Source organism: Coregonus lavaretus, assembly GCF_964263955.1.
Source record: "Coregonus lavaretus genome assembly, chromosome: 29".
Classification (NCBI taxonomy): domain Eukaryota; kingdom Metazoa; phylum Chordata; class Actinopteri; order Salmoniformes; family Salmonidae; genus Coregonus; species Coregonus lavaretus.
In genome coordinates, this window is record NC_140016.1 from 14586068 (window position 1) to 14639174 (window position 53107).

The 53107-nt window shown below is 42.5% G+C and overlaps 1 protein-coding gene across 12 annotated transcripts; it reads right to left on the bottom strand.

Moving 5' to 3' along the window:
* Positions 1-22554: 22554 nt before the first annotated feature.
* csnk1a1 (casein kinase 1, alpha 1) lies at positions 22555-46560 on the bottom strand (the record flags this gene model as incomplete). 12 transcript variants are annotated; one of them, XR_014610217.1, is made up of 12 exons in its annotated part: positions 45826-46542; positions 45314-45420; positions 37632-37758; positions 37293-37391; positions 34926-35009; positions 32157-32296; positions 31159-31237; positions 29971-30045; positions 29330-29436; positions 28832-28944; positions 28116-28193; positions 23582-24389 (listed from the first exon to the last, which is right to left on the bottom strand). XR_014610217.1 is itself a non-coding variant. In XM_084147093.1 (11 exons), the coding sequence occupies exons 1-11, from the start codon at positions 45946-45948 to the stop codon at positions 24382-24384; spliced, it is 1062 nt and encodes a 353-aa protein (XP_084003219.1). In that variant the 5' UTR covers positions 45949-46542. The 12 variants fall into 12 exon arrangements, 5 of the variants coding, with proteins under 5 accessions (XP_084003219.1, XP_084003217.1, XP_084003216.1 ...); XR_014610218.1 differs by having other exon boundaries at positions 28116-28214; XR_014610219.1 differs by having other exon boundaries at positions 28071-28214.
* Positions 46561-53107: the final 6547 nt, after the last annotated feature.

Consider the following 53107-nt stretch of genomic DNA (forward strand, 5'->3'; position numbering starts at 1 on the left):
TAAACAAGTCAGTGCTAGCAGGTGAAATAAGTCAGGTGTTAGTTTAGACAAAAGACAGTGGTAGTAAAGGGGGGTAGAAGGATTACTATTATACTATTCCAGGTATTCCTTAAAGAAGTAGGGTTTCAAGTGTCTCCGGAAGGTGGTCAGTGACTCCGCTGTCCTGGCGTCGTGGGGGAGCTTGTTCCACCATTGGGGTGCCAGAGCAGCGAATAGCTTTGACTGGGCTGAGCGGGAACTGTGCTTCCATAGAGGTAGGGGGGCTAGCAGGCCAGAGGTGGATGAACATAGTGCCCTCGTTTGGGTGTAGGGTCTGATCAGAGCCTGAAGGTAAGGAGGTGCCGTTCCCCTCACAGCTCCGTAGGCAAGCACCATGGTTTTGTAGTAGATGCGAGCTTCAACTGGAAGCCAGTGGAGTGTGCGGAGTGTGCGGAGGAGCGTGACGTGAGAGAACTTAGGAAGGTTGAACACCAGACGGGCTGCAGCATTCTGGATAAGTTGCAGGGGTTTAATGGCACAGGCAGGGGCCCAGCCAACAGCGAGTTGCAGTAATCCAGACGGCTCCAGGTGACAAGTGCCTGGATTAGGACCTGTGCCGCTTTCTGTGTAAGGTTGGGTCGTACTCTGCGAATGTTGTAGAGCATGAGCCTGCAGGATCGGGTCAGCCATCATCCTACATGTGCTACATCAGATTGCCATTATGGCAGCTCAAAAATATTATATTTGAGGGTCTTAACATATTTCAGTTCACATGGAGTAGCATTTACACATAGAGGAAATGTGTATGTTTGTGGGCACTATTCTATAGCCATCTTCAAGATAACAGGGAATGCGTACCCCAAACGTGATGTTCTGTGTCCATTACAAGACTAGTTGAAAGAATGTGTTAGTTTTAGACAAATAGATCTCCTTTGTTAGGAAAACCTAAATCACTTTTGTATGTATTAATTTATTCAAACAGGTAACTTGGACAAAGTTGATATGACTACAGGCAGGGGACTGTACAATGTTAATATACAGTGAAACAATAAAAAGCTTTCTTTGGGCACCGGGAAAAGGGAGAAGAAAGTGCTTTGACATGAAAACACTAATGAAGAGATTTAGCAAATCTCTGGGAATGTAGCGTTCTTTTAGGCTCCAGAAACAGCTGCTATACAACCTTACCCCTTCAGGCATGCTGGAAGCACATGCGCGGTGACTCGTGTCAAAGTAGGTGGGTAGATGGATACTCATATTCATAAGAGCTTCACTACACAATACAATCTGTCCCTCCATTGAGAGTCTACTAGACTTAGAACACTGTGTGGGCTCCATAAATCTGAGCTTTCTCCAGCCTGGTATAAGAAAGACGAGCACCCCCTTGGTCAATGTTCCCTAGCTCTGCTCTCGCCTTCCTGCAGTCACGTGAAGAGGGTCTTCACGGCAGAGAGAGAGGGGGAATGTAACAGGTACAGCGTAGGAGTAGGAAGGCAGGCAAAGACAGACAGGGAGAGGCTGGCCCTTTAAAACTCACTCCCTTCAAGGTTATCTGGAGACTCCTCAGGGACTTCATCCAACCATCTGGAGACTCCTCAGGGACCTCGTCCAACCATCTGGAGACTCGTCAGGGACCTCATCCAACCACCTGGAGACTCCTCGGGGACCTCAACCAATCATCTGGAGACTCCTCAGGGACCTCATCCAACTACCTGGAGACTCCTCGGGGACCTCAACCAATCATCTGGAGACTCGTCAGGGACCTCATCCAACCACCTGGAGACTCCTCGGGGACCTCAACCAATCATCTGGAGACTCCTCAGGGACCTCATCCAACTACCTGGAGACTCCTCGGGGACCTCAACCAATCATCTGGAGACTCCTCAGGGACCTCATCCAACTACCTGGAGACTCCTCGGGGACCTCAACCAATCATCTGGAGACTCCTCAGGGACCTCATCCAACTACCTGGAGACTCCTCGGGGACCTCAACCAATCATCTGGAGACTCCTCAGGGACCTCATCCAACCATCTGGAGACTCCTCAGGGACCTCTTCCAACCAACTGGAGACTCCTCAGGGACCTCATCCAACCATCTGGAGACTCCTCAGGGACCTCTTCCAACCAACTGGAGACTCCTCAGGGACCTCTTCCAACCAACTGGAGACTCCTCAGGGACCTCTTCCAACCAACTGGAGACTCCTCAGGGACCTCATCCAACCAACTGGAGACTCCTCAGGGACCTCTTCCAACCAACTGGAGACTCCTCGGGGACCTCTTCCAACCAACTGGAGACTCCTCGGGGACCTCTTCCAACCAACTGTGGAAGCCCATTCCTCAAAGGAGGGTGGGGGAGGGGAGTGCACACTCACACACACAAGGCACTTCTGGGCTGCATATATGCTGTAAGCTCTTGGTCATGTCTGGCTCTACTTGCCAACTGGAATCCACTACTGTGTTGATTTGAAATGTTAATGTTGAGGCCCCTATTGGCAGAAACAGTGGAGACACAGAGAAGGTTATTTGTTGTGCCTCTGCAATTATTATCAGCATCATATGACATACATTTACATTTACATTTACGTCATTTAGCAGACGCTCTTATCCAGAGCGACTTACAAATAGGTGCATTCACCTTATAGCCAGTGGGATAGAAGGATTAGAAGGATTACTTTATCCTATCCCAGGTATTCCTTAAAGAGGTGGGGTTTCAAATGTCTCCGGAAGGTGGTGAGTGACTCCGCTGTCCTGGCGTCGTGAGGGAGCTTGTTCCACCATTGGGGTGCCAGAGCAGCGAACAGTTTTGACTGGGCTGAGCGGGAACTATGCTTCCGCAGAGGTAGGGGAGCCAGCAGGCCAGAGGTGGATGAACGCAATGCCCTCGTTTGGGTGTAGGGACTGATCAGAGCCTGAAGGTACGGAGGTGCCGTTCCCCTCACAGCTCCGTAGGCAAGCACCATGGTCTTGTAGCAGATGCGAGCTTCAACTGGAAGCCAGTGGAGTGTGCGGAGGAGCGGGGTGACGTGAGAGAACTTGGGAAGGTTGAACACCAGACGGGCTGCGGCATTTTGGATGAGTTGTAGGGGTTTAATGGCACAGGCAGAGAGCCCAGCCAACAGCGAGTTGCAGTAATCCAGACGGGAGATGACAAGTGCCTGGATTAGGACCTGTGCCGCTTCCTGTGTAAGGCAGGGTCGTACTCTGCGAATGTTGTAGAGCATGAACCCACAGGATCGGGTCACCACCTTGATGTTAGCGGAGAACGACAGGGTGTTGTCCAGGGTCACGCCAAGGCTCTTCGCACTCTGGGAGGAGGACACAACGGAGTTGTCAACCGTGATGGCGAGATCATGGAACAGGCAGTCCTTCCCCGGGAGGAAGAGCAGCTCCGTCTTGCCAAGGTTCAGCTTGAGGTGGTGATCCGTCATCCAAACTGATATGTCTGCCAGACATGCAGAGATGCGATTCGCCACCTGGTTATCAGAAGGGGGAATGGAGAAGATTAGTTGTGTGTCGTCAGCGTAGCAATGATAGGAGAGGCCATGTGAGGATATGACAGAGCCAAGTGACTTGGTGTATAGCGAGAATAGGAGAGGGCCTAGAACTGAGCCCTGGGGGACACCAGTGGTGAGAGCACGTGGTGCGGAGACAGCTTCTCGCCACGCCACTTGGTAGGAGCGACCGGTCAGGTAGGACGCAATCCAAGAGTGAGCCGCGCCGAAGATGCCCAGCTCGGAGAGGGTGGAGAGGAGGATCTGATGGTTCACAGTATCAAAGGCAGCAGACAGGTCTAGAAGGACAAGAGCAGAGGAGAGAGAGTTAGCTTTAGCAGTGCGGAGAGCCTCCGTGACACAGAGAAGAGCAGTCTCAGTTGAATGACCAGTCTTGAAACCTGACTGGTTTGGATCAAGAAGGTCATTCTGAGAGAGATAGCAAGAGAGTTGGCTAAAGACGGCATGCTCAATAGTTTTGGAGAGAAAAGAAAGAAGGGATACTGGTCTGTAGTTGACATCAGAGGGATCGAGTGTTGGTTTTTTGAGAAGGGGTGCAACTCTCGCTCTCTTGAAGACGGAAGGGACATAGCCAGCAGTCAAGGATGAGTTGATCATCGAGGTGAGGTAAGGGAGAAGGTCACCGGAGATGGTCTGGAGAAGAGAGGAGGGGATAGGGTCAAGCGGGCAGGTTGTTGGGCGGCCTGCCGTCACAAGTCGCAAGATTTTATCTGGAGAGAGAGGGGAGAAAGAAGTCAAAGCATAGGGTAGGGCAGTGTGAGCAGGACCAGCAGTGTCATTTGACTTAACAAACGAGGATCGGATGTCGTCAACCTTCTTTTCAAAATGGTTGACGAAGTCATCCACAGAGAGGGGGGGGGGGGATTCAGCAGGGAGGAGAATGTGGCAAAGAGCTTCCTGGGGTTAGAGGCAGATGCTTGGAATTTAGAGTGGTAGAAAGTGGCCTTAGCAGCAGAAACAGATGAAGAAAATGTAGAGAGGAGGGAGTGAAAAGATGCCAGGTCCGCAGGGAGTCTTCCATTTCCGCTCAGCTGCCCGGAGCTCTGTTCTGTGAGCTCGCAATGAGTCATCAAGCCACGGAGCTGGAGGGGAGGACCGAGCCGGCCGGGAGGATAGGGGACATAGAGAGTCAAAGGATGCAGAAAGGGAGGAGAGGAGGGTTGAGGAGGCAGAATCAGGAGATTGGATTGAGCAGAGGGAAGAGATGATAGGATGGAAGAGGAGAGAGTAGCGGGAGAGAGAGAGCGAAGGTTGCGACGGCGCATTACCATCTGTGTAGGGGCAGAGTGAGTAGTGTTGGAGGAGAGGGAGAGAGAAAAGGATACAAAGTAGTGGTCGGAGACATGGAGGGGAGTTGCAGTGAGATTAGTAGAAGAACAGCATCTAGTAAAGATGAGGTCAAACGTATTGCCTGCCTTGTGAGTAGGGGGGGACGGTGAGAGGGTGAGGTCAAAAGAGGAGAGGAGTGGAAAGAAGGAGGCAGAGAGAAATGAGTCAAATGTAGACATAGGGAGGTTGAAATCCCCCAGAACTGTGAGGGGTGAGCCATCCTCAGGAAAGGAACTTATCAAGGCGTCAAGCTCATTGATGAACTCTCCAAGGGAACCTGGAGGGCGATAGATGACAAGGATATTAAGCTTAAATAAAGCATGGAATTCAAATGAGGAGATAGGGGGCGCACAAATGTAGACCCATGGGGCGGCGCACAATTGGCCCAGCGTCGTCCAGGGTAGGGGAGGGAATGGCCGGCAGGGATGTAGCTCAGTTGGTAGAGCATGGCGTTTGCAACGCCAGGGTTGTGGGTTCGATTCCCACGGGGGGCCAGTATGAAAAATAAAAAAATAATAATGTATGCACTCACTAACTGTAAGTCGCTCTGGATAAGAGCGTCTGCTAAATGACTAAAAATGTTTTAAAAAATGTAAAAATGAGATAGACAGATGGGTCAGGGAAAAAATGACAATACTTAAACCATTAACAGATACATAAGGAAGTAGTTAACACTTTCCTCTTAGTGGCATTCTTTCTGTCTGAACTTTGCCTCTCTTTGGACTAGGGTATTAGCATTTCCCAGATTCCATGTCAACTATTCTATTTCACAGCTCAGCTAACTCACTAGGCTCCAAAGGTTATCCATGGTACACAAAAGGTTTCTAAAGTAACCTATGAAAGGTAGCATAGCATGTGTCCCACCAATGAATGAGAATTCAAATACAACAAACATATAACCTTGTAGATAAGGCCTAGTACATTTCCAGGGTGATAACTGGAGCTGTTTCTTTATTAAGTTGGTCTGGTTTATCTGGTTCTCCTCCTACCTGCTTGGGGGAGGACATGTTAGATGGAAATCCCATAGGCCTGAAACCATGTGATGATGACTCAATGGGAGGGGCACACTTAGCGCAGAGGCACCTGAATACACACACACACACTCCCTTACCTGCTGATACATACAAACTGGAGCGTGGATAAGGGAAGGGCGACCGACAAGGCTGCGCCAAAGTCAAACCATAGCGTTTGACCAGCACCTTGCCAGGTCGACTGGTCGCTTCACCTCTCTGCTAGTGTGAAAGTGAGAACCCCGGTGCTCCTCATGCAGTCAGACATGTGTTGGGCCAGGTGCAGGATGGGTATCGGTTGTTCCTATAGCGCTAGAGGACTCTAATGCCCAAAAGCCTGTTTTAGCATGGGCAGCGCCATTGAGGACTTTTATTATTTTTAAGTAGTCAACTGGGTGGGACTTCCTATCAGTAGCAGTGTGTGAGTAAAAGCCTCTGTCCAGTGAAGTCCACAAAGCATATTGCATGTACAGTAACAGATAGTTACATGACCTACAGCATGGTCAAGCAAGTTAATGTTTCCGACATTTTTAGACCACTAAACAACTATTGATTTAGAATCACAGAGTTACCGCAAGTTGCAAAGAAAACAGGAGCTGCCTCCACTACTCCAGCAACATTTCAACTTCAACATTTCAACATCATCAAATCACCTCTGCTTAGTCTAATACAGTGACAACTAAAATATACCAAAAACAATTTAGTCCAATCAACGTAAACTAAATATGATGTGGCTCTTCAATGGTTCTGATTTCTGTTTGTATGTGTGTGTGCGCATTCGTGCAAGTAGAAAAACATGTTAACTCAACCTACTTGTAGAGAAACGCCAATGCCATCCTCCTCTCTTCATGTTGCCGAAACGTACCATACAGTACACGCTTTTAGTTTTTGTTGTCCTAGGCTACCTGGCTAAAATGCTTGCTCGCTAGCCTAACTTCCATTCATGGGCAACATTAGCTAGTTAACATTAGCCTTCTACATCTAGCTATATATTGAACTTCCATCCTCTCAGGCCAGGGGCACAACAATGTATGAATGAATGGTTGGATCTGAATCATCGTTATAATCATTGGCCAGCATGGAGAATTAAGTAAAACCACAAGTTAAAATCTCCATCCATGGCTAATTTAGGAAAGGGCCAATTTTAGCTAGCTGGCTAGCTAGCCGCCGGAGGACAACAACACAACGAGATGCAACAATTCAAGTGTTTCTGTCAATGACGTATGCTCTCAATGGGATTTGACAGGAGTGACGCCAAATCCAAGCTGGCTTCCCTTGACACTTTTTTTTGGTGCGCCAGGACCATTCACAGTTGAGCTCGCTCCGTTTAGCTCAACACTGATTGGGAAATGTTTTATACTTTTTTTGTCAAGGGAGGCCAGATGCTCGCTGGCTTCCCTTGCCTTCAATGCTACGGGCGGCAACAATGTCATACTCGTTTGGACCAGACAGCATCAGATAGATGGCCGAAACGTAGAGAAACAGAGGGTCACTGTTTCACTCGCTCGGATGCTTTCTCCTTTGAGATACATTCAGCCTCTTGCGAATTGAAGGGAAATTATGAAACACAGAGAGACGAAAGATAAATAATTGTATGTTTTTGTATTTTTTTCATGGTCCATTTTTTGGGCTTCCCTTGGCTCCATGAATACACGCCACTGCTTCCTTTGGGTTAAGGAAGGATTACCGGATTCCATCCAGGTCATCAGGAGGGATCAGCAAATTAATTATACTTGTGAGCAATCATTCCATAACTGACGGTGGCAGTAAATCGCCAACCTTTTCAAACAACACACTCCAGGAGGCAGTATGCACCCTTTCAGTTTGTTTACCAACTCATAGAAGTAGTAGAAGAAGAAAATTGACTACTTCAAATGGAGATAGCCTCAATGGTGCTACCCATGCTCTCACAGACACCAATAGGAAAGATACAGTGATGCCATGTCTATCTGAGTCTATGGTTGTTCCCCATATTGTGTGACATGCACAGCATTCAAGGCAGGAGAAGAATGGCTTCTTGGGCCGCGGTCTGAGAAGTTAATGATACCTACCGCCCAGCGAGCAGGATCCAACACAGGAAGTGACTCCCCACAGCCACCTGAGAACATGGATGGGACTTTTGTGTCATCCTGGCTAATGTAATAACCCCCTAGCATGTGTAATGAACATTTATGTTTCAGGTCCAACTTGTTCCATGTGAACTTTCAAGCAGGTCCTGTTTACTTATGTACCCCAGGAATCCTGTGCTTTCAGATCACGTTGTCTTGTTGTATGCCCCATTGGGAAGAGGCAGGTAGCTTAGTGGGTAAGAGCGTTCAGCCAGTAACCGAAAGGTTGCTGGTTCTAATCCCCGAGCAGACTAGGTGAAAAATCTGTCGATGTGCCCTTAAGCAAGGCACTTAACCCTAATTGCTCCTGTAAGTCGCTCTGGATAAGAGTGTCTGCTAAATGACTAAAATGTAATAGACAGACCAGTACATATAGACAGTAAAGATAGACAGCACATAGATAGTACAGTACATATAGACAGGACAGTACATATAGACAATACATGTACAGTAGATATAGACAGTACATATAGACAGTACTGTACATTTATACAGTACATATAGACAGTACAGTACATATAGATGGGGCGGTACATATAGACAGCACAGTACATATAGACAGTACAGTGTATATATATATATCAGTACAGTACAAATAGACAGCAGAGTACATATGTACAGTATATATAGTCAGTACAGTACATATGGACAGTACAGTACATATAGACAGCACAGTGCATTTGGAAAGTATTCAGAACCCTTGACTTTTTCCACATTTTGTTACGTTACAAACCTATTCTAAAATTGATTAAATTACTATTTTTTCTCATCAATCTACACACAACACCTCATAATGGCAGAGTGAAAACAGGTTTTTAGAAATCTTTGCAAATGTATTAAAAATAAAAAACAGAAATACTTTCTTTACATAAGTATTGAGACCCTTTGCTATGAGACTCAAAATTGAGCTCAGATGCATCCTGTTTCCATTGATCATGCTTTAGATGTTTCTACAACTTGATTGGAGTCCACCTGTGGTCAATTCAATTGATTGGACATGATTTGGAAAGGCACACACCTGTCTATATAAGGTCCCACAGTTGACAGTGCATGTCAGAGCAAAAACCAAGCCATGAGGTCGAAGGAATTATCCGTAGAGCGCCGAGACAGGATTGTGTCGAGGCACAGATCTGGGGAAGGGTACCAAAACATTTCTGCAGCATTGAAGGTCCCCAAGAACACAGTGGCCTCCATCATTCTTAAATGGAAGAAGTTTGCAACCACCAATAATTCCTAGAGCTGACTGCCCGGCCAAACTAGGCAATCGGGGAGAAGGGCCTTGGTCAGAAAGGTGACCAAGAACCCGATGGTCACTCTGACAGAGCTCCAGAGTTCCTCTGTGGAGATGGGAGAACCTTCCAGAAGGACAACCATCTGTGCAGCACTCCACCAATCAGGCCTTTATGGTAGAGTGGCCAGACGGAAGCCACTCCTCATTAAAAGGCATATGACAGCCCGCTTGGAGTTTGACAAAAGGCACCTAAAGGTCTCTCAGACCATGAGAAACAAGATTCTCTGGTCTGATGAAACCAAGATTGAACTCTTTGGTCTGAATGCCAAGAGTCACGTCTGGAGGAAACCTGGCACCATCCCTACGGTGAAGCATGGTGGTGGCAGCATCATGCTGTGGGGATATTTTTCAGCGGCAGGGACTGGGAGACTAGTCAGGATCGAGGGGAAGATGAACGGAGCAAAGTACAGAGATCCTTGATTAAAACCTGCTCCAGAGCGCTCAGGACCTCAGAGTGTAATTGCTGCCAAAGATGCTTCAACAAAGTACTGAGTAAAGGGTCTGAATACTTATGTAAATGTATGCACTCACTAATTGTACAGTGAGGGAAAAAAGTATTTGATCCCCTGCTGATTTTGTACATTTGCCCACTGACAAAGAAATGATCAGTCTATAATTTTAATGGTAGGTTTATTTGAACAGTGAGAGACAGAATAAGAACAACAAAAATCCAGAAAAACGCATGTCAAAAATGTTATAAATTGATTTGCATTCTAATGAAGGAAATAAGTATTTGACCCCCTCTCAATCAGAAAGATTTCTGGCTCCCAGGTGTCTTTTATACAGGTAACGAGCTGAGATTAGGAGCACACTCTTAAAGGGAGTGCTCCTAATCTCAGCTTGTTACCTGTATAAAAGACACCTGTCCACAGAAGCAATCAATCAATCAGATTCCAAACTCTCCACCATGGCCAAGACCAAAAAGCTCTCCAAGGATGTGAGGGACAAGATTGTAGACATACACAAGGCTGGAATGGGCTACAAGACCATCGCCAAGCAGCTTGGTGAGAAGGTGACAACAGTTGGTGCGATTATTCGCAAATGGAAGAAACACAAAATAACTGTCAATCTCCCTCGGCCTGGGGCTCCATGCAAGATCTCACCTCGTGGAGTTGCAATGAACATGAGAACGGTGAGGAATCAGCCCAGAACTACACGGGAGGATCTTGTAAATGATCTCAAGGCAGCTGGGACCATAGTCACCAAGAAAACAATTGGTAACACACTACGCCGTGAAGGACTGAAATATGGATCCTGCAGCGCCCACAAGGTCCCCCTGCTCAAGAAAGCACATATACAGGGCCGTCTGAAGTTTGCCAATGAACATTGAATGATTCAGAGGAGAACTGGGTGAAAGTGTTGTGGTCAGATGAGACCAAAATGGAGCTCTTTGGCATCAACTCAACGTGTTTGGAGGAGGAGGAATGCTGCCTATGACCTCAAGAACAGCATCCCCACCATCAAACATGGAGGTGGAAACATTATGCTTTGGTGTTGTTTTTCTGCTAAGGGGACAGGACAACTTCACTGCATCAAAGGGACGGTGGACGGGGCCATGTACCGTCAAATCTTGGGTGAGAACCTCCTTCCCTCAGCCACGGCATTGAAATGGGTCGTGGATGGGTATTCCAGCATGACAATGACCCAAAACACATGGCCAAGGCAACAAAGGAGTGGCTCAAGAAGAAGCACATTAAGGTCCTGGAGTGGCCTAGCCAGTCTCCAGGCCTTAATCCTATAGAAAATCTGTGGAGGGAGCTGAAGGTTCGAGTTGCCAAACGTCAGCCTCGAAACCTTAATGACTTGGAGAAGATCTGCAAAGAGGAGTGGGACAAAATCCTGCCTGAGATGTGTGCAAACCTGGTGGCCAACTACAAGAAATGTCTGACCTCTGTGATTGCCAACAAGGGTTTTGCCACCAAGTACTAAGTCATGTTTTGCAGAGGGGTCAAATACTTATTTCCCTCATTAAAATGCAAATCAATTCATAACATTTTTGACATGCGTTTTTCTGGATATTTTTGTTTTTATTCTGTCTCTCACTGTTCAAATAAACCTACCATTAAAATTATAGACTGATCATTTCTTTGTCAGTGGGCAAACATACAAAATCAGCAGGGGATCAAATACTTTTTTCCCTCACTGTAAGTCGCTCTGGATAAGAGCGTCTGCTAAATGACTAAAATGTAAATGTTAATGTAAATGTGATATTTCAGTTTTTTATTTTTTATACATTTGCAAAAATGTCTAAAAACCTGTTTTTGCTTTGTCATTATGAGGTATTGTGTGTAGATTGATGAGGGGAAAAAAACTATTTTATCAATTTTAGAATAAGGCTGTAACGTAATTAAATGTGGAAAAAGTCAAGAGGTTTGAATCCTTTCCGATGCACTGTAAATATACACAAAACAGTACCAGCGAGACTGAGATGGAATCTGTTTGTTTTTAAACCCAGAATGTATGTTCTAAAGAAGCTAGAAAATACATTGATTTAGTGAAACATTATGTTCTCCTCTCTGATGATGTGTTGAATGCTTCAGTCAGGGCTGCATACTGCACATATACCACTGTAGCAGAGAGAGTGGGCTTCCCCTAGGGGCAGCACATCTTTTTATAGCCTCCCTCATTGATAAAAAGCCTTTCCAGCTACTGTGCCAGCTTTCTCCTCCCATCATCCATCTTTACTTTTACTAGGTCTCAGGGGAGATATACAGGAAGTGGGTGGGGTGGGGTCTCTCTACCCGCATGGACGATGTCATATTTTATAATGAAAGTGGTTGCATAGAGTCTATGTATTCCTACATGTATATGACCCACTTTAAGCCACATGTAAGATTATACAGTAACTAGGTCCTACAAGGATTAGAAAGACACCCACACAGGAAACCTACAAAGAAGTGAAAAAGACAATACAGGCCACACAAAGCCATCCTATACTACACAACTTGGTGAAAAACACAATCTGAGGTGATTTGCTGCTTCATACCAGCACACAAAGCTGGTTTGCGATAAAGACAGGATTGGTTATGTAGCAAGAAAGGTTTAGCTAACATATGGGACATAAAGAAAGCAACATTGTTGTGTTACTGTACATGGGGGTATTTCAATGACCCAATCCTTTCACATTACTTTAGGAGGTAAACTTCACAGCCTGAAACAAATAGCTATTGGTAGGCTATACACTGGAACATGAGGTGAGGTAAGGCAAGCATTTCTGAGGTTACTTTATGCATTGGAAACTAACAGTAGCCCACTGTATCATCAACAGTAAACAACATAATTGAGAGACTATAAAAAGGGAACTATTTTTTTTTATATCGATCAGGTTGCCTGACTGACTCAACAAAAACATCTGCATATGGTGGGGTGGGGTTATGGGAGGGGGATATTTATCTGTGTTCACAAATAGACCATTCTGTAGACCTGTGAAATCAAAATGTAACGCAACAAAAAGTACAATGTTCTGCCTACCAGCTGACGAAGCAATACGACAGATAGAAATTTAATAATTGTGTTAATCCACAATGCTGTCGTGCAGTTTCACATGGAGTTTTCACATCTGTCATATTGGGGGGCATAGTACAAGGTTCACAACGCAGATGATAACGTTTATGTTTCATAGGGCACACACGCAGTTCCACAATCGAATCCATAAAAAATACGTTACGACCTGCTGATATAAATGTAGCCGCATTTAGACGTTGTCAAGAACAACACAGTCATTTATGATATATTCATCATTCCGCAAATACATTTTACAACCTGTAAAATCAGTTGAAAATCGAACGTCCAATCAGCAGCTGAGATACAGTGTGGCCTTGTTAAAAGGGGACACACTCTTTTCACGCCACTTCGATACAAAGTGATTTTCGTGGCAGGTTAGGAGACCGTTTTCGCTAACCCTAACTCTTTTCCTAAACATTACCCCAATCTCCTAACCTTCTACGTTAATTATCCTAACCTGTTGTGTATGTTTTCCTAACCTGCTACGAAAAAGTCACTTCGGTATGGAAGTGGCGTGAAAATAGTGGTTGTCTTGTTAAAATGTTTTTGTCCTAAAGACATCCCCCTCCCATTTGGAATGCTGAAATCATGTTCTGAAATATGCACTGCAGACACAAATCCGTGGGGATCTGTTCCATATTATATATTCACTGTTCATGTATTTGCAGAAGCTGATGATGTACAAGATGTGGCTAAACAACATTACAAACAAAATTAAATTACTAGGATTAGGATAAGAACATAGTTCTCTTCAATTAAAATATATGTGAAATGAGATGTGTGGTGGTGCTGCTCCTCAATTCTAAACTGGCACGAGAGAGCTGAGCAGCAGAGCTTTTAACAATCATTCAGCCCTTCCCCCACACCACACAGGCAGCCTAGGCTAAGGCTACTGTACAATGGCAACCAGGTCATGTCGATAGGGGATAAGTTGAGCCAAAGGGATAAGTTGAGCCACCCTTGTTTCTAAGAAACCATACACAAAAATAATCAATTGACCAAGGAAGGCCCTAAAAATTATCAAAGAGTCCACCACCCAAGTCATAGACTGTTCCCTCTGCAACAGCACGCAAGCGGCACCGATGTACCAAGTCTGGAACCAACAGGACCCTGAACAGCTTCTACCCCCAAGCCATAAGCCATATTTATTCCTTGTGTTATTATTTTTCTATTGTTTCTCTCTGCATTGTTGCGAGGGGCCGTAAGTAAGCATAAACACTCAGTGGAGGCTCCTCAGAGGAGGAAGGGGAGGACCATCCTCAGTGAATTTAAAAATAATAATAATAGTGAAACATTACATTTTCTATTATTTTTAGATAAAACTATACTAAATATATTCACGTCACCAAATAATTGATTAAAACACAGTTTTGCAATGAAGGTCTACAGTAGCCTCAACAGCACTCTGTAGGGTAGCACCATGGTGTAGCCGGAAGACAGCTAGTTTCCGTACATTGACTACAAAACCTAGGAGGCTCCTGGTTCTCACCCCCTTCCATAGACTTACACAGCAATTATGACATCTTCCGGAGGACGTCCTCCAACTTATCAGAGCTCTTGCAGCATGAACTGACATGTTGTCCACCTAATCAAAGGATCAGAGAATGAATCTAGTACTGAAAGCATACGCTACAGCTAGCTAGCACTGCAGTGCATAAAATATGGTGAGTAGTTGACTCAAAGAGAGAGAAAGACAACAGTTGAACAGTTCTGAACAAATTAATTTCTTCAAAAATGAAGGAGAAGCAAGAGAGAGAGAGAGAGAGAGAGATAGCTATATTTGTTTTTTTTTCTCACTTTCACTTTCACTTACTTAGCTGGCGAATGCAGCTAGCTAGTTTAGCCTACACAAACACCTGGCTCAAACAGAGGGTGATGCTATGATACCTAGCTGGCTATGGCTATCCAACACTGGAACTCTTCCAAGTCAAGGTAAGCTTTAGGTTTTATTAATTTATTGCCACCGGACCCGCCAGTGTAACTGCTAAACTGCTTGCAAATTGTACTACGCGTTAGTTCTAGTAGATGTTGTTGACTTGACATTAGCTAATATGGTGACAACGACGTAGGCTGTGTGTAGTGGTTATGATATGAAGGTTTGCCTTGGAAAGGTTTTTTCGCCTGGTCACAGACAGACGATTTGTTGTGCACTGAAGTCCCCGTGTAGCTCAGTTGGTAGAGAATGGTGTTTGCAACGCCAGGGTTGTGGGTTCGATTCCCACGGGGGGCCAGTATGAAAATGTATGCACTCACTAACTGTAAGTTGCTCTGGATAAGAGTGTCTGCTAAATGACTAAAATGTAAAAAAGTCCACAAGCGAAAGGAAGAGGTGAGAGGAGAAGGCGTAGATTCGAGAAGGAATTATGCAACGATCTGGTTGCTATGAAAGTGAACTGTGTTTGCGTGTGATCACGGGTTTATTCGTTCCGCCAATTCTGTTGAAAAACGTTTCTTAAAGGGAAACAAGCGGAACGAAACTGGGATAAATATACCTACATTTGTCCAATAGAAACTCTCGTTTGCAACTGTTGGACTAATGATTACACCCTAGATCAGCTAGATGCAGGCAAGATTGTGCAAGGCGGTATTGAATGTGTCAATGTCTGTCACTTTGATTACTCAAATTTCTCTCGACCTGTGCACGTACACTACCAGTCAAAAGTTTGGACACACCTACATATTCAAGGGTTTTTCTTTATCTTTACTATTTTGCAATAGTAGTGAATACATCAAAATTATGAAATAACACATATGGTATCATGTAGTAACCAAAAAAGTGTTAAACAAATCAAAATATATTTTGTATTTGAGATTCTTCAAATAGCCACCCTTTGCTTTGATGACAGCTTTACACGCTCTTGGCATTCTCTCAACCAGCTTCATGAGGTAGTCACCTGGAATGCATTTGAATTAACAGGTGTGCCTTCTTAAAAGTTAATTTGTGGAATTTCTATCCTTCTTAATGCGTTTGAGCCAATCAGTTGTGTTGTGACAAGGTGGGGGGGGGTATACAGAAGATATCCCTATTTGGTAAAAGACCAAGTCCATATTATGGCAAGAACAGCTCAAATAAGCAAAGAGAAACGACAGTCCATCATTACTTTAAGACATGGTCAGTCAATACGGAAAAATCTTCAAGTGCAGTCGCAAAAACCATCAAGCGCTATGATGAAACTGGCTCTCATGAGGACCGCCACAGGAATGGAAGACCCAGAGTTTACTCTTCTGCAGAGGATAAGTTCATTAGAGTTACCAGCCTCAGAAATTCCAGCCCAAATAAATGCTTCACAGAGTTCAAGTAACAGACACATCTCAACATCAACTGTTCAGAGGAGACTGTGTGAATCAGGCCTTCATGGTCGAATTGCTGCAAAGAAACCACTACTAAAGGACACCAATAATAAGAAGAGACTTGCTTGGGCCAAGAAACACGAGCAATGGACATTTGACCGGTGGAAATGTGTCCTTTGGTCTGGAGTCCAAATTGGAGATTTTTGGTTCCAACTACCATGTCTTTGTGAGCATGTGTATTTCCCACCGTAAAGCATGGAGGAGGAGGTGTTATGGTGTGGGGGTGCTTTGCTGGTGACACTGTTTTATTTAGAATTCAAGGCATACTTAACCAGCATGGCTACCACAGCATTCTGCTGCGATACGCCATCCCATCTGGTTTGGGCTTAGTGGGACTATAATTTTTTTTTTCAACAGGACAATGTCCAAACACACCTCCAGGCTGTGTAAGGGCTATTTTACCAAGAAGGAGAGTGATGGAGTGCTGCATCAGATGACCTGGCCTCCAAAATCCCCCGACCTCAACCCAATTGAGATGGTTTGGGATGAGTCAGACCGCAGAGTGAAGGAAAAGCAGCCAACAAGTGCTCAGCATATGTGGGAACTCCTTCAAGACTGTTGGAAAAGCATTCCTGGTGAAGCTGGTTGAGAGAATGCAGAGTGTGCAAACCTGTTATCAAGGCAAACGGTGGCTATTTTAAGAATCTCAAATACACACTGCTCAAAAAAATAAAGGGAACACTTAAACAACACATCCTAGATCTGAATGAATGAAATAATCTTATTAAATACTTTTTTCTTTACATAGTTGAATGTGCTGACAACAAAATCACACAAAAATTATCAATGGAAATCAAATGTATCAACCCATGGAGGTCTGGATTTGGAGTCACCCTCAAAATTAAAGTGGAAAACCACACTACAGGCTGATCCAACTTTGATGTAATGTCCTTAAAACAAGTCAAAATGAGGCTCAGTAGTGTGTATGGCCTCCACGTGCCTGTATGACCTCCCTACAACGCCTGGGCATGCTCCTGATGAGGTGGCGGATGGTCTCCTGAGGGATCTCCTCCCAGACCTGGACTAAAGCATCCGCCAACTCCTGGACAGTCTGTGGTGCAACGTGGCGTTGGTGGATGGAGCGAGACATGATGTCCCAGATTTGCTCAATTGGATTCAGGTCTGGGGAACGGGCGGGCCAGTCCATAGCATCAATGCCTTCCTCTTGCAGGAACTGCTGACACACTCCAGCCACATGAGGTCTAGCATTGTCTTGCATTAGGAGGAACCCAGGGCCAACCGCACCAGCATATGGTCTCACAAGGGGTCTGAGGATCTCATCTCGGTACCTAATGGCAGTCAGGCTACCTCTGGCGAGCACATGGAGGGCTGTGCGGCCCCCCAAAGAAATGCCACCCCACACCATGACTGACCCACCGCCAAACAGGTCATGCTGGAGGATGTTGCAGGCAGCAGAACGTTCTCCACGGCGTCTCCAGACTGTGTCACGTCTGTCACATGTGCTCAGTGTGAACCTGCTTTCATCTGTGAAGAGCACAGGGCGCCAGTGGCGAATTTGCCAATCTTGATGTTCTCTGGCAAATGCCAAACGTCCTGCACGGTGTTGGGCTGTAAGCACAACCCCCACCTGTGGACGTCGGGCCCTCATACCACCCTCATGGAGTCTGTTTCTGACCGTTTGAGCAGACACATGCACATTTGTGGCCTGCTGGAGGTCATTTTGCAGGGCTCTGGCAGTGCTCCTCCTGCTCCTCCTTGCACAAAGGCAGAGGTAGTGGTCCTGCTGCTGGGTTGTTGCCCTCCTACGGCCTCCTCCACGTCTCCTGATGTACTGGCCTGTCTCCTGGTAGCGCCTCCATGCTCTGGACACTACGCTGACAGACACAGCAAACCTTCTTGCTACAGCTCGCATTGATGTGCCATCCTGGATGAGCTGCACTACCTGAGCCACTTGTGTGGGTTGTAGACTCCGTCTCATGCTACCACTAGAGTGAAAGCACCGCCAGCATTCAAAAGTGACCAAAACATCAGCCAGGAAGCATAGGAACTGAGAAGTGGTCTGTGGTCACCACCTGCAGAACCACTTCTTTATTGGGGGTGTCTAGCTAATTGCCTATAATTTCCACCTGTTGTCTATTCCATTTGCACAACAGCATGTGAAATTTATTGTCAATCAGTGTTGCTTCCTAAGTGGACAGTTTGATTTCACAGAAGTGTGATTGACTTGGAGTTACATTGTGTTGTTTAAGTGTTCCCTTTATTTTTTTGAGCAGTGTATTTTGATTTGTTTAACACTTCTGTGGTTATTACATGATTCCATATGTGTTATTTCATAGTTTTGATGTCTTCACTATTATTCTACAATGTAAAAAATAGTAAAAATAAAGAATGAGTAGGTGTGTCCAAACTTTTGACTGGTGCTGTACGTTGTAAACTTTCATTCATAGGCTAGGTTGTAGCAACCTCATGATGGGTATAGGGAAAATTAGAGTATCATGTAGTAACCTAAACCTATCAATGTTACATTGAGCTGGGTGAATGGAATATTGAATGACAGTCATCCAATATGCTGTAATAGAAATAAGGCCATGCTCTTAAAAAAAAATAATGGTCCTCCCTCATCATAAACGGCACTGACCGCCACTGATTTCACTGTTAGTCTACACCTGTTGTTTACCAAGCATGTGACAAATAAAATGTTATTTTAATATTTAGGAAGACGTCATCATTTCATGGAGTCTGTGAAGGAAGAACCCACATGGAAAAAGTGTTAAGCAAGTTAGGTTAAAAAAAAATATTTTCACCAAGTCAAATAAATGTATTGTGTTAGAGGTTTCATAATGCTTGTATCTAAACCAAAGTAGATCATTTTAAGATTGTTCTATAAATCAGTTGGGGTCTTTTTAAGCTTCAATATGAGGTCCTAAAGCATGAAAGTGCATCCTTCTAGCTGTGTGGGCTAATATAGTCAAAATGTTTGCCTGGAGTAAGTTGAGCCAATGGGCATGGGGTAAGCTGAGCCAATGGTTGAGCCAATGGGCATGGGGTAAGCTGAGCCAATGGCAAGTTGAGCAAATTGAAGTGTTTTCTTCCCAGGCCTAATGCGAGGCATTATTGCTGGGATAGAGGTAACAACAGGGTCTATGTTAAAAGTCTTTTAAAAAGTACAAAGTGTTTGTTAGGTGTTAAGCCTGGTTAAAATATGCTTAAACTGATTAAAAGGCAAAAAAAGCAGTTGTGATTGTGTTGAATTGTGTTTGGGAAATAAAGATGGACATGGTTTTAAAAGGTTTGTGGTAATATTTCATTCAGTACAGAAATGTGTAGGTAGCTTAACTTATGCTGTCCCGTGGCTCAATTTACCCCATACCCGGAGTAAGTTTTTTTTGGACAAGCTATGTTTTCAAAGCGGTAATGTTTACGTGAATTTTGATTATTTCCAGGGATACACATCATCCTAAAATATATGTAGATATTTGTTAGAAAAAATATTATATTTCACCTGATGGAGTGATGCTGAATGTAAAAAAGGACTCAATTTACCCCACTCTCCCCTACAGCTTTTGTAAAATTGATGTCAAAAGTAGTTTTTTGCATTTTAGCTAATCCTAACCCTTTTCCTAACCTTAACCTAATTCTCCTAATCTGCTATGTTAATTCTCCTAACCTGCTGCGTAAGTTCTCAAAAGCTGTATCCCTTCTAGACAAAACCCAGCAACCAGGCTTCACCACCTCACACTGTAGTACAATGGACCCTGCCCTCTCTAGCACCTCCCAGCATTATTCAACAGTTCTCTAATTCCACTTTCTAGTGCCCACATGCAGCTGAAATTCTTTGTTTTGTGGGTAGTGCCTGCCTGGTTTGTAGAGGGAGCAAAGGTATAACGGAGGACAAGGCCAGAGAGAGAGAGCTAGGGTTTAGTTAGTATGGCATAGGTATTACATTATGCCGCAGTAGCAACTCTAGCAGGCAGTCATGTCTAGAAGGGATACAGTTTTGACGTCAACAGTAGTTTTTTTGCATTTTAGCTAACCTTAACCTAATTCTCCTAGCCTGCTACGAAAAGACAATTTTGACATAAACTGTATCCCATCTAGACAAAACCCTAGCAGGGAGGAGAGGGAAAGAGGGGAGCCAGATCAGCATGTGATACCACCCCACCACTCGATCTGCCTACATCACGTTGAGGCCACTCCTCTGCTCGGAGCCTTTTATGAAGAGGAGACACTGGGGCAGTTATATAAATTCTCTATTACTGAGATGGATTGGTTAATCAGCTGTTTTCTTTTCTTTCTTATGAATACTCTCCTTTCCAAGACACTGGTGAGTGCTGCCGTGGGTCAATAATGGTTGAATTGAACAGTTTGAAATGGCGGATGATATCTTACCTTTAAAAAGGTCAACAATGACAAATTGTGAGATTCGAGTTTGACCTACTCTTTCTATTTACCTAGCTCACATACTGGCATACATTTTTTAACTCTCTCCAGACAGGGTCATCCCTTTGGCCCGTTTTGTCGGGCCAGAGGGCTGTCTGGGGCCTCTCTTTCTCTGCAAACAGCTGCTTTCCGCATGTGTTGACCTCACAATGGATAAAAGGACAACCAGGCCTAATTCACCCTGCCGCAACCCTTGTGCTGTTGTGTCTTCCAAGCCTGAAGAATGACGTCTCATAGACCTCTTTCTCTCTTGGTCTAAAAACCCTCCCATCCCCCACTCCATCCAGGCCTAGCAGCATTTCTCTAAGCAGTCTGGTGTGGGGGGGGGGGGGGGGGCATACCTTCTGTTGCATTGCACTTTGCCCCTAAACCCATTGTGTAGTTCTCACATTCCTTCTCAGTTGTCCAACTAACCCTTGACACTTACTACCATTGTCCTACAAGTGTACACTGTGTGCACAATTATTAGGCAAATCAGTATTTTGACCATATCATCATTATAATGCATATTTCCCAAATCCAAGCTGTATAAACTGGAACACTTATTGGATTTAAGCATATCAGGTGATGTGTATTTGTGTAATGAGGGAGGGTGTGGCCTAAGGAGATCAACAACCTATATCAAGTAGTGTATAATTATTAGGCAGCTTCTTTTTCTCAGGCAAAATGTGCCAAAAAAGAGATTTAACAGATTCTGAAAAGTCAAATTGTGCAGCACTCTTGAAATTGCTAAGATACTGGGGTGTGATCACAGAACCATCAAACGTTTTGTTGCAAATAGTCAACAGGGTCGCAAGAACCGTGTTGAGAAAAAACCACGCAAATTAACTGCCCAAGATTTGAGAAGAATCAAACGTGAAGCTACCAGGAACCCATTATCCTCCAGTGCTGTCATATTCCAGAACTGCAACCTATCTGGAGTGCTCAGAGACATGGCCAAGGTAAGGAAGGCTGAAACCCGACCGCCACTGAACAAGACATATAAGTTGAAACGTCAAGACTGGGCCAAGAAATATCTGATGACAGATTTTTCAAAGGTTTTATGGAATGATGAGATGAGTGACTCTTGACGGACCAGATGGATGGGCCCGTGGCTGGATCAGTAACGGGCACAGAGCTCCACTTCGACTCAGACGTCAGCAAGGTGGAGGTGCGGTACTGGTATGGGCTGGTAATATTAAAGATGAGCGAGTTGGACCTTTTCGGGTTGAAGATGGACTCAAACTCAACTCCCAACCCTACTGCCAGTTTTTAGAAGACACTTTCTTCAAGCAGTGGTACAGGGAAAAATCTGCATCTTTCAAGCAGACCATGATTTTTATGCAGTACAATGCTCCATCGCATGCATCGAAGTACTTCACTGCGTGGCTAGCCAGTAAAGGCCTTAAAGATGAAAGAATAATGACATGGCCCCCTTCCTCACCTGACCTAAACCCTATTGAGAACTTGTGGTCCCTTCTTAAACGGTGGATTTACGGTGAAGGAAAACAGGACACCTCTCTGACCAGTGTCTAGCAGGCTGTGGTTGCTGCTGCACAAAAAGCTGATCGTCAACAGATCAAGAAACTGACAGACTCCATGGATGGAAGGCTTATGACTGTTATTGAAAAGAAGGGTGGCTATATTGGTCACTGATTTATTTTGTGAAATGTCACAAATGTTTATTTGTAAATTGAGTTGTTTATTATTCTCACGTTTAACAGATGAAAATAAACAAGTGAGATGGGGAATTATTCATTTAGTTGCATAATTGTGCACACTAATAGTTGCCCAATAATTGTGCACACATAGATATTCTCCAAATAAAGCCAAAACCTCACTTTTTCTTTCTTAAATATTCAGGTATTAGGTTTCTTAACATTTTGGATTGACCGAGAACACTGTAGTTGTTCAATAATACAATTAATCCTCAAACATACAACTTGCCTAATAATTGTGCACACAGTGTATATTGAGGCAGAGTGAGTCTCATACGGAAGACTTGCTGCCAGGCCCGATTCTTCTTCGTTTTGGCCAGTTTTATGGCGAGTTGAGTTGATGAGGTGTAGATAATTAAACGATTTTCCACGACAGCCATTTGAAGCCATTTTAATATTTACAGATATAAATCCTGGAAGATTTTTTTTCAAAACACCACCACAAGCACCTACAACTACCCACCACCCCAACAATATAATTTCACAGGAATTGAATTTTCTAGATAGCAATACCTTTTTAGACCATTTCCACAAATGTGTCCCTTTGTCTCAAGCAATCTTTGAGTGTGATATCTTTGAACAAAAGTATTTCCTTATCTATCCCCAATCCTGCCGATGTCTCAAGTTTCCAAATGCTCACAATACTAGGGTTGTGTGGTAGTCAACAGGTAAATGTGTAAAGACAAGCAAATGGAAAGCAAAAAATACTTGTTTTTTCCCCCAACAGCTATCATCATCCAGGCCTAAGGCAGAAGTCTGTGTGTTCTTCAAATTACAGACTGGGACAGTGGTTCTGACAAGTCATTAGAATTTATTCTGACATGCTAAAAGGGAATAAATTACACTTTTATAGAATGTCCAGCTGTAAAATAGCTAATGCTGGGTCAGGGGGAATAATGTGGGGGAGGGGGGGACAAACAGCCCCTGGGGTGCATCTGTTGTGACTAAAGGCTGACAGAAATCCAAATGGTTATTGCCTTACAAGACTCAAAAGTATATAGAAAATAAACCCTCCAACACTTTCTTTGCAATAAAAAAAACGAAAATGAGGAAACGGTTGCTACTCTAAGCAGCAGCAATATGTAGTTGCAGAGAGAAAGTCCCAGAGTATTTTACAACAGGATCTGCTTCCCCGTAGGAAGAAGCAACAAAAACACCCTTTCCCCAAAATGATCAATTCAATAAACGGAAAGACAACTCTATAAAACTGAAAAAAAGTTCTGATTTTTTTTGAAAGTATATATATATAAATATAACTGGAAGGGCGGGTGGAGTGAGCACGTTTGTCGGTCTCAAAAACAGAACATTGAGGCCATTAATTTAATTGATGCATAATTTTTCTAAGCAATTTACAAACAGGTTTAGTCAAGTCGTGCCTAATTTATAATGAATATGCTTTTGTGGAGTTCATCTTTTTTATTCATTGTTCAAGACTTCAGAATACCAAGTACAATATTAATGCAGCGTTCTAAAGAGAAACCTAGTGTTTTCATCTTCACATTAGAAGCTCTTCTAGCACATATCAGCAGGCAGAATCTTAATTACCTTTTTGATGAAAACAAAATAAATCCAATGTTTGCTTTAGTAAATACCCAGGATTCATTCATAAAGGAAACTGTTTCAGTTTACATCTTTCATTTTGCTTGAGAATGAGGGGAAAAAAGTTGAATAAGGAAGAGATAATGGTTGTTTCAAATGTTCAATCTGACTGACTGTCTGGGTCGTCATGCCACGCTCGGTGACAGAGGGAATGGGGGCAAAGCTGCTCTGACAGGCAGCCATGAGGTGAGGGAGGCCCCCAAACAGCAGCTCTCAGAGGGAGAAAGTATCAAGGGAAAAGTATTGGCAGGTGCACAATTACATCCGCAGTGAGCCAACCATTTCTTAGTTTTCCGTTTTGAAGAAACACAAAAAATCTTCAGGGACAGGACAAAGGATACAGCTTCGGAAAATTCCATACCAAGCCTGCTTCCTGTGTGGATATAGTATATACATACCAATATATAGATATATGCAGAGCATGTTATCTATATAGAGCGATTACATATATAGTATATGGAAGGAAAGTTCTTTAACAGGAAAAAAGGGTTGCCCACAATGCCTGGCAGGTTCTGGTGAATTTGATCCTGGATGCCGGGGTGTGATTGGAAGGCAAATCCTGCTACGGCCACTCTGCTCTGCTTCATTTCATTGTCTTACTGCTCAGAAACCTGCAAGAGAAACAAAGAGCCACAAAGAGACAGAGAGAGGCCATAGGTTACACATCAAGTAGAACAGGTTGTCTTTATCAAACAGGGTTGAGCGACTGCTATCAACAAGGCCAAGTAAGTCACTGCAGTTTTCCATCCCTGTAACAAAAAAAGTGCCCAGTCACCAGTCTCGCTCTGCAGCAAAGCTGGGACCCGCTGCTGCAGAGTGCCTGAGAGGGGGGAATCAAACATTTATGGAGCCTTTACTCTGAGCCTCCTGTAATGAAGACATTAACCACTGCTTAAGAGGTTCACAACTAGCACTGGAGACAACAGCAGCTGTGTAGTGTACTGGGGAGTGGGTACAGACAGAAAGACACTAGTGAAACGCTCATGAAGGAAACAATGCGGCTTATCAATAAACCTATTTGAAAGGGCGACGTTCAACCGAGAGATCAAACAAAACACTTTTAAAAGACAAATAGGGATATGGCCTGCTTGTGTGAGCCAAACTTCCTTCATGCTTCTCTGCAGTGGAAGGTAACCTTTACAGACAGCCATTACTCATTGACATGCAATCCCTCCCCATGGCCACACCCATGCAGATCAGTGATGTGGCAGTTGGCCTTTAGAGGTGCCAATCCACAGGAGAGAAACTTGGGCACAACATGATTGGGTAATCCTAAAAGACGTGTGAGGATTCCTCAAGCTTTCTTATGGGCTCCTACAATCTTGTCTTCCTCAAGCAAGCCTTCACCCATTGATGATGCATTCCGAGCCTCATCCAGTGGGTTTAAATGAGCGCAGCTCAAGTCAGGACATGATCTCATCAGATCTGAGTGATATGAGAAGCATTTTTGACAAGCTCTCACAAGTCACCTCCTGCTACAGCGGTACCCTCTGTGGTAATTTTTTCTGCAGGGATGAGTGGAGGGGCCAGCTGATGTAACAGACAAGTCTCACAGGGGTGAAAGGGCAACTCAATTCTCCATATGCAAGCTATTTATAGATCAAGCCTCTTCTAATATAGCAAATATCCTTTAGGAGACCACCCATACGTAAAAATGTATGCATGCATGACTGTAAGTCGCTTTGGATAAAAGCGTCTGCTAAATGGCAAAATATTTATATATTAATATTAGGAGACTTTACAGCAACATGGCGATGACATTTAGGCCTTACAGACACTAAAGACCACGTGATCATCAAAATGTTTTGGAGAATACAGGCAGGGTTAATGGAGTTTGCTTTGAGCGATGGCTACTTGTGTTTGTCTGATTATGTCAACGTGGCTTGCTCTAAACAAATATCATATAATACGAGGCCATTGGGAAAAACAGGAGGGCTGAAACGCAAACTCTCATTAACAATGTTTCCATTGTTACAAGGCTAAGCGTGGCCAAGTCAAACTGGTATCCAAGAAACCAGCAAGTTCTTTCAAGCTTCAATAAGCCAGAGCTTGGCTATTTAAATGATTGGCTGTGGGTACTCAGCACCTTCACTGGCAGTATTATCTTAAATGGACAGCAGAGAACACTAAACACCAGACCTAGAAATAACATGTCCTTTTCTATACATCTTCAAAACTAAAACATGAACGAAAGAGGAAAAAAATTGGGCTTTGCTTGTGAGCAGGGGGTCCATTTACAAAGGTCATTTTTGAATCAGTTCCAGAGAAAAAACTTCCATCTCTCGAAGCTGCAGGGAAGGCACATAAGCAGCGCTCAACTGTGCTGCAGGCTACTGTGTGCATGGAGTCCACATACTAAAACAGAGACCTTGTACACAAAGGATTAGACCAATATCACGTCATCAGCAAATCATATTTATAACTAGCCCCTCTTCACAGCACTTGTTCAGTGCCATCACGTGGGATGTGCCTTGAAAGAGAAGGGGGTAGAGAAGGAGAGAGAGGGGCGGAGAGAGAGTGTCTTCGTGCTTTGATTTCCTATTCATATTTAACGGATTTCAAAGCTCTTCTTCTCGGCAGAGCGGAGACACAGCACTGTGATAAGTCGTGCCGACAGAGGGGCTGAAAATTATTTGCCTGACATCATCGAGAGAAAACATCTCATACAAAAAAATATATATAACCCGCAGCAAACATAAGATACAGGAAGCCCTGTTCGGGGCAGGATTTAACCAACAATATGTCACACAAAATGGTTGAGCAGCAGAATAACCACGCCGCTGTCAGAGGGGCTGGCGTGCTAGGGAAGAGCAGGACTGATACACTCTCAGGGGTACCATCCATGTCACTTCACTTACATGGGCCTTTTTTCTCTTCAATCAACCTGCACTCAAACCCAAAACATTTTGGTCTAATAATAAATACTTAATCCACATAGCTCAGATGATTCCCATTGTGTATTGAGAATTTAATTCAGCCCTGCCTAAGACGTTGGAACCAGGCTGGCACATATGGACTAATACACGCGGGAGGGAGGGCTTCATTTGAGTCCTCCATGCACTGTGTGTATAAACACGTGTGTGGAGCAGTGAGTTCTGGGCCAATGTGACATGGTTTAAAGGGCAACTGCACTTCCTGATTTGGCCTCATTTTAGATTTGGTTCATTAAGAAATGCTGGCAGCCATGAATGAATTCAAACGTGAGTTGGTTTCGGAGTGGGGTTTCATGTGGGTGGTCGCAGGTGGTTAGAGTTAGCCAATTTATTTAGCCAATTAGCTTCAGCCTGCTGGTGTGCCACCATTGCAAAGTTGGTTTAACTTTGGATAGCCCATCTCTGGGGATAGTTACACAATGCAAAATTGAACAATATTTTCATGTTGCACATCTTTTAGTTCTCATTAAATGCTTTCAATATTTGTATATGAATTTCTACAGTTCTTTCTTATAGTTGGTTTGAGGTTTTTAAGTACATTTAATTTACATTTTAGTCATTTAGCAGACGCTCTTATTAAGAGCGACTTACAGTTAGTGAGTGCATACATTTTTTTATTATTTTTTTTCATACTGGCCCCCCGTGGGAATCAAACCCACAACCCTGGCGTTGCAAACGCCATGCTCTACCAACTGAGCTACATCCCTGCCGGCCATTCCCTCCCCTACCCTGGACGACGCTGGGCCAATTGTGCGCCGCCCCATGGGTCTCCCGGTCGCGGCCGGCTACGACAGTCATTGAAATTTGGAGCCATCGACTTTTTAAAATATTGTCCCATGTACATTGTGTAATTTACTGATGGTCCCTAACTAACCCCATCGGGATATCGAATATCAAATCAAAATGACCATTACGATTGGGTCGTGTGCAGCTGCACTCTGAATTGATGATTATTTGGGTGCTGCCAGCTGTGGGCAGGATTAAAATAAATCTAACCCATGGAAAATGTTAAGGTACCCTTCATTCCGTGACATACAATTTTTTCCTATCGTCTCTCAAATCTCAATTTTGGACGTGACTGACTAAGACCAAAATTATCCTATTTACACTTTGTAGTGAATTTTGACACTATAATAAATGTTTGACTCATATCGATGTCACATAGGACATTTTCAAAATGAGAAGTTGCATTTTAGGGGCAGTCGCTCTTTAATTTGGGGTGGGGACAAATAAAATAACACCTCTATGGTGGTTTTAAGTAAAAGGGGGTGGGCATTGACTTGGTGTAAACGTGCCTTTTACTACCAATACAGGTCAAGTGGAAGGCTGCTCTGCAGTTTCATGCCAGAGATTACACACCTAAATGGGCTATTGCCTCATCCCTGTGGAAATCCTAGTCATCACCTGATGAAAACTGCTTCAGGTTTTTTGAAAAATTGGGTTGACTCCTCTGCCATCAACCCTGGGCACCCGGGATACCCTCTACGAGAGGGAGGGGAGAGACTGGAATTAAAAGAGGTCATTCAAGAGTCACATCACATGAGCACTAAAATACACATGAAAACAGGTAGCCATGTATTACCATTGGACCATTGTTAGTCTGTGGTTAGAATCTCAATCCCACTCATCCAAGTACTGTATCTGAGAGCATTACAATAAAGATTAACAAGTGTTAGATCCTTGAACAATGATTGCGAGAAATCAAGAGTCAATCGTACATCCCATTTAGAGAAGAGGTTAATTCAAAAGAGGGAAATCACTATGATTTTAACATCCACAGAAGATTATAAAGCCACAACCCTTTGTCCCAGAGACGAAAATACATTTGGGTACAAAGTTAGTAGTCAAATTTCCCAAGGACGTCTTTGCATCTGCAAGACAGACCAATTGAATTCTCTATCTTTCAGGGGCCTCCTCGAACTAACACTGTTGTGTTGTTTGTGGTCTCATTAACCCGCTGGGAGAGAATGTTCCAAATCCACTTTTTTTTTTTTTTTTTACCACTTTGAAAGGGGAACGAAAATGAAAGCAATTGGCGTCTCCATTTTTGCACTCCAAACGTCGCTTGGCTTTTTGCTACTAACCTTTCATGTTACTCTTGGGTTTGTCAGTTTGCTTGCCTGTGGGGGTTTGTGCCGGTTGCCCCTGTCCCCCTGAGGACGCAGCCTGCTGGGCTGCTTTCTGCTTCAGCATCGTCCAGTCAAATGTGTAGTCGTACTGGTGGTTCAAGGTCCTGGACAAAAACAGACACTTTCAGACATGCAGTCACACTGCGCTCTCCTATATTCAATAACTCTTTATTGCTCCCAAAGGACAACTTGTTTTCAGCCCAAACATACATAAAAGCAGAAAGAGACTACATGAAAAACACAGGCCTATAGCAGTTGCTCCTTTCACTTTGTTTCATAAAGAACACTTAATAACGAAATGTCTAGTACAGTCTGTTCCTCATACACCTTAAAGAACTCCATATGCTTTACATGCAATGCAACCAATTCATGTTTTTCTTCCCCGTGGGTCTGACAGTGAGAAAGAAACGTGATTTGGTGTGTGTGAGCGTTTCAGCTCCCTTGGGGACAGAGAGGTTCATGTTGGAGAGGTTGAGAAATGACGAGCACCTGAAGAGAATGCGGAACAGCTGACGCAGGTACATGTAGTCAGGTGCCTCCTCGAACCGCAGCCCACGGCAGTAGTTCAGGTACATGGCGAACTCTGCTGGGAAACCCTGGAAACAACCGCAGGAGAGTTGGAAGGTTATCTATAGATCCATGCCCAACTGTCTGGCTTACTGTCATGTGTACATTATTTACCATGACAGTCAGTGCCTAATAAACTACTCTGAGATGTGTTCTGGTAAAATAAGGGTAATTACCGAAAGAAAAAAGTCAGTGTGTAACAAGTCACTCCACAGCTTAATGCAAGGCGTTGTCTTTAGCACACTCTCAGCCAGCTACTTAGTCTTATAATAAGCAATGGCCACCATGCTTTCAGGTCCAAGGTGATGGATACATAACAGCCACTATTTAAAGAGTGGATTAGATTAGCGACACCAGCCAACATCTCTACTCTCGTACGCTACGAGACAGCCTTTAGAAGAACTCCTTCAACCAGACTCGTACTTCACTGGCTGATGCGGCTACTCAAGGACTTCCATAGTATGCATCTATCTTTCTGACCCGGTGACCCCAAATAAAAATACGAGTAACTCAGTCCGCGGGGTGGGCGTGCCAGGTTTTGATCCTTCTACGGTTTTACTCACCTTACACAACACCTCGACTGGAGTGGACATCTTCTTCTCGCTAATCTTCTCGTACTTCTGTTTCTTTGTGGCAGCCTGTGGAACATGTGGGCGAGAAATGAAAATGTTGTGCACCACAGTTTAACACTACCCTTTGCAATTTCTCATCACACACAGTTTGTCACCGCCGGTGAGGTCAGTGGTCCATAAACAATGTAACAAAATGTAATGTATTAGTTTGGGACATTTGAGGATGTTTCTTGTTTTTCTCAGTAATACAAATATGTGTACATAAATGTTGTATTTTGTGACCTAGTCTATCTTGCTAGGCTGGGCAACTGGGGCTGTATGTATATGAAGAATGGCTTGGTTCTGTAGGTATGTACCTAACACCTTGTTGAGGACTTGAGTTTCAAGCACTGCAGGCTACTGTTCCATGTAATTACATTAACACACAGCACAGATTTCTCGTGTTCCCTATTTAACCCTCGTAACGTTAGAAAGCGGGAAGGTGCATTATGCTGCAAATGCAAGTCTAGGTGACTTTACAAAAGCATAAAACTGAGTACACTCGAGGCACCCCACATCTCTGCAGGATTAATTAATTTTAAAAAAGGTAGCTAGCTTAACCTTTGGGAAGTAGCTGAACTCAAGTAACACTACAACTTGAATGGAAGGTTAGGGGTTATCTACTACTAAGACTAGCTTACATCCTGCAATGTACGAGGAATATTATGTACTGTTACTAAACAATTTAATTCCAGAAGTTGTCAGAGAATACAACTATAATTAATATATATATATATATATATATATATATATATATATATATATACACACACATACATACATATATTATATATATATAATATATAATATATATATATATATATATATATATATATATATATATATACATACACATATATATACATATATATATACATATATATATATACACATACATACATATATATAATTCAGCTACAGAGTAAATAAAATATGCAAATGTGAATATGTCATGAACATTTTAAATAATCTGAAATCAAGTTGTTATGGAGACAACTGAAAATCAGTTTTATATTTTAATTTTTGGGGGGGGAAAGTCTAGTAGCAGAAGCATGGATGAAAAGCTGTGGCGAGCGAGTTGGTGAAATATGAACCACTTATATAGTGGACTGGGAGCCCTAGAGTACCTGCCTGGCCTACCTTTAGTCCCTGCCAGGGCAGGCTGGTTCTGTTGAAGTACATCAGGACGTAGCCTAGCGACTCCATGTCATCTCGGCGACTGGAAACATACAGAGACATTTGGCATTCAGTACGTAAAAAGGTAACATCTCAGTTGGTTCAACAGCAACACATTTGACATTAATCTCAAGGCCCTTTGTAATGGCTAAGCTGTACACTAACTTCCAGACCAGTGACACAGCATTTAACTGGTAAAGTGCAAGCAGGGGGTGGGATGTCTATCCTGTTCCGGTGTTTCAACAGTAGGCAATCCTTTTCTACTACTTCACATTTTGTTTTTGGAGCACGGCTCAGTGGAGCAGCCACATGCTGTGTTTTTCATATCCCAACTGATTGCTTCAAATGACATGAAAACGAGCATTCATAAAAAGCCTGTTTAGACAGGGGAACAAAAGGATTTCCAGCTATGTTGAATTCTATCTTAATACGAAAGGCAATGCTCACAACGTATCAAAGGTTTTATGAAAATTACTGCATGCTTACGTTGCTGTAATATACCATACTTGTATGTCAAAAGGAAAAGTACAAATAAAATAAAAACATCTAGTCTTGGACTTGCATTGTTACAGTACAGCTCAATACAGAGCTATGGGCGCATGACTTGTCTGGCTAAATCACACTGCCTTGTTTGTCAAAGCTAGGATTCTGGGTCAACCAAGCTGTTGGTGGATGCTAGATTCTAGCTTGACCAATGAGTGCATCTTGGTCATCATGAGGACAAGTCCTTAGAGCCAGTCTGCAGCCCCAGCAGGAACACACAGTCTGAACATCAAAAGCTCCTTCATGCCAAAAATGATCCCAATAAAGTGGGGAAAAGACCCATGAACCTCTATATTAAGCCCTAGGAATCCAATCACTCCGGCTGAAAGCGTGCAAATGATAAGGAGTGAGAAGAGAATATCCAGCGAAGGCTGAAATAGATTGCACATGACTGTAGTTACTGGGTGGTGAGCTCTTACCTCTGCTCGATGCCCAGGTGCGCGTTGATGCTGGCATAGCGTGCTGTGCCGGTGAGATTCTTGTCTTCTCGGTACGGTATGTGCTGTCGTGTCCTGTTGTCCCGGTATTTTTTGGCCAGACCAAAGTCGATGAGGAACAACTGAAAGGAGGGGGGAAACGATAAACAAACATTGACATTTTAGAAATATCCTGATTCACAGGGAACGATTGACAAAATGCCACTGCTTGAGATCATGGGTCTATTCTTCCAATGTCCTGCTCTGCTCCGTGTACCATTTCACTAGTGAAGCAGCCATCCTCAAGGCCCCTGCTTGCTATCTATACAAACAGTTCTGGCCATGTGATGGCAGGATCAGGGAACACCCAGGGGTCAGAGACAGAGGCAAATGGATTCTCTGCAGCAAACTCAAGAAGGTTTTCATTCACTAATAGCTCCCTGCCTGCTAACAGTTCTCTATGGTTGTTGAAAGCCCCGTCTTGTCTCAGTCTTGTCTCAGATCGGAATGATCTAATTTGTTGACTGCCTGCCATACTTCTCCACTCCACTGCCCACACACAATTGCAGGTTGCAGTCCCTAAGAGAGAGTGCCTCGCCCAACATACGTTTTTCACTGATGCAGCAGTGACTGACTGGCGGATCCACTCAGCCGTGCCTCTGCTTGCTTGGCTCAGCCGGGGATTCACACCTTATTTCCTCCTGTCTACACCAATCGCAACATTCCATTGTGACGCTTCTATCTGAAAAGTCAGGTCGGGAGGAAAGGCAGATCCACACGCAACCGTCCACTTGCCGCAAACTAACTAACACTCCCTTTTCCGCGTTATTCATTAACTTGCACCTTTTTCTTCTATCCTGAGATACCTTCAGCTGGCGTTCAATAGCAACATTGCAGGCAGAATGAAACATTTCAGAGTGTATAAATACACAACGTAGCAAGGCCAATGGCCACCCTAAACAGCATATTCCTGCGTTCACAGAACAAAAGCAGGGGCTTGAGGAGCTTCCACTAAACCCGCAGAGCTGAAATAGAAAATCAAGGATGAGTTAATTTGAAGTAAACTGCTATCTGGTAAGACATTTGAAATTTTGACTTCACCTAGGTCTAGATCCTTAAGAACTATGTAATGGTAAGTATGAGTTTCATAAATGTGAAAATAAGTCATCCATTATAGCACTTGCATGAGCAATGCGTACAGTCAAAGGATTGCTGAAAGCTAGTTTCATCATTTGAACCATCAGTAGAAATGTAGCCTAATTGAGAATGTGGTTCAAATACACAACCTATCCAATGTGGGCAGGCCATTTTCACAACAAAAGACAGACCTGTTCTGACCAAAAGCATCCCATTTTCTTTTCCATCTGCTAATATTCAAGGAAATGATGAACCGTTGACATACACTGTTACAGATAACAATAGTAATTGTGAATCGCGGATCAGTTACCTTGTAAAAAATACTTCAAAGTCAGACCTGTATGTAATAGGCCAATGACTTTCAAAATAGGCTACATGTTGGTTTAAAATCTAACATGCCGAGTCACTGCATTTCTTTGAATGTTGGTTCTTAGTACACTCTTCGACAACATACCATTACCTGAACATTCACAACCATCTCAAAAGCAACCATATTGACTTCACAGGCCCACCCTAACAAACCAACCTGTGAAACAAAGTAGCCCAAACCTAGATACTTTTAAAGTCAAAGTATGTTTCATCGGAAGTAAGATTTTCAGACTGAGGATTCTGGTTGCAAAGCCATACTAATAATTAGCGTTCAAGCAGTTAAGTTCTCTTCCCCTTTGAAAAACAGAAACTGAAAAATGTTGAACTGTAGGTCTGCTAATCGGCGAGCAAGCATAAGCTAACCCCACCCGTCTGCCGTGCCGGTCCCCATTCTGGCTATTCAGGCCCTACATTTTCCAAACATTCCTTTTTTCTGCTCATCATGCCACTGGCTGCTTGCCAACAGTCAGCCGGGCCAGGCAGGCTGTGATGTCAGCAGCACCGTCTCTGGCAACAGGAAGCTGGTTCAGACCAGCTCAATGGCTGCCACATTGCCAGTTGCTCTCCAACAGAGTATCACCACAGCAAGGTTTTCATAGCCACATGGCCCAGTTTTCCCTTCTGTAGTCTAATGCCAATGCAGGTCATGTAAACCAAATAGCTACAGTACTGCTGAGCAGACAGAAAATCTGTAGGAATTTAAGAAAATTGCACTCAACTCAATGTTGGCTCATTTTGGCCAACACGGTCACTTGAAATATACACACTACTGTTACGGGTTAGTGACTGACATTTTCCTGTGTTGACGTATCCTGAAACCCAGAAGGAGATGATCATTTGTGAAACCAAGAGAAAATAATCCTCTGCTTAACTGGCACAGAAAACTCAACCAGAGAAACAGCTCCAAGGAAATGGAAAAGCAACAAAATATAAATTAGCCTAGTGGGCGCAGTGACGACTTCAAATGAGGAGCACGTCCTCTTTTAAAAAAATCAAACTGTAGAAAATTCAACAGCATCTTCCACTACTAGTCACCATATGTCCTTCATCCACCTAAACACAGATCCCTGCAATCTGGATTAGGTGTTAATCTCTAGATCTGTTTAGCATGTGTGTCTGGTTTAATGCCAATATGGTGTTCATAAATTATTGACCAAATTAATGAAATAAAAAAGTAGTACTGTTTCTAAATGGGTAAAATAAACTCCAAAAGAAAAAAGCAAACAGAATTTGGGGGAGTATTAAGAGGCGGTTGTGGTTTCAGACCTGGTTTAATCCTGAGAAAGATGGGTCCTGAGAAGAACTAACAGCCAAGCTTCTTTTCCTCTTCCCCACTGGAGATTCTAAACACTGAACAAATAAAGGGTGCAGTGCATCAAACAGTATTGCTGACAACCCCACAAGGCCAGCGCAGACAGGCAACACCAAGGCTCAGAAAAAGAACGGGAGGAGAGGGAGGAGAAGGGGGAGAGAAAGCCCAAGGCCATCCTTCGTCCACCAGCAAAGCATGAGCTAAAATCAGAGAGGAGTCTGACTGTGGTAGGACATCCTAGGAGTTAGCCTGGGCTTAGATGCAAGCCAGTTTTTAGGCTAGGCCGATGGGGGCGGGGAGAGATGTTCTGCAGGATAAGCAGTCCACGCTGCAATACCAATTTCGGTCATAGAGGCAGAAATGAAGACAATATAACTGCCCAATCCCCATGTAATTTTTTTTGGTAAAAAATAACCATACAATTATTTCCAAGCCTGTTTCGCGTTTTTGACTTTGCAGTGGCTTTTTGATATTGCAGCATTTAACGCTAGCAGTGGCACACAGTAGAATTGCTTTCTACCATAATCATCCTACAAATTTGGAGCAACAGTCTGCCTGAGTGCAGAACAAAATATGCAGTTGACTTACTGGCACAACTAGGGTTAAAAGAGAATCTAAATAATGAAGGCCATTCCCTAATATGGGCATTCATTTAACAATAAGGCGTGAAAAAGCGTTGGAAAATGCAGCCACCCAACCCACCACCTCCTTGAGATCTCACAGGAAGCAATGAGTCAAATACATATAATATATATATATATTTTTTTTATTATTATCCTGAAACTGCTTTGAAACAGTAGACACCTTCAGTAAGGAAGAGGGTAGAATACTTTGGCAGACTTTGGAAAAGCCCAATCTGGCAATTAGCAGCTCTACAGCGCCAAACAGAGGAAAAGCGTGCAGTACAAGAAAGAAGCATGAATTAATCTGCATGGAGCCGTCAATACAGAGTAGATTTAGTACAGCTGCGAGAAACGCGTGACAGGACAGCCTTTGTGACAGTGGCTCTTGATTAGAGGATTTCTATAGAGCAGCCCAGGACAAAGCAACAAAAGAAGCGGAGTATCACTCTCCAAACCATAGAGAAGAAGAAGCTAGTGTTGGTGCAGTGTACACATGCAATCTATTAAAGAGGGGGGGGATTAAGGTTAAGGTTTAACGATTGCTCTTCGCTAGAGTTTTATTTTCACCAATGGAGCCATGTCCAAATGAAGACTACTTCAGAAACACACTTCCTGAATTAAAGGCGACCACCCTATTGGGCACAAGCTAAGGGGTATATAAGCACCATTGTAAACAGCAGATAGGAAGCAGAATGCAGGGAGTTCAGGTTAAGAGAAAGGCAGTTGATTTAAACATGAAGAGGATAGAGTGGGGTTCGCAAAAGCTACTGCTATGCCAGTCTTCCCGTCCATTGAGTTCAGTGTCAGAACTTGCCATCCAAAAAGGATTGTATGTGCACCCTTTATAATGTTGTTCGAGTTTAGTTTGTGTATGTAAAAATTATATAAGCTTACGGCTGGCATTCACACAGACACACAATGGTAAACACTTATTCCAGACAGCACTGCCAAAAATGGTAATACAGGCTTCAATGCTTGAATACCCAAAAGGTACCGTTTCGTTTTGATTAGACTAGTCTGATGAGTTTATATCACGTAACACTATCGACAGCCACAGCTGGTGTGGACAGGTCCGTGTTAAAACACGCATCATGCTTTAACTTTGCCAAATGTTGCCTGTCTGCAAGGGCTCAAAATAGTGAGTTATTTAAAAACAAAATACAAATCAGGCAACTTGAGATACAGTTTGTATATGAAAAAAGAATCACAAAACGCCTTAAAATTATTTTCTGCAAAGGGGAAAGAATGAATGGGATTACACATCATGCAGAAACCTTTTTGTAGTCCTGTATAAGATCTCAAACAGATCCACAACTATGATGCTGTCTAAGAAAACAACGAGGGCCTGTATTACCTGATTGTAAAAGTACCTAAATGTGACTTTAACAAAACAATTCCATCCACATAACAAGTGGACTAGACCAACCACAAACAATTAGCCTTGAAAATGTCCATTACCAGAACATGTAGCCTATTCAAAGAAAATAATCAGATTTGCCTCACTGAGGATTAGATCATCAATATTTTCCACAAAAAAATACATGAAACCACCAAAATGTATAAAAACAAGATAATTCTATCAATAATATGGGCTAGTTGTATCACTTCACACAATGGTGTATAAAACAAAAGCGAAACTAGGTCAGAGATTCACTCCACTTACTGCATCTCAGGAGGGGGAAACTGCTGAAAGCTTACCTTGTTACAGTGACGGCCAATACCCATTAAAAAGTTGTCTGGCTTGATATCTCTGTGAATGAAGTTCTTTGTATGCACATACTCGATTCTGCTGATCATCTGTGGGGAAAATGGCTCTCAATCAGTTAACGCAAGAACTTGAAAATAGACTGGTGGTCTTCTAAGCCCATTTTCAAACGTTTCATAAGAATGAGAAATGTACAAGTAATATTCTCCCTTTGGCAAATACAGAATTAATATGTTAAGTGTTAATCTTAATCTTTATTTTTTTGTAACCAGACGAAGTTAAGCAAAGGGCCAAAGTGCACGATAAAGAGCATTGATTAAACCGAGTCTTACCTGGTCTGCGAGCATTAGTACAGTTTTCATGGTGAACCTGCGCGAGCAGAAGTTGAAGAGGTCTTCCAGACTGGGTCCCAGCAGGTCCATCACTAGGACATTGTAGTCCTTTTCTTGGCCATACCACCTGCAAGACAGCACCAGCCATGCCATACATCAATATTCATATTAACCCATAACAAATGTTATGTATGACAGTGTTTTCTTATGTCAAACTTTGCATAGCAATTGCATTGTAATTTATTAGGCCTATGTAACATAACCAGTAATGCAACAGTTGTGTGGTCAAAGCTCATATTTCAATACCAGAGGCAAAAACGTATGCGGAGGGTGGACTTTGGTGATTAGGTCAAACCCTGTTGTTCCAGAAACATGTCTCTACTCACAGATGAGCAGCATTCTCTGGTTAAAGAGCACGGGGTTCATCATAACTCCATCCAAACCCCTGGGACTCTAGCAAGTTATAAAGGGAGGCCTCATCTATCATTAACAGAGATGCTTTGTTTTTTAGGCTGGCCTGACAATAGTTAAAGCAGGGCTCTTCAACCCTGTTCCTGGAGAGCAACCGTCCTGTAGGTTCTCACTCCAACCCCAATCTAGCGCACCTGATTCTAATAATTAGCTGGTTGATAAGCCGAATCAGGTTAGTTACAACTGGGGTTGGAGCAAAAACCTACAGGAGGGTAGCTCTCCAGGAACAGGGTTAGAGAGCCCTTAGTTAGAGAGTCAGTCTAATCCTCACAGCTCTGCCATTAGAGGTCAAAGAGACTCCCAACACCTCTTCAGTACACTGCCAGGCCAGCAGTCGCCAGGCAACCATCTTGTCCAAGATTTCACTAAACAAAGAGGTATTGTAGGGGAACGATGTACTGCAAGAGTCCACACAGCCATTCTGCTACTCTGACAGATCTTGTTTACGGAATTAGCTACGGGTGTTGTTAGTCAATAGCACCATTTCACAAGACCGCCCATGATGGCAGCAAAGAAAATGCACTTTGAACTAAGCAAACAGTTCCAAACTCTGCATTTCTACAAGCTTACACACCCCCAGTACACAGCCTCACAAGCACAGGTGTAACAGCCAACATGTGGCAGCCAAAAAGTTGTGGTAGAATTTGGTATGCCTACGCAAAGCTCTCGATTGTTTGGTCGATAGGCTGTTGGTCGACCAAGATTGTTTTAGTCAAGCAGTGGCAAATAAAATTTAAAATGTATGGCACACGAGACACCTGTCTGATTCACTCCGGTCTCAGTGGACTAATCCATATATTGGCACCCTTGCACTTTTCTTAAATAGTTCCATATTTCTAAAATAAGCCGAAATAAAATAAACGTTCGGTCACCACACCTTGTAATTGGATTTTCAACATTGCAGAACCAATTTTACTTTTGTAATCTTTATTTTCTAAATTAAACTGTTAAACTTAAGACAAATGGCATGGAGAAAATTGGCACCCCGTAGCTACTTGGTAAATAAGAGCTCTTTGGCAATACAGATCAGCGCTGTGTTTACTGACGACCAAATGAAGTATTCAATTAAAAGAACACCTTCCCTACAATCAAAGATCGGGGAGGTTTGATAACGTTCAATGTTCAACCCAGTGTCTAAAAACTGGGTCTTTATTGAAGGTTGTGAGTCTTCCAGCAGGACAACAACCCCAAACACACATCAAAAAGCACCCAGGAATGGTTCAAGAAGAGATGCTGGACTGTTCTGGAGTGGCCAGATCTGAATCACATCCCAAACCTATGGCGAGACCTGAAAACAGCAGTTGGTGGAGGGCACCCCTACAACATTGAAGAATTAGAGCAGTTTGCTGTTGAAGAGTGGGCAAAATTGCCAGTAGAAAGGTGCAGCAAGCTCATTGATGGCTATAAGAAGAGTTTGTCTGCAGTTATCTTGGCCAAAGGCCGTGCAACCAAGTACTAGCTCCAGGCGGCCAATTATTTTGTCCAAGCCATGTCTTTATTTTCTAAATTAAAATTGTAAACTTCACAAAAAAATTATTGGTTATGCAATGTTGAAAAGGTGTGGTGACCAATTTTTTTTTATAAATAGGGAACTATTTAAGAAAAGTGCCAGGGTGCCACTATATTTGTCCATAACTGTATATGCCATCTAGGCTACATGTTAAAACTACAATCAATTACAGTCCAAGCACAATAAGGAATCCACCAATTGAATACTGTGCATTAAAACTGTCTGCTCAGGCAAACATTACAGGAAACTACAGGCCTCTTTGTGAGACACTCATTTCCTCTTTATTGGCATAATATCAGTGTAAACCCAGGCTGCTTTAGAGACAATCCAACATGTAACTACAAAGGAAACTAAATTAAAGAAAGAAACAAGTCATTAACCGATAGGCCTGGCATTTTTTTAAAGGTGTAATTCAAAAAAGAGCAGAGTTTCATAATCTCAATGGACCCAAGAGAGAATGCATAAGCACAAGACTTCCCTTTGATTATGCCGCGTTCACGTCATGTCGGAAACAAGGGACCTCCAAGTTAAAATGAACGTAAGTTATTTGCGTAGGGCTTCCTATTGGTTGATTCTGATACTTCCCAAATGGGAAACTCAGGTATAATCTTTGTACAACTAGTAAGCAAGTTGGAAATGTCAGAGTTTCCAACATGACGTGAACACCGCATTAAAACACAGCCATACAATTGCAACAGGCAGAGTGTGGGGGAGGGGCGCGCCTTGTTCAGCAGGTTCTTCTGGCTTTGACAAAGTTCCATGAGTTCTTTCAATCTCTCAGCTAGTTCCTACAGTAACATTCCCAAACAAACATTCTAAAACATCTCAATTCAAAAGCAGTGCCTGACACTACCCACTGAGCCTTTAAAGCCTGCACATTCATGTACAATTCACACACGTACCAAGAATTCTGAAAAGGCCTTTAGCCCTTTGAGGTCCCCAAGAGAAGAAGTCACCTGCCTGGGTAACACCCAGTCTCTGCTAGAGGTATACATTTACATTTACATTTTAGTCATTTAGCAGACGCTCTTATCCAGAGCGACTTACAGTTAGTGAATAGATTTTTTTTTTTTATACTGGCCCCCCCGTGGCAGCTGATCACCACAGCTTTCAGTTGTGCAAATTAGAAATCCCCAACCCCCTCCTTACCTACAAACAGCCAATGGCTGGGCATATCCATGACTAGAGTTACCCAACACAAAACGGGTCTTATTTGTACACGGTATGTAGCTAAGTAACAGAATGCAGCTCTAGAGTTTAGGTTACCAGTAAGCCACCATGCCTTGGTCCACAAGCATCGTCTTAGTTTGAATATACCAGCACACAGCCGCCATTTGGCTACGTTTCAAGTGGACTTCATCTGTTGATGATGGTCTTCTTTACTAAAGAGAAAGTTAGGCTACCTGGGGCAGCAGGTAGCCTAGAGGTTAAGAGCGTTGTGTCCTTGAGCAAGGCACTTACACCTAATTGCTCCTGTAAGTCGCTCTGGATAATAGCGTCTGCTAAATGACTAAAAATGTACAAATGTTTGCACAAGTTGCCTACGCAGGTAATATAATGGAATTATTTTCATCTCAATAACTTTGCTCTACAACCCTTCAGTCAATTAAATGGCGCCAGCTTTCCAGAATGTTTGCACTTAGGTTTTTAACCACAGGCTCTAGTCTATATCCCTTTCATACACAGACCAAAATCACACTAATTTACCATGCCTGCATTTTTATAGCAGCTTTTTCAAATATCTGAAAGGGGTAAAGGGGTTCGATTCCCACGGGGGGCCAGTATGACAAAATAAAAATAATTTGTATGCACTCACTAACTGTAAGTCGCTCTGGATAAGAGCGTCTGCTAAATGACTTAAATGTAAATGTAAAAAAACATGGGAAAATAAAAGCCACCTAAAGACCTAGTCATGATTCCTGCATTTTCACAGACCCTGTAACCAAAATACAAGTATTGGGTCTGTGTGAATGGTTCTCTGCTTTTTAGCAGGTAAATTCATTGAACACTTGCATTGTTTAACGCCTCCCTAATTGTAAATGCAAACAGCCCTCATGGTTAACCAACACCCCCGCCCCCAATTTCCCAGTTACCCACTGATATGTATAAAAGGAGTATGGATACCTGCAAATAAGTAAATAAGCTAAATAAGGGGCTGTTTGAAAGGGGGTCATATAAACTTGGCCTTATATTGTTTACAGGTAACATACCACATATTCTGTCTGAAATGGGTATAAGTAGGTCTGATTAAACGTGATGAAAATAAGAGAGGGGGAAAAGCATTGGAGAACTTTCCAGATTTAACCTTCCAACTCTCGTTGTGAAAATAAAATATCATTCCAGAACTGTCAGGTGAGTTGAATAACAGAAAGGTTCCCAAGCTCAGGACTAAACAGGTGCACCAGCCACATGCTGATGATGTACCTGAAAACAAACAACCGGCTATGAGAGTATAGAGGGAGCGTGAAACACTCTATTCTACAACCCCCATTCTTATTTATCCAGGCAGTGCACAGGGTGCACAACCACAAAGCTCAATGCAAACCTTGCCTGCCAACAAAGGCTTGTATTAAATTGTATAAGCATGGAAGTAAGCTGTGAAACTAGCCCACTGACTTGTTAATACCCAGGGCAGGAACCTGGAGACTAGCAGATAAAATGGTGGCACGCCCAACATTTCTAGTCTAAACGTTTCTAATTGGGTAGTGCATAATATTCAACAATGTATACAGTGCATTCGGAAAGTATTCAGACCCCTTGACTTTTTCCACATTTTGTTACTTTACAGCCATATTCAAAAATTGATTAAATTGTTTTTATCCTCATCAATCTACACACAATACCCCATAATGACAAAGCAAAAACATGTTTTTAGAATTTTTTGCACATTTGTTAAATAAAAAACAGAAATATCACATTTACCTAAGTATTCAGACCCTTTACTCAATACTTTGTTGAAGCACCTTTGCAGCGATTACAGCCTCAAGTCTTCTTGGGTATGACGCTACAAGCTTGGCACACCTGTATTTGGGGAGTTTCTCCCATTCCTCTCTGCAGATCCTCTCAAGCTCTGTCAGGTTAGATGGGGAGCGTTGCTGCACAGCTATTTTCAGATGTTCGATCGGGTTCAAGTTGGGGCTCTGGCTGAGCTCTGACATTCAGAGACTTGTCCCGAAACCACTCCTGCGTTATCTTGTCTGTGTGCTTAGGGCTTGTCCTGTTGGAAGATTAACATTTGCCCAAGTCTGAGAGCTCTGGAGCAGGTTTTCATCAAGGATCTCTCTGTACTTTGCTCCGATCCTGACTACTCCTAGTCCATGCCCCTGAAAAAAATCCCCACAGTATGATGCTGCCACCACCATAGGACAGCTCTAGGAAGAAAACTTCTTCCATGTAAGAATGATGGGGAGGCCACTGTGTTCTTAGGGACCTTCAATGCTGCAGACATTTTTTGGTACCTTTCCCCAGATCTGTACCTCGACACAATCCTGTCTCAGAGCTCTACAGACAATTCCTTCGACCTCATGGCTTGGTTTTTGCTCTGACATGCACTGTCAACTGTGGGACGTTATATAGACAGGTGTGTGCCTTTCCAAATCATGTCCAATCAACTGAATTGACCACAGGTGGACTCCAACCAAGTTGTAGAAACATCTAAGGATGATCAATGGAAACAGGATGCACCGGAGCTCAATTTCGAGTCTCATAGCAAAGGGTCCGAATACTTATGTAAATAAGGTATTTCAGTTTTTGCTTTGTCATTATGGGGTATTGCGTGTAAATTGCTGAGAATTTTTATTTATTTAATCCATTTTAGAATAAGGCTGTAATGTAACAAAATGTGGAATGAGTCAAGGGGTCTGAATAATTTCCGAAGGCACTGTAAATAGGCCTTGTTAGAAGGTGAGGAAGAAGTGATCCAGAAGGGTCATGGCAGGGCTAGTAGTCCTATCTTTCTATTAAGTCATTCTAAGTACCAGAGCCTGATGATCACCCTGACCCTCATCCACGGCAACAGCCCAGCTTAATCGGGGCATGAACTATTCACCATTAGGCCTAAATAGAATTGACTGTGCCCTCCCTGAAACAAATAGGAACAAAACTTTAACCCGATTCTAGCTTTGTTCACAATCTCATATATTGTGTCTATGATCGTATGTTATCCATTCATGCTTTTTATATGTTCTATTTATATCTGTAAATTAACCAATGAAATCAAGCCACACCTGGCCATGTTAACAGACACCTGTGTGTCCTTTGAAACTATATAAACTAGTGACCCACAGTGTTTGTCATTATACCCTGATGAAGGAAGCTTGTCTGTTGTAACGCTGGTTATAAAATTCTTATTTTTAACCAGGCAAGACCCATTGAGGTTAAAAACCTATTTTGCGAGGGTGACTTGGCAAGGCGGCAAAACATGGAAATAGCAGCGTGTACATAAAATATTACAGAAAAAAACTAAATATACTAAAAAGACAGTGTCACAAGTTACAGATAGAATTGAAGATTAGAAACAACTGCAGCTATCACAAACAGTGTTGTCGATCAGAGTCTTAAAAACAGGCAAGGGGCATTATTGCATCTGAGCTAGTGTGTGGCTCTCCTTTTCTTTTTCAAGTGTTCTAGCCACATACCTATTGCACACTTCCCTTACATTCAGTACTCTATTGACTGAATATAGGGGAAATGTGCAATATGTTTATGTATGTGGCTATATGAGAAGTGCACAATGTGTATTTTGGGTAACGTGCAATGTATGTATTATGCTGAATGTGTAATGTATAGTGGCTATTTTGTATCCAGCATTACTGTGTCCAATAATTTTCACCTCACGGGCATTCAAATTCATCCTATCATCTTTGATTGCTTTAGTATCCTTATGTCCCTTTTCCAAGTCAAATGCAAACAAGTGGTGTATTTTGTCACAACACCCTAAATTCACATGTATGATTTACAATCAAACCAAAAACAATTGTTTATCACTGAATGGATAATATCGATAAATGATATGTCAAATGGGTAATTATGACCAGTTGTTTTAAACGTGCACATCCATGGATTATAAATTCCACCAATGTGTCAGTGAACTAAGCCATTACCCAAGTCCTACTCTTCATATTGCCTTGTAACCCATAAAATCTAAAATAAACTAATTTTAGGTGTTTGACGAGATATATATAAGGTCCCACATTAGCGTTGAAGTCACCTTGAGAGACAAATCCACTAGGCCCAGATAGCTAGTTGTTTTCGCTAGTGCTGAGCCGCCATTTTCTAACAGGGAAGGAAGACATGTTGGAACAAACAACAAAAGAGGAGCGGCCATTTCCAGCACACCGATTTTTTTCGTGGCCTGGTGATTTTTTTGCATGTTAAAACTAGAACAATGAACACATTTGATGAAAATCTACATGGCTCATGAAGGATTGGTCTTTCGAATAATATTAACGTTAAAAGGGAATGTATGTGGAACGTTTTCATAAGCAAAGACCAAGGAAAATCATGAAGCCAAGGCGATTAAAGCTAACTAATGCCAGCTAACTAGCTTCCCAGCTACAGATGGCATGTGGAAGTAAACCAGACATATTTGCATAGGACATGTAACTGTGTACATACATTGTACAATTAGCTATGACTTCTCTCCTTTCCACATACGTCTCCGATATTAAACTGTGTCCAAAATAATGAAAATGTATATTACCGTATGTGTGGGATTCCAACTCCTCCTTGTAATATTTTGTACAGCTTGCTTTCATATAACAACTGTGGGTGTCTGGCTTTCTGAGATTCCAATTTTACAGCTACCTCCTGTAAAACAAAATGATCAGTAAGTTAGCTAACGTAGTAGTCTACGTAGTTAGTTACCTACTTTAAACTAGCCACGTTAGCTAGGCAGCTTGATGTTATTAACGTTAACTTTAGTTTAAGATACATCAATTCAATCGTAATTTACTAACTAGGTACAACAAACGTTTTATGTATAAGAAAATAACGTTATGTAGTTCGTTACACTTTTTATAGTGGTCAATGTCGACAATTATCTTTGATGACAGTTAGCTAGGTATTCATTGAGCATCGTTGGCCAACATTTCAGCTAGCTAGCTAACGTTAGGAAGGCTAACTAAGCAATCTTCTGTTCAATCTCGGCGAGTCGGCTTGGCTGTTGATTAACACAGCGAACAGTTAGTTACCCACTAGTTTAATGTTTATTACCTCTCCATTTGTGATGTTGATCGCCAGGTATATGTCACCAAATGATCCAGATCCAATTTTTCTGACAAGTTTGTATTTTCCACCGACAATGAATTCGGCTTTTGAGCCGCTGCTGCTTGCCATATCCTCAAAATCACGAGCAACCCCAATCAGTTTAAAATAGTATTCTCTGGGACTACTCCGTCGGTTCCCCTACTTGGCCAGCTCGTTATCAGAACATTAACGTGAACATACAGTCCTGGTTGGTCGTGTGCTATGTACTTGAAACAATGTAATGTTAGCGAGCTAGAACAGACTTTGTTTCTTTTCATGCGTTATTCACTAGCTAGCTAGTTAAAAAATATTGACAAAAATAAACCCAACATATCACGAAAATGGCCAAATAATTCGTCTGAAAACACTTCTAATGTGCCTTGTTTATCCGTCGCCCAGTGCCTCGTCGCTAGCCAGCTAGCGTCGAGGTATCGAAATGACACCAGTGGTCCTGCGAAGCCCCGTTCGATAATCTGTTTGAACCACCTCCGCGAGAGGGGCAATGTTGTTGTTGTTTGTCAAATTTCCGATGAAAGTTATTTTTTTATGTGATTCTCCTTTGTTCGTATTATATTTTACGGAAACCTAGGGTCGCTGCTTTCCTTCAAAGCGCAACCCACTCACTCCGCCATTTTCTTGTCACTACTCCACAAAACTCCACGCTCTGTCTCGAGGTGAATACCTAGCTAGCTAGGCGCAGGCGGACGCGAGGAACACTCGGGGGCGCGAACGCAGTGGCTGCAGGCAGAGGACGCGCTGTGACGTAATGAATTTGCGCTTGCGAAAGAGAGCCTTGCCTAGCAAGTGGGCATGAGAAAAATAAAACAAACCGTTTACGATATTATAACCATTATTGCATGAGATTGGGCAGATATTAAACGTTCAATGTATGTATTGTAATTAGTGTGCAAGATAGCAAGTACTTTACACGGATGTTTTCAGATCAAAAGCCGCACTCTACCTTTTCATGTAACGTTCGGGATACATTTAAAATCTAAGCATATGTTATGCCATGGATCATATAGCCAACGCCTATGCGTTGGAACTTGACATTAGAGAACCCAGTTTAAACAGATGTTAAAATGTTTGGTGACAGTTATTTCGACATAGGCTACTATATTGACAGTGTCATTGTAAGAAGTGTCACCAGTGTTACAACGGTTCACTGGTGCCATCTATGGCCTCATTGACTCACATATATTTTTAGTGAAACAAATGCTAGCCTATTTGACACGATCCTCCCTCAACACTTATTAGGTTGTGTTCCCCTGCTCAGACATTGCTGAGGTATGCCAGATCTTACAACGCCTGGATAGGTATTTTACATATCAGCTAATCACATCATAAATTAGAGCAATCTGGTGCCATTGAGGAAGTTAAACAAGGAACAGTCATTTATCTAGGTAATATTCTTTCTAGTCAAGAGCACACCTAGAAAACAATAAGATCTTTAAATAAGTGGAACCCTATGGAAGCTTGTTTCTGTCATCTGACTAGGAGTTATGAGATACTAAGTCATAATTATGAGATAGTAAGTCATAATTATGAGATAGTAAGTCATAATTATGAGATATGTAAGTCATAACAATGGAATACTACGTCATAATTATGAGACACTAAGTTATTATTGTGAGATAGTAAGTCATAGTTATGAGATAGTAAGTCATAATTATGAGATAGTAAGTCATAATTATGAGATACTAAGGTATTATTGTGAGAAAGTAAGTCATTATTATGAAATAGTGATAATAATGAGATAGTAAGTCATAATAATGAGATTGTAAGTCATAATTATAAGATAGTAAGTCATATTTATGAGATATAAAGTAATAATTATGAGATAGTAAGTCATAATAGTGCAATACTAAGTCATTATAATTATGCGATAGTAAGTCAAATCAATCAAATCAAATGTTATTTGTCACATGCTTCGTAATCAACAGGTGTAGACTAACAGTGAAATTCTTACTTACAGGCCTTTCCCAACAACGCAGAGAGAAAAAAATAATATTCGAAAACTAGACAAATAATAACACAAGGAATAAATACGCAATGAGTAACAATAACTTGGCTATATACACGGGGTACCAGTGCCGAGACAATGTGCAGGGGTACGAGGTAATTGAGGTACTGTAGATATGTAGAGTGCCTTCAGAAAGTAGGCCCTATTCACACCACTTTACTTTTTCCACATTTTGTTGTGTTACATCCTGAATTTCTAATTGATTAAATTGAGATTCTGTGTCAACCCCATAATGTCAAAATGGAATTATGTTTTAAGACATTTTTACAAATTAATAAAAAATACAAAGCTGAAATGTCTTGAGTCAATAAGTATTAAACCCCTTTGTTATGGCAAGTCTAAATAAGTTAAAGAGTAAAAATGTGCTTAACAAGTCATATAATAAGTTGCATGGACTCTGTGTGCAATAATAGTCTTTAACATGATTTTTTAATGACTACCTTATCTCTGTACCCCACACATACAATTATCTGTAAGGTCCCTCAGTCGAGCAGTGAATTTCAAACATAGATTCGACCACAAAGACCAGGGAGGTTTTCAAATGCCTCGCAAAGAAGAGTACCTATTGGTAGATGTGTAAAAAATAAAAAAGCAGACATTGAATATCCCTTTGAGCATGGTGAAGTTATTAATTACACTGTGGATGTTGTAGCAATACACCCAGTCACTAGTAGTGATTTCATACAGGTGTCCTTCCTAACTCAGTTGCCGGAGAGGAAGAAAACCGCTCAGGGATTTCACCATGAGGCCAACGGTGACTTTAAAACAGTTACAGAGTTTAATGGCCGTGATAGGAGAAAACTGAGGATGGATCAACAACATTGGAGTTAATCCACAATACTAACCTAAATGACAGAGTGAAAATAAGGAAGCCTGTACAGAATACAAATATTCCAAAACATGCATCCTGTTTGCAACAAGGCACTAAAGTAAAACTGAATACAAAGCATTATGTTTGGGAAAAATCCAACACAACACATCACTGAGTACCACTTTTCATATTTTCAAGCATGGTGGTGGCTGCATCATGTTATGGGTATGCTTGTCATCGGCAAGGAATAGGGATTTTTGTTTTTTAGGATAAAAATTAATGGAATAGAGCTAAGCACAGGCAAAATCCTAGAGGAAAACCTGGTTGAGTCTTCTTTCCAACAGACACTGGGGGACAAATTCACCTTTCAGCAGGACAATAACCTAAAACACACAGCCAAATGTACACTGGAGTGGATTACCAAGATGACGTTGAATGTTCCTGAGTGGCCTAGTTACAGTTTTGACATAAATTGGCTTGAAAATCTATGGCAAGACTTGAAAATGGCTGTGATCAACAACCAACTTGACAAAGCTTGAAGAATTTAAAAAATAATAATGTGCAAATATTGTACAATCCTGGTATGCAAAGCTCTTAGAGACTTACCCAGAAAGACTCACAGCTGTAATCGCTGCCAAAGGTGATTCTCACATACATTTTAGTCATTTAGCAGACGCTCTTATCCAGAGCGACTTACAGTTAGTGAGTGCATACATTTTCATTTTCATACTGGCCTCCCGTGGGAAATGAACCCACAACCCTGGCGTTGCAAGCGCCATACTCTACCAACTGAGCTACAGGGGACTATATGTTTTGACCCAGGAGTGTGAATACTTAATTAAATGAGATATCTATTTCATTTTGAGGAAAAAATCAAAAGATGTCTAAAAACATGTTTGGTATTATGGGGTATTGTGTGTAGATGGGTGAGACCAAAAAATATATTTAATCCATTTTGAATACAGGCTATAACACAACAAAATGTGGAATAAGTCAAGGGGCACTATACATATAGGAAGGGATAAAGTGACTTGGCAACTGGACAGACAATATAATATATATAATATATAACAATAACAGCAACAGCAGCTTATGTGATGAGTCAAAATAGTTAGTGCAAAAAGGGTAAATGCAGATAGTGTGGGTAGCTATTGGTTAACTATTTAAAGAACAATTTAGCAGTCTTATGGCTTTGGGGTAGAAGCTGTTCAGGGTCCTGTTGGTCAGGCTGCAATGGTTCCAGACTTGGTGCATCGGTACTGCTTGCCATGCGGTAGCAGTGAGAACAGTTTACATTTACATTTTACATTTTAGTCATTTAGCAGACGCTCTTATCCAGAGCGACTTACAGGAGCAATTAGGGTTAAGTGCCTTGCTTAAGGGCACATCGACAGATTTTTCACCTAGTCGGCTCGGGGATTAGAACCAGCGACCTTTCGGTTACTGGCACAACGCTCTTACCCACTAAGCTACCTGCCCCCCGTTTCTGACTTAATAATAATAATATAATATGCCATTTAGCAGACGCTTTTATCCAAAGCGACTTACAGTCATGCGTGCATACATTCTTTTTTTTGTGTGTGTATGGGTGGTCCCGGGGATCGAACCCACTACCTTGGCGTTACAAGCGCCGTGCTCTACCAGCTGAGCTACAGAGGACCACAAGACTTGTGTAGGGCTGGGCGATATATCGAATTAATTTGATTAATTAGAATTTATGTTTTAGCACGATGTTCAAAATGCCTTTACCGCAAGAATCGAGGTTTTTATTGTATTTTTGGTGTCGTCTCCATAGCTCCTTCTGTGCTGTGCACTATGCACTTTCCCACTCGCACTCGCACACAAACACCAAGCCCCTCCCCGGCCCCCCGGCCCCCCCTGCCACTCACAACAACAGAGAGGAAAGAACACTTCATCCCCACTGACAACAAGCAGTTTCAACTCGCTTTTTGCATTTGAGGGTTGGTCCGACATAATGGGTCATATGGGCACCGAAACACACTGAAACATTATTTTACTGTAATAGAGGAGAACTTAACCTTTGTAACGATACCCATTTTATGTCTCAACTCCCAAAATGTAGAACAGAACAGACCCTACTAAAACGGGAGTTTCATTGCGGTGCAACTATGCGGTACCATATACCGCTAGCAGCATTTTTGCCACATACTTATGTGCTAGCTGTCTAGTCTGTGCTTTATAAATGTGCAACGAGCATAAAAATATGCATTTGTATAAGGAATTGGCAACTCTTTCTTTTTCTGAGAAATAAGCATCTTCCTATGCAGGCAGTCCACTTGATTTCAACATTTAAACAAAGTGAACAGGCTGTTGTTCAAACAGTTGGAGATGGACAGGAGGGTGTATTCATAACAGTTCAACTGTTCTACCTGGTTAGCAAGCAACTAGATCCACGTTGGCTAAACTTTAAATATAAAGACTAGCTGGCTACTCACTATCAGTGGACATGTGCTTGAGAGACCTGTGTTAATTTTCTATAATGCCTGCTACTAGAAGTTGGTCATTATTAGTGGATGTGCATTGTGCATGGTTCTGGTTAGATTTGTAACAAAAACGGCATTTTAATGGAGAGACTTGAAAGCCAGATCAGTGATTATAGCAAAAAATCAGGTTAAACTATTTTGATAAAATAATTAAATTATTAGTGGGTCTTATGTTTGAAGGCTTATGTTTAGCCTAGGTATAATTTTACAAGCCCCGAATTCATTAGATTATTACTGACTGTTTGAAATGCAGTGTATTGACCTTTAATTGTGCAACGAAGCTTAATTAGAGAAACGTTTTTTAAAATCAAGATATATATCGTGAATCGGCCATAAGTTAGAAAAAATATATAGATACAGTGGGGAGAACAAGTATTTGATACACTGCCGATTTTGCAGGTTTTCCTACACACAAAGCATGTAGAGGTCTGTAATTTTTATCATAGGTACACTTCAACTGTGAGAGCCAGAATCTAAAACAAAAATCCAGAAAATCACATTGTATGATTTTTAAGTAATTCATTTGCATTTTATTGCATGACATAAGTATTTGATCACCTACCAACCATTAACAATTCCGGCTCTCACAGACCTGTTAGTTTTTCTTTAAGAAGCCCTCCTGTTCTCCACTCATTACCTGTATTAATTGCACCTGTTTGAACTCGTTACCTGTATAAAAGACACCTGTCCACACACTCAATCAAACAGACTCCAACCTCTCCACAATGGCCAAGACCAGAGAGCTATGTAAGGACATCAGGTATAAAATTGTAGACCTGCACAAGGCTGGGATGGGCTACAGGACAATAGGCAAACAGCTTGGTGAGAAGGCAACAACTGTTGGCGCAATTATTAGAAAATGGAATAAGTTCAAGATGACGGTCAATCACCCTCGGTGTGGGGCTCTATGCAAGATCTCACCTCGTGGGGCATCAATGATCATGAGGAAGGTGAGGGATCAGCCCAGAACTACACGGCAGGACCTGGTCAATGACCTGAAGAGAGCTGGGACCACAGTCTCAAAGAAAACCATTAGTAACACACTACGCCGTCATGGATTAAAATCCTGCAGCGCACGCAAGGTCCCCCTGCTCAAGCCAGCGCATGTCCAGGCCCGTCTGAAGTTTGCCAATGACCATCTGGATGATCCAGAGGAGGAATGGGATAAGGTCATGTGGTCTGATGAGACAAAAATAGAGCTTTTTGGTCTAAACTCCACTCGCCGTGTTTGGAGGAAGAAGAAGGATGAGTACAACCCCAAGAACACCATCCCAACCGTGAAGCATGGAGGTGGAAACATCATTATTTGGGGATGCTTTTCTGCAAAGGGGACAAGACGACTGCACCGTATTGAGGGGAGGATGGATGGGGCCATGTATCGCGAGATCTTGGCCAACAACCTCCTTCCCTCAGTAAGAGCATTGAAGATGGGTCGTGGCTGGGTCTTCCAGCATGACAACGACCCGAAACACACAGCCAGGGCAACTAAGAAGTGGCTCTGTTAGAAGCATCTCAAGGTCCTGGAGTGGCCTAGCCAGTCTCCAGACCTGAACCCAATAGAACATCTTTGGAGGGAGCTGATAGTCCGTATTGCCCAGCGACAGCCCCGAAACCTGAAGGATCTGGAGAAGGTCTGTATGGAGGTGTTGCCAGCTAGATTTATACAGTGGCTTGCGAAAGTATTCACCCCCTTGGCATTTTTCCTATTTAGTTGCCTTACAACCTAGAATTAAAATGGATTTTTCGGGGGTTTGTATCATTTGATTTACATAACATGCCTACCACTTTGAAGATGCAAAATATTTTTTATTGTGAAACAAACAACAAATAAGACAAAAAAACAAAACTTGAGCGTGCATAACTACTCACCCCCCCAAAGTCAATACTTTGTAGAGCCACATTTTGCAGCAA